This window comes from Papio anubis, chromosome 13 (genome assembly GCF_008728515.1).
Source record: "Papio anubis isolate 15944 chromosome 13, Panubis1.0, whole genome shotgun sequence".
Taxonomy (NCBI): Eukaryota; Metazoa; Chordata; class Mammalia; order Primates; family Cercopithecidae; genus Papio; species Papio anubis.
The window spans coordinates 80,935,943-81,007,542 of NC_044988.1; the positions used below are offsets into that span (position 1 = coordinate 80,935,943).

Consider the following 71,600-nt stretch of genomic DNA (forward strand, 5'->3'; position numbering starts at 1 on the left):
AATTATTTGCCAGTAGTAGAAATAGACAAATTTGGGTTTGGCTTCTTTTTCTTTATGAGATGGGGTCTTACTCGTTACCTAGGCTGGAGTGCAGTGGCTTACATTCTAGGTCGCTCACAGCCTCTTGGGCTTAGAAGTGATCTCTGCCTCATCCTCCTGAGTAGCTGGGAGACTGATAGGCATGCGCCTGCAGCCAGTAATTTTTTGTATTTTAGTAGAGACAGGGTTTTGCCACATGTTGCCCAGGCTTTATTTTTTATTTTTTTCTTGGGTTGTTTTTTTCTTTTTCTTTTTTTCTGGAAGTAATTCATTGAACATTGAAAGGCAAATTGTGCAAGGGCAGATAGAGATGGTTGGGACAAAGGAACTGAGGTGATCCCTCACTAAGCTACTCAGACCTTTGCCTGCAAAAGATGAACATGCATGAATCCCATCACTTGTTACTGGCTGCAGAAACAGAGGAAAGCGTGTTTTAAGTCAGTTGGATATTTTTGGAGATGAACTACTTCAAATAGCATTTGACCACAGCATTAACGCATTTTACGAGGAAATAAATAATACCTCATGTAAGGATCGGTGAGAACAAAGCTGGCAGGGACCTCTACAAAATAAAGCATTCCATAGGCAATTGAAACTCCAAGGCCTGGGAGGAACAGCAATAGACACACGAGCACCACTAGACAGGGGAGGTTGAGACCGGGATGAAGGTTGAGAAACTACCTGCCAGAGGTACCTTGCTCTCTAACTGAAATGGATCGTGGGACACCAAACCTCAGTCACGTGCTATTTACCCATTATAACAAGCCTGCACATATGTTTCTCTAAGAAAATAAAGTTAGAAGAGAAAAAAGAAACAGAGCTCAAAGGCCTGATGCCTTTGTTTTGGCATTCTTTTTTTTTTTTTCTGAGAGCCAGTCTTTCTGGCAGGCTGGAGTGCAGTAGCTTGATCTCTGCACGCAGCCTCCATCTCCCAGGTTCAAAGTGATTCCTCCTGTCCCGGCCTCCTGGTAGCTGGGATTACAGGTGCACCACCACACACCCGGCTAATTTTTTTGTATTTTTGAGTGAGCCGGGGGGTTTCACCGTGTTGGCCAGGCTGGTCTTGAACTTCTAGCTTTCGAGATGCTTGCATGCTTGGCCTCCCAAAGTGCTGGGATTACAGGCCTGACCTGCAGCCCACCCTGTTTTTTAATTCTAAAACAACAGATAATACTTCTGCTTCAGGAATGTCTTCTAGTCATGTCTTCTATCTGAGAACAAGAGGGGTTTCTGCCGTTTTGGCTAGCCAGTTAATAATAATAATAATAATAATAGCCATGGCAATAATGCTATTTACTCAGCACTCATTCCATGCTTTACATGAATTATGTCATTTGATATTCAACAAATATTGCTTCATTTTATTTAGGTTAGGTTAGAAATAGCAGCCAAGGCCACATTTAAACATTATGTTCCAGTGCTCACCATGTGGTTTCACCACCAGCCCCAGTTAGTGTTAGAGGGGAACATGCATTTTTGCTGGAGTGACTCTCATGTACACATTCTTTGGAATTTTGAATTTAGTCATGGCCATCGCAACAGATGGGACTGATCCGCTTTGCCATGCTACTTAATGGCATCACCTTTTCTCAAAAGCTTACCTACCTGTAAACACTCCTTAGAGACTCCTCTTATAGTCTGAACTCTTCATATAGCTACTGGGCAGTGCTTACCTCACTGCCATCATCAGGCTCATGAGGATACAGAGGACATCCTCCCCATAGTCTGGTCAAAGCCATGAAGAGTAATGCACTCAAGCATGAATTTCAATTATCAGTGAAAGCAGGGGAATCCTGCCACGTGACATTGAGGCTTCACACAGAAAACCCTGGTAAGGTCTTTGTGGCAGATTGCAAAATGGCCACAAATCAGTCCCACCCTTGTGTGCTGGTCTCCTTGCCATTTCTCCCATCAAGAAATCTATTTTCTGCCTCTCAAATCTGAGCTTGGTTTTGTGATTTGCTTTCACCGTGGGATATTAGCAAATGTGGCACAAGTAGAGGCTTGAAAAGCGCTTGCACAGTGGGGCGTGGTGGCTCACACCTTTAATCCCAGCACTTTGGGAAGTCGAGGCGGGCTGATCATCTGAGGTCAGGAGTTCAAGACCAGCCTGGCAAAGATGGGGAAACACCGTCTCTACTAAAAATACAAACATTAAGGCCAGGCAATGTGACTCATGCCCTAATCGCAGCACTTTGGGAGGCCGAGGCGGGTGGATCACCTGAAGTCAGGAGTTCGAGACCAGCCTGGCCAACATGGTGAAACTCCATCTCTACTAAAAATACAAAAAAAAAAAAAAATTAGCTGGGCGTGTAGGTGGGTGCCAGTAATCCCAGCTACTCAGGAGGATGAGGCAGGGAGAATCGCTTGAATCTGAGAGGGAGAGGTTGCAGTGGGCCGAGATTGCTCCACTGCACTCCAGCCTGGGTGACAGAGCAAGACTCCGTCTCAAAAAAAATACAAAAATTAGCAGGGCATGGTGGCGCATACCTGTAATCCCAGCTACTCAGGAGGCTGAGTCAGGAGACTCACTTGGACCTGGGAGGTAGAGGTTGCAATGAGCCAAGATCATGCCACTATATTCCAACCTGGGCAACAGAGCAAGACTCTGTCTCAAAAAAAAAAAAAAATGCTTGCACATTGGAGCTTGCCAACTCCTGCTGCTCTAGATCTATGGGACCACTATAGGAACAGAGCTTAAACTAGCCTACTAGAAAGGCCACATAGATGAGAACTAAGGCATGCAACCCAACAGAAAGCCTGCTAACCAGCAGACATGTGAGCAAGGCCCATCCTAAATTCACCATTTATCCCAGATGAGACCTAAGAAGAACCACCCAGCTTAACTCAGCCCAGATTGCCAACCCAAAGAATTGTGGACTAATAAACCATTGTTGCTTAAAGTCACTAGACTTTGGGGTAGTTTGTTATGCAGCAAAAGCTAACTGATACAGTCCCTGCCAACTCTGAAATATTTTTAGTATGACTTACCTCCATTTTTTAAGGGTGGTAGCTCAGCTGTCTTCAACTCAAAGTCACTATTAGTAGGATGGCCAACAAAGTGCTTCTTCAGGGTCCATATCTTAGTACGAACCATCCTGAAGCTCCTAGACCACAGTAAATATGCAGTCAACTGCCATGAAATGATTGCATTCTAACAGTTCCCTCGCCATCAAACTGAGCCCAGATAGCACAACTACAATATCCTCAAATCCCATCATTATCAGATAACGCCAATCACATTCATTTAATATTTACTATGTTTCTGGTGCTGTGCTAAGCACTTCATACAGATTACCTCATTTTATCCTTATAACTTCCCTATAAGATAGACATTAGTATCATTGCCAGTGTAGGGATGAGGAAACTGAAGTTTAAAGAAATCTTCAAGACAAGGAAAAAATATAAATAAACAAAGAAATTCTTCCCGGCCACTGCTAGGCTAGAGTTTCTTTATGGCACTGAACAGTTACGGGGAGTGCGAATATTCCATTCCGTTTCTCATCTCACATGGAGTGAATTTTAAGAAAAAGCATCAAACACAAAGAACCCCATAGAAAGAAGTCCATGCACCTCTTTCCGAAGGAAAGAGCCAGGCATTTCAAGGCAGTCTCAGAACTCCCGAAAACCCCCGGGGGGCGCCGCTGCTTCGCCCCATTTTTAGGTGCCTTTTGTTTGTTTTGTTTTGTTTTTTTAATACTTTTTTCTCTCTCTTTCTTGTAGAGAGGAGCCTCACTGTGTTGCCTACGCGATCCGCTATAGCTAGCCTTGGCCTCCCAAAGTGCTGGGATTCCAGGTGTGAGCCACTTGGGCTCAGCCATCGGGCGCGAGTTTTCTTTGGCCCAGAAGGGATTTGAGTTTAAACTCCACACCAAACCGATTTTGCGCTTAAACTCTACACCAAAGCAAGCGAGGATGATGAAGGCTGCCCAGCGCTGGGGGTTCAGGACGTTCTGCTTGGACTGAACTCGGCCGAATCACTTGGGACCCGAGCCTTCCCGCGTGTGCATCCGCTACAAACAATCCAGTTACAAACGTTCTGGAGCTGCCGCTGACCTCCCCAGCTCCCCCACCGGTGCCGCGGGTGGCCGGGAGCTAGGGGGGCGGTCCGATCTGCAGCCAGGGGTTGTTCTTTCTTCTTCTTCTTCTTTTTTTTAAAATTAAGACTTGTTGTTGTTGTTGTTGTTGACGGAGTCTCGCTCTGTCGCCCAGGCTGGAGTGCAATGGCGCCATCTCAGCTCAGAGCAACCTCCGCCTCCCGGGTTCAAGGGATTCTCCTGTGTCAGCCTCCTGAGTAGCTGGGATTACAGGCGCCCGCCACCACGCCCGGTTAATTTTTGTATTTTTAGTAGAGACGGGGTTTCCCCATGTTGGCCAGACTGGTCTAGAACCCCTGAGCTGGAATGATCCACCCGCCTCGACCTCCTAAAGTGCTGGGATTACAGGCGTGAGCCACCGCGCCCAACCCTAAGTATGATTTTTATGGTGAGACATTTTAAGTTTGCTCTTATTTTGAAATACATATTTTTGGCGCTAGTCACCCTGCAGTGCAACAGATCTCAGAATCTACTCCTCTAGTCTCTGAACTTTGTACCCTTTGGCCAACAAGCTCCCATTCACCCCGGAATCCGCTCCCAGCCTCTGGCAACCATCATGCTAGTTGTTATTTCTATGAGTTCAACTTTTTAAGTGTCCACACATCTTTGTCCCTTTTCCCTAGAAAGCAACCGCTGGGCATTCCAAACTCGCTACAAGTCCAGAAGCCCTCCTGGAAAGGGTCTGGCCCCAGAGGGGCGAGGTCCCGGGAAGGTCTCGCCCGCCCGAAGAGGGGGCCTGGCGGGGCGACCGGCCTTTGCCCGCTCGCCCTTTGCTCCCACCGCCGCCTGCGTGCCCCTTCCCAAATCCCCACCCGGATCTTTCTTCTTCTACCCTCCCCGAGTCGTGCAGTCCCGCAAGTTCCCCGGCCTGCCCCTTCCCGGGTGCAGGCAGCTACCGGGTGTCCCGGATTGTAACCAAGCTTTCCTATTCCCTCCCGCGCGGGTCTCCAAGCTCTCCAAGGAAGTGCAGGGCCGGGAGGCGCCGAGACTTGGGCTCCCAAGATCCTCCGAGTGCAAGACCCAGCGGTCATTTCGGCGTAAGGGGAGGAGGGCGAAGCGCAAACCTCCTTCACTGGGGCGTCTAGAAACTTGGCAAGAAGAAAGCAAGGGGGTTAAGGGAGGGAGAAAAGCGAAGGAAAGAAAGCAGGAGGTCTCCTTACAGGAGCCGGTGGGTTCCACTGCTGGGGAAGGCGGCTGAGGCTGCACGGCCGGGCGCAGGAGGACAGCTTTATGACAGGTCCCAGGAGAGGGTGGGGCCACTGCAAGGCGGGGCTGCTTCTGGAGGGTGAGAGCCCCCCCCCCGAAAAGGTCTCAGGAGGAAAACAAGTGTCAGGGAATCTGAGTGTGTTTGTGTGTGTGTGCGCGTTTCTGTGGGTGCCTAAGTGCATGTGCACGCGCGTGTGTGTGCATGTGTGTGTGTGCGTGTGCGCATGTGTGTATGTGTGTAGGGGGGTTGGGGACTCCTGGACTCGCCTTCCAGGAGCCAATTCAAGGTCACCTCTAGGAACCCTTGCCAGACGCCCCCAGGCAGGAGTGAGCGTTCTTGCCACTGAGGCACCCCACAAGTCACATCCTAGCAAACATCAGGCCTTGACCCGGCCTCTGCAAGGAGAGGCGGTATCAGGCAGGGGTTGAACGTGAAGCTAAGTGGTTGGTATTAGACGGCTTCAGGTTCGAAGCCTGCGCCTGCCACTTACTAGCTGTGTAGCTTTCAAAGACTTACTTACCTTCTCTTTACCTCACTCAGTTCAGCCATCAGCAAGATGGGGATAAGAACAATGCCTAACTCCCAGTCATTATGAAGATTCAATGTCTTTAATTTATTTACGTAATTTTAATTATTTTGAGGTCTGGCTCTGTCACCCAGGCTGGAGTGCAGTGGTGGGTATCACAGCTCATTGCAGCCTTGAACTCCTGGGCTCAAGTGATCCTCCTTCAGCCTCCCTAGAAGCTGGGATTACAGGCCCACCACCACACCTAGCTCAATGTCTCTCCTTGTGAGGGTACCTGTCATATTGGATTAGAGCCCCACTTGTCAGCCTCAGTTTAGCTTAATCACATCTTCCAAGGCCTTGTGTTCAAATGCTGTCAAATGGATTAGGGCTCACTAATATGGCCTCATTTAACCTTAATTACTTCTTGAGAGGCCCTATCTCCAAATACAGTTACATTGTGAGTACTGGTACTTGGGGACTTCAACACATGAAATTGGGGAAGACACAGTCCAACCCATAACAGAGTGTGTGGACCAAGTGTGGTGGATGCATACCATGGGATATATGCAGCATCAGAAGCACTGGGATCGATGTACATAAAGCGACTTGGATGGACCCTAAAAACAAAATACTGAGAGTTGAATTCATACTCATCAGAGTTTGTTGCACTTTATCCCCACTGGGCTGCCAAATTCTTTCTTTCTCACTCTCTCTCTCTCATTAATTTATGTAACTTAAAATAAAACAAAACAAAATTCCATTCCCAGGCTGGGTTCTTTGGCTCATGCCTGTAATCCTAGCACTTTGGGAATCCAAGGCAAAAGGACCACTTGAGGCCAAGCATTCAAGACTTGCCTGGGCAACATAGCTTGAACCTGGGAGGTGGAGGCTGCAGCGAGCTGCGATCGTGGCACTGCACTCTAGCCTGGGTGTCTAAGTGAGATCCAGCCTCAAAAAAAGAAAAAACAAAAACAAAATAACTCCATTCCCTACTTTTCTTCTCCTACTATAGTTAACTACTGTGATTTCTTTGATGTGCATAGAGGTTTTTTTTCCATGTTCTTACATAATGTGCATGGTGGGCATAGACTTTTAATTTCTAGAAACAGTATTGGGTTACATATCTCATTCTGCTTGTCTTTTTTTTTTCTTTAAAATATCTTGTTATAGAATCACTCTGTTTCTTTTGGATATTAGAGGTGTTAATAAAATTGCAGGCATAAAAAGTCTTTGCAAAGTAAGAATAACAGAAAAAAAGTGCCAGAAACACAGAGTCGCTCACATATTTACTGACTTGTCATTAAATAGAAGATGTCGACGATTGGCAGCACCAGGACAAATAAAATCTCTTTCCCAATCATTATGACTCAGTCAGTCTTAAAGGCTGGAGTTTGTCAAGTCATGGTGATCAAGTTAATCATGACTGTTACATAATCACACACAGAGTCAGAATATGGAATAAAGGATCAAGGAAAAAGATTTTTCTTTACTTTTCCCTGAGACAAAACTCTATTCAATTCAGTTAGATCAGAGAGAGTTCTGATCTAACTGTGGAGGGAACAGTTCACTTAATAAAGTAATAACAAACAAGTAATTTAAAAATGCTTTTTATCAAATAATTCAGACAATACAGATGTGTACAATATAAAAAGCAAAAGTCATTGTTATCCGTTTGGTGGAAATTTCTTCTGGATTTTTCTTGTACTTTAAACACAGACAGACTTAGTCGGGGGCGGTTGCTCATGCCTATAATCCCAGCACTTTGGGAGGCCGAGGCAGGCGGAGCACTTGATGTCAGGAGTTCGAGACCAGCCTGGCCAATATGGTGAAACCCCATCTTGACTAAAAATACAAAAATTAGCTGGGCATGGTGGCACGCACCTGTAATCCCAGCTCCTCAGGAGGCTGAGGCTGGAGAATCGCTTGAACACAGGAGGTAGAGGTTGCAGTGAGGCAAGATCATGTCACTGCACTCCAGCTTGGGCCACAGAGCAAGACTCTGTTTCAAAAACGAACTAACAAATGAATGAACAAAAACAGACAGACTTGTCCCCCACTTTTTTCTCTTCAACTTCCATTTCATTGGTCAGGAGGGATAACGCTTGAGAAATAATGATAGCAACAAAGAGTAATATTTTTCTCATAATTGTAGCTATTCCTGAATACAGATGGGACATTGCATTTGAAGAGAGATTGATTATCCTCTCTGCACAGCACTGAGGAGATGCAACCTTGCACTAGGGTAGCACTTGGTATCCAGTATCTCTAGTCCTCATGATGATCCAAGGAAGGGTTATGTTATGAGACCAACAGGTTCGTATGCCCACTGCGTAGTAATAGACCAATTACACTAAGACAGCGGGGATGCAGCAAAGAAAGAGTTTAATGATCACAGGGCACCCAGCAAGGAAGTGGAAGGAAACCCTCAAATCCATCTCCCAAGAAGTTCTGGCCTGGGGCTTTAAGAGGATTGTGGAGAGTGAGGAGTTGGAAAACCAGGGTTGCTGGTGGGTTGGGTCAAGGGGGATAAAATCATCATAAATTGGAAACTATACGTTGGTGAGGTAGCCCCTCGGGGAGTCCTTCAGGTCAGCTGCATCAGTGGTTTCATCTGTATGCAGGACCTGAAGGAATATCTCAAAGTGAAAACAACATTTCATAATGTTCGAGTTGTTATTTAAAGAGCAGTTAAGGGAAACTATAATCTTGTATCCAGGTCTAGTGATTCTAGGAAAATAGGCATCAAACTGTGAGGAAGCAGATTGGAGAGCGTGCTGACTTAATGATGAATGCTGGACATGCTACCAGATTGGTTTCTTTTTGTTTCTCCTTCCCTCCTTCCCTGATTAATTTTATGTATTTTTTGAGATGGAGTCTTGCTCTGTCTCCCAGGCTGGGATGCAGTGTCATGATCTCAGCTCACTGCAACCTCCACCTCCCAGGTTCAAGCAATTCTCCTGTCTCAGCCTCCCGAGTAGCTGGAACTACTGGCACATGCCACCATGCCCAGCTAATTTTTGTATTTTTAGTAGAGACAAAGTTTCACCAATTGGTCAGGCTGGTTGTGAACTCCTGACCTTACGTGATCTATGAGCCTCAGCCTCCGAAAGTGCTGGGATTACAGGCATGAGCCACTGTGCCTGGCCTACATTTATAAAGTTTATAGGGGCAGTTTCAGAAGCACGTATCACCATCATCTTCCTTGGAGCCTCAGGAAACTGTAATTCTGAGAAGTAAAACAACATAGACAAGATTGCATAGATAATCAGTAGCAGGGTTGAGATTTGAATCTTATTCCATGTCAAAGTCCTACATTTTTCTCTGTTCCATTCATGTTGACTGCCCAATTCTGCTGCTGTTGGGGGTGCCACTATGTCGCGGACCTACTGGACTGAACAAAGGGGGCGAACGTGGTAATAAAATACAGGAGACAAAAGAGTATATTTGGGAGAAGGGGTCGGGGGCACCTTGCCTCTACTGGACAAGGGCCCTGAGCTTTACACAGCCCTCCGTATTTATTAGACAAAAGAGATAGCGAGAAGTGGATGTGATTGTCGGATAATTGTCAGTTGGCCATTTGGTTCACAGCAGGCTTGCTAGACTGTATCCTTTGAACAATAGGCGTTAATTTTCTCAGTAGATAATGTCAAGGAGCCTGGTGCCAGGGAGTGATGGCCCTCAGCAAACATTTTTGTGGCAGGGGAGTGTGAGTTTGTCCACAACCTGCATTCATGCTAAACAGTTTGCTGTTTGCTCATATAGCCTCCAGCAGAATGCTGGGTTGGTCACTTCCCAGGGGCCTTCTGCTCCCTGCATATCCTCCTTTTTGTTTATGTATTAATTGAAAGAATGTAAGGCCTGGCTGGGCAGCTCTCATTCTCCAAATGGCAGTTAATCCGATTTTACAGAAAACATAGCATTAGAACTGTGTCATGACTCTGGTGGGCCTTCTCTGTCTTTGCACTCGGCTCGGCTGACTCATGGCTTGTACCGGAGGGACCATGCCTATGGTTGGCCACCCTGGGTTCCTTCGGTCTCCTGTTCCATGGTCGCACGCACCTTGAGGGCACCCACACGGTTTGTCCATCTCCTGTAAACACACAAGCACACCCTCTTCCCCTGTCAGTAAATCCACTGGACCTTCCACTGTCCTTCTTCTGGAGATTTCCATAACACTTTCGGATAAAATTTCCTCTTTTCCTCTAACACTTGCCAATGTCTTTCTGCTGGAGTCTTACCATCCATACTGTAATGTCTAAGGTTCTTACCTAGCCACACCAAAGAATTGTGTGGCGGCTGACCACAGCAAGTGATAGAGACACAGACCTAGAGAGAGAAAAAGCTGTAGGCTTTATTGAGCAGAGTGAAAGTACAAAGCTTCCACACTGTGGAAGGGGTCCCAAACGGGTAGCCAGAGTTAGATTATGTAATTGCCTTGTAAACTCTTTAAGGCGGGAAATACGTGTGCCAAGAAGATGTTACCAGAGCAAGAAACAAAGGCAATTAGCCATTTGTGACATGTCTTAGATCTTGAGGAAAACCAGACTTGCAAATTAGGTTTTACCTATCTCATGACCTTGCAGCAGCATGGCAAAAGAGACAGGATCTTACAGGACTTCACAAAGTATGTTCACAAGGAATTGGAATTGGGAGGATAGATAAGGTCTGCTGGTCACAGGAAAACAGGCAGTTACCATTCTTTTTAACTTTAGTTTTGGGGGACGGAGAAGGGAGAGAGGGAGAGATGTTGCGGGAAGTCAGGGACCCTGAATGGAGGGACTGGCTGGAGCCGTGGCAGAGGAACATAAATTGTGAAGATTTCTTTTTAATATGGACATTTATCAGTTCCCAAATAATACTTTTATGATTTCTTATGCCTGTCTTACTTTAATCTCTTAATCCCGTTATCTTCATAAGATGAGAATGTACATCACCTCAGGACTACTGTGATAATTGTGTTAACTGTACAAATTGATTGTAAAACATGTGTGTTTGAACAATATGAAACCAGGGCACCTTGAAAAAGAACAGAATAACAGTGAATTTTAGGGAACAAGGGAAGACAACCACAAGGCCTGCAGGGTCGGGCAAAAAGAGCCATATTTTTCTTCTTGCAGAGAGCCTATAAACAGACGTGCAAGTAGGGAAGATATCAGTAAATTCGTTTCCTAGCAAGGAATGTTAATATTAATACCCTGGGAAAGGAATGCTCTCCTGGGGGGAGGTCTATAAATGGCCGCTCTGGGAATGTCTGTCTCATGCGGTTGAGATAAGGACTGAGATACTCTCTGGTCTCCCGCAGTACCCTCAGGCTTACTAGGGTGGGGAAAAACCCAACCCCGGTAAATTTGTGGTCAGACCAGTTCTCTACTCTCAACCCTGTTTTCTGTTGTTTAACATGTTTATTATGACAACATGTGCACCGCTAAACAAACACCCTTATCAGAAGTTCTGCTTTTGCCCTTTGCTTTGTGATCTTTGTTGGACCCTTATCAGTAGTTCTGCTTTTTCCCTTTGAAGCATGTGATCTACTCCCTGTTCTTACAGCTCCTCCTGTTTTGAAACCCTTAATAAAAAACTTGCTGGTTTGAGCCTCAGGTGGGCATCACGGTCCTACTGATATGTGATGTCACCCCCGGATACCCAGCTGTAAAACTGCTGTCTTTGCACTCTTTCTCTTTATTTCTCAGCTGGCCGACACGGAAAATAGAAACAACCTACATTGAAATATTGGGGGTGGGTTCCCCTGATACAGAGAGGGAGAGAACAATACAGGGAAACTTACAGTAAAATTTTTGCTGTCCGAGGTTTAACACAGGTGTGGTTTAACACAGGTGTGGTGTCCAAGGTTTAACATGGGTGTGGTGAATCCAGGATTCCACCCCTGTCATTTTAACTGCAGTGGAGATAGGAGATTAAAACTGAGAATGCCATGCCAGTGTCCAGGAGGAAATCCACTTCCTGGCCCTCAATGGTCAGACTTACCTGGGGCACTGTGAGGGTGATGGCATGAGCTGACGCTTGCCCCAGGCCCCCTCAGTCCTGTTGCTGAAACATCTGGTTGGGTGCATCTGGTCTAGAGGGTCTTTGTCCTCTGCGGCAGTGTGCCTTTCAGTGACTACCTTGGCATATTAGACACGGGTGAGGAGGTGGTTTGTTTCTTGTTGGACAATCTTTCTTAAAATGTCGTTGCAAATCACACTGATAACAAGCCCTCATAGGCAATTGGCCGGCTCTTCTTTTGGTTCCTTCTGAGCCACCAAGGTCTGCCATGACTAAGGCTTCAGCCTTTCTCTTTGTGGGGAACAGGCCCCCAAATCTGGCCAAAAACTGGCCATAAACAAAATTTCTGCAGCACTGTGGCATGCTTGTGATGGCCAAGACACCCACACTGAAGGTTGTCGGTTTACTGGAATGAGGGCAAGGAACACTTGGCCCAACCAGGGCAGAAAACTGCTTAAAGGCATTCCTGAACCACTAACAATAGCATGAGCGATCTACATCTTAAGGACATGTTCCTGCTGCAGATAACTAGCCAGACCCATCCTTTTCTTTGGGCCCATCCCTTTATTTCTTGTAAGGAATACTTTTAGTTAATCTACAATCTATAGAAACAATGCTTACCACTGGCTTGCTGTCCATAAATATGTGGGTAAAACTCTGTTTGAGCCTCTCAGCTTTGAAGGCTGTGAGACCCTTGACTTCCCACTCCACATGCTATATTTCTGTGTGTGTCTTTAATTCCTCTAGCGCCCTGGGTTAGGGTCTCCACGACCCAGCTGGTCTCGGCACTTTTATCTCACTTTTCCCTTTTGGCCTGTTCTTCTTGGTCCCTGTTATACAACACCGAGGTTGCTAGGTTTTATAATGTCTCCAAATTTTGTTTTGGGCCTAAGGCAGACTTTGGGGGTTTTCTCCTAATGTCAGTTGCTGATTGGGTGATAAATTTATCTTTTAAAATCAGTTAACCTTTTACAGAATCTGGAGTTAGGGAGGTGTCCTTTCACAGGGCCTCCCTTAGCCTTTCTAGAAAAGCGAAGGGGTTTTCCTCTTTTCTTTGCATAATTGTGGATAGCATTGTGTAGTTCATAGGTTTTTTCCTGGTCTCCTTCAACCCTTCTAAAATGCAAGTTAGCAAATACCTGTGGCTCTAATCTCCATGATCTGAGTCAGAATCCCAATGAGGGTCTACGGTGGGGACCGCCTGTTGCCCTGTGGGGAATTTTTCCCTCTCCTCCAGGGCTATTTGATCCTGGCTAAGGTACCAGGTAAATTGCCTAAATTGCCAGGCTGCTGCTAAAGTTGCTTCCTTATCAGTAGGACTTAAGGTCTGATCAAGAGGTAAAATGATATCTCTCCATGTGAGATTAAAGGACTGCCCCAATCCTTGTAGGACATATATATACTTGTCAGGATGATCTGAGAATTTCCCTAAATCTGCCTTTATTTGTTTTAAATCTGAGAGTGAGACGGGGGCATGCAAATCATACTGCTTATAAGGGACATAATTTGGGTTGCTTAGCTTGTGGAGTTTATGTTCTCTTTCCAGGGTGCCTTTAACACTTCAGTGGGGCTGGATGGAGGAGAGTCAGTCGGGGAGGAGAGTGGATCTGAGGGAAGAGGCAGTGAGTATGGAGGCAATTGTGGGCCTCCGTCATTTGGGCAAAGCTTGCAGGCTTGACACAGGGCAATATTGTTACAAAGGGCAAAGAAAATCTGTACATAAGGAACTTCACTCCTTTTACCTCCTTGTTTACAGAAAAGATCTCATTGTAGAAGGGTGTTCTATTTAATCCTTCTCTCAGGGGGCCAAGTTTCCTTATTTTGTAAGGAATACTGTGGCCAAGCAGTGGTACAGAAGAAAATCAGCCACTTCTTTTTTAAGGTTTCAAGGTCAAATTTGTCTCAGTTATTTAGGATATATTTTAGGGGAGTGTCCGGTTCTGAAGGTGTGGTTCCCATCTGGAATTTTAAACACAGGGATGCTCGCACCCCTGTTTAGTCCTGGGACTTGTCTTCCCTTAGGGCATCTCCTAAGGCTCAGGTCCAGTTGTGTTGAAAACTCATTGCCGCTTTTTCTAAGCTCTCCATCTACCAGATTTAACCATGCTTACCGGTGGGATGGAAACTTTCCTTCCCCTGTCATGCGCCCATTGACCACTAAATGGGGCACAAGGTCTGTTGGATTTATTGTGGTAAATACAAAAAAAAATTTTTTTTAATTAGCCGGGTATGGTGGCAGGCACCTGTAGTCCCAGCAACTCAGGAGGCTGAGGCAGGAGAATGGCATGAACCCGGGAGGTGGAGCTTGCAGTGAGCCGAGATTGGGCCACTGCACTTCAGCCTGGGCGACAGAGTGAGAATCTGTCTCAAGAAAAGAAAAAAAAAATTATAGTAAAAAACATAACATTTACCATGTTAACCATGTGTGCAGTTCAGTAGTGTTAAATATATTCACACATTTGTGCAACATATCTCTAGAATATTTTAATCTTACATGACTGAAATTCTATACCCATTGAACAACTGCTCAATTCCACCTCCCGCTAGCCCCTGGCAACCATAATTCTACTTTGTTTCTGAGTTTGACTACTTTGCATGCCTCCTATCAGTGGAATCGTGCAATATTTGTCCTTCTGTGACTTATTTCACTTAGCATCATGTCCTCAAGTTTCACTCATATGGTAGCATTTGGCAAGATTTCCATTTTAAAGGCTGAATAATATTTCCTTGCATGTATGTACCGTATTCTCTTTATCCATTTATTTGTTCATGGACATTTAGGTTGCTTCTACCACTTGGCTATTGTGTATAATGTGGTAATGAACATGGGTGTATGAATATCTCTTTGAGATCCTGCTTACAATTCTTTTGGCTATATATCCAGAAGTGGGATTGCTGGCTTATATGGTAGTTCTATTTTTAATCTTTTAAGGAATATCCATTCTGTTTTTCCATAGCAGCTGCACCATTTCATATTCCCACCAACAGTGCCCAGGGATTCCAATTTTTCCACATCTTTGCCAACATTCATGATTTTCTGAGAGTGGCCGTCCTAATAGGTGTGAGGGGATATCTCATTGTAGTTTTGATTTTCATTTCTATGATGATAGTGATGTTAAGCATCTTTTTATGCTTGTTTGCCATTTGCATATTTTCTTTGGAGAAATGTCTATTCTTTTTTTCAGTTTTTAAACGGGGTTATTTTTGTTGTTGTTGTTGATTGTAGGAGTTCTTCATATATCCTGGATAGTAACCTGTTATTAGATATATGATTTGTATATATTTTCCCCCATTCCATGGGTTGCCTTTCAATTTTGTTGTTTTAGTTGATGTGGTTTTTACATTTTTAATAGTTGAAAAAAAATCAAAAGAAGAATATTTCTGGCTGGGCGTGGTGGCTCACGCCTGTAATTTCAACACTTTGGGAGACCAAGGAGGGCGGATCACCTGAGGTCAGGAGTTTGAGACCAGCCTAGCCAACATGATGAAACCCCATCTCTACTAAAAATACAAAAATTAGGTGAGCATAGTGGTGTGCACCTGTAATCCCAGCTACTCGAGAGGCTGAGGCAGGAGAATCACTTGAACCTGGAAGGCGTAGGAAGCAGTGAGCCGAGATCACACCACTGCACTCTAGCCTGGGTGACAGAGCAAAACTCTGTCTCAAAAAAAAAAAACAACAAAAAAACACAAACCCCCAAAAAACAAAAAAGACCCCCATTTACTTTCACAGATTGCCTCAGAGTGCAGAGCACAAGTTTCTGTCACCTATAAGGAAGAAGAGATGTGGGTTGGTCCCAGCTATCTCTCACCCTGTGGACTAAGGGTAGACAAAAGCCCTTTGGCCTCCCCAGGGTTTTGCTTCCTCACATACAGAATTGAGGGGGGTGGGCTACATGACTTTTAAAAGACCTTTCAACTAAAATAATCTAAGTCGTCTTGAGATCCTTTCTTCGACCAGACATTTAGGATGGCAAAAGGAACGGATAAAAAAGCAGGTAGGGCCGGGTGCAGTGGCTCATGCCTGTAATCCCAGCACTTTGGGAGGCTGAGGCGGGTGGATCACTTCAGGTCAGGAGTTCAACACCAACCCGGCCAATGTGAAACCCCATCTCTGCTAAAAAGACAAAAATTCACTGGGCTCGATGGCGGGTGCCTGTAGTCCCAGCTCCTGGGGAGGCGGAAGAAGGAGAATTGCTTGAACCTGGGAGGCAGAGGTTGCAGTGAGCTGAGATCTCGCCATTGCACTCCAGCCTGGGCGACAGAGTGAGACTCTGTTTCAAAAATAAATAAAATAAAATAAAACCAACCAACCAACCAAACAAGGTAAATAAAATATTTCTCACTGTTTCATACTGTCACTCAGAACTATTCTGCCCTACAGTTCAAGGAAATCTTTGCTGACTACTGCTAAGGGGTATGTAAATGAGGCATCTGACAATGAAATTTTTAATAAAAAAAGTAAAAAGTCTATGCCAAGTTTGAATGGAAAAGCAGTGTACCACTGTGTTACTACCAGCAGTCCACACTCTCTGCCTCTGAATTTTAAGAGTCACCAATGCGGTTGGGAAAAATGCCAGGGAGATGCACATTCAAGCCATTCTATAGAGATCTAATGAGTGCACATCTGTTGATCCATTTTCTGAACAGATTAACAGGATGAAGGCTGACGCAGTGGCTCACACATGTAATCCCATCCTTTTGGGAGGCTAAAGCAGGGAGATCCCTTTGAGTTCAGGAGATGGACCCAGCCTGGGCAACATAGCAAAACTCCATCTCTCCAAAAAAATACAAAAACAAACAAACAAACAAACAAAAAAACGATTAGCCAGGCGTGGTGGCACACGCCTGTAGTCCCAGCTACTCAGGAGGCTGAGGCTGGAGAATCACTTGAGCCAAGGAAGCAGAGGTTGCAGTGATTGTGCTGAGATTGTGCCACTGCCTGGGCAACAGAGTGAGACCCTGTCTCAAAAAAATAAAAATAAAAGAAGGGATGCAAGAGAGTTAACTGCAGAGCAGGATTTTTTTCTTTACAGAACAGAAAAATAATCCAGAGAGCAATGGCTTCTCGTTTTCAGTCTTCTGCAGAGAATACAAATATCACTTCTTCTGAATCTAACACACTAGCTTCCTTTCCAAAATGCATCGCTTTATTTCCCTTAAAAGGCAGCCACAGATGATAAACCGTAAGCACGTGACAGTCACATGACTTCTTCAGTAAGAACGAAGACTTTCACACACTCTCCTGGAGCTTAGAGCCAGAGGAATCCTGAGTTGTCAAATATTAAAGCTTTCTCCACAGCCACACATTATTTTGATGATTGGGTTATTGAACACAAGCTTACTGGATAATTTGTTTTCAACACAGTCCATCTCTGTTCCTAAAAGTGTTAGCTGTGCTTTTTCTTTTTTTTTTTCCAGTGGATACTCTGATTTCATCTCAAACAACTTCTTCATCAGAATCTCCATTTGTCTTCCTACATTCTAGAGAATAAGCAAGTCGCTGGTATGGACCTCAGGCTTATCTTTAAAAAGTTGTTTTATAATTCACTGCTGATGGTGTCAAGAGGAGGGTGGCCCAGGTGGCCTACAGCTTCCTGTTGCTCACAGCTGGGACAGTGGCCCGAGGTAAAGAAGCTCGCATCTTCTGGGTCCTGGCACCTCTGTGCTTCAGGCTGGAGCTTGGGCACCTCAGCCTCTCTCTATAGACACTGTGGGCAATTCCCAAGCAACACATTTTTTATTTGGCTCCAGCAAAATTTGTCTTTGCAAATAAGTTATCCATTGGTCTTTTTTTTGTTTTTCCCTTATGGGAGGAGGTTGGTAGGTAAGAAAATGAAAAAATCAAAAAAGTGCGTGTGTCTGTGTGTGTGTTTTGGCTGTGTCTGTGTGTCTGTGTGTGTTTGTGTGTGTGTGTGTGTGTGTGTTTGTGTGTATTTTGTAAATTGTCTGCCATGATTTCCTCCTGTACATTAAAGCCAAGAGACTTAGATTCATGTAATCAACCCAGTAGTTGCCTGGTTATATTTCCTTTGCTGCCTATAAGTTTCTGTCTTTTAAAAAATTACCATTTGGTCATATTTAATCGATATGCTACAAATCCTTTTCCGAATGGGTAGTATTTGTCTGAATTTTAAATTTTAAAAAATTCTCCCTATACAAATTTTTAAAAATTCTCCCTTAAAAGCCCTAGATGGCTTTTAAGAGATCTTTCAACTAAAATAATTGAAGTCAGCTTGAGAGCCCATCTTTGACCAGACTTTTAAGGTGGCAAAAGAAATGGATAAGAAAAGCAGGTGGGGCCAGGCGCGGGGGCTAATGCCTGTAGTCCCAGTATTTGGGAGGCTTAGTTGGATGGATCACTTCAGGTCAGGAGTTATAGAATAGCCTGCCCAACATGGTGAAACCCCATCTTTGATAAAAAGACAAAAATTAGCTGGGCATGGCGGCAGGTGCCTGTAATCCCAGCTACTCGAGAGGCTGAGGCAAGAGAATCACTTGAACCTGGGAGGCATAGGTTGCAGTGATCTGAGATAGTGCCACTGCACTCCAGCCTGGGTGACACAGTGAGACTGTCTGAAAGGAAAAAAAAAAAAAACAGCAGGTGGATCCTGCACTCATATGTTTATCACAGCACAATTCACAAGAGCAAAGTCTTGTCCAAAATGGTTGATTGGATAACGATGTGTCCAACACATCTTTAAAGATACCAAAGATCTGGATGCTGAGGCAGGAGAATGGCGTGAAACCAGGAGGCGGAGCTTGCAGTGAGCCGAGATAGCGCCACTGCACTCCAGCCTGGCCGAAAGAGCGAGACTCCATCCTAAAAAAAAAAAAAAAAAGATACCAAAGATAAAGATATTTGGTACACATACATCATCATTGCAATGACTGTCAGAGGCAAGATTGAGTGACAGCTGTATCAGACAATAAAGGTTTTATTAGAGTGTTTAAAATATACCAAAATATCCTTCAGGCAGTCCTCAATGCCAAGGATTAGAACATTCCCAAAAGAAAAATATAGACAAATGGATAAAAGAATTCAAGAGAGGCTGGGCATGGTGGCTCACGCCTGTAATCCCAGGACTTTGGGAGGCCCAGATGGGCGGATCACCTGAGGTCAGGCATTTGAGATCAGCCTGACCAACATAGGGAAATCCCGTTTCTACTGAAAAGAAATACAAAAAAATTAGCCGAGCGTGGCAACGCATGCCTGTAATCCCAGCTACTCAGGAAGCTGAGGCAGGAGAATCTCTTGAACCCAGGAGGTGCAGGTTGCAGTGAGCCAAGATCACATCACTGCCCTCCAGCGAAACTCCATCTAAAAAAAAAAAAAAAGAATTCAAGAGAAAAGTGTGAAAGAAGCAGGACAAACAGCAAGCTTCAAATTTTTGTTCAAAGCTAGAAAGTACAAATGATAAATTATTATCAATTATTCATTATTATATTGATTCCTATGAACCACTTTTCAATGAGAGCTTTTGATGTATCAACCTAGTTCACAGGAAAACTTGTGTCCCGAGAGTGGGTATAAGGAGGAAGGAAGAGAGGAAAGATGGAAGGAAAAAGAGAGGAAAGGAAGGAGGGAGGGAGGTTAAGGAGTCAGAATAAGAAAAAAAAAAAAAAAAAGAAAAGAAATTACCTCAAAATTTGAAGGGTGGGGAGGCAGGCAGGATTCTGAGACATTTCAAATCTGCCCCAGCTTCACATTATCATAGAATAAAATCTGTCTTAAAGTTTCTCTAGCTTGTTTTAAACCAAAAGAATTATGGGTGAAGGTGAAACAGTTTTTTCTTTGTTTATTTTTTATTTTATTTTATTTATTTATTTTTTTGAGATGGACTTTTGCTTTTGCTGCCCAGGCTGGAGTGCAATGGCACGATCTTGGCTCATTGCAACCTCTGCCTCCTGGGTTCAAGCGATTCTCCTGCCTCAGCCTCCTGAGTAGCTGGGATTGCAGGTGCACACCACCATGCTCAGATAATTGTTCTGTTTTTAGTAGAGTGAGGGTTTCACCATGTTGGCCAGGCTGGTCTCAAACTCCTGACCTCAGGTGATCTACCCACCTCGGCCTCCCAAAGTGCTGGCATTGCAGGCGTGAGCCACCACACCTGGCCAAAACAGTTTTAGAATGCTCTTCCTATTCAGGTTGAAGTTACCAATGATACAGAACACGTACATCATATGGTAGCAATTTGCTTTTCTTATCATAACATTAAAAATAATATAACAAAAGTTGAATGTGCTGAAACAGAGAGTAAAAGGGTGATTATCAGAGACTGGGGATGGAGGAGTTGGGGACGTATTGGGCACAGGACACAAAATTTCAGTTAGACAGGAGGAATTAGTTCTAAAGATCTATCATATATCACAGTGACCACCATTAAAAACAACATATTTCATTAAAATTGCTAAGAGACTAGATTTTAAGGGTTCTCACTACAAAAAATAGGTATGTGAGGTGAAGGGGAGGCAGAATTCCCCTTCCATTCTCTTGGGGTCCCGGTTGGGTCCAATAATTAAACTGACATAAGATAAATTAGCAGGAGAAATGCATACAAATTTAGTTAATACAAGTTTTATGTGGCATGGGACCTTCTAATAAGGAAATGAAGACCCAAATAATCAGTTAGAGTCAGTTACTTAAATACTGAATTGGACAAAATGTAAGATTCTCCCCGGGGCCTGAAAGCTTAAGGAGATGAATAACTCCTCCCTTCTCAGGCCCAGTCCCAAGCACAAGGCCACTTGTGTCAGCAGCATGAGTCAGCAAGAGAGCAAAAGCAGGAAGAGAGCCGGCTGGAAGACACCTACCCTGGCCGGAAGGCACCTATCCCTGAAGATCAAGAAAGAGGCCATCCAGGTACAATGTAGCAGTTACATCAGACTAGGACACTTCCTTTTCCTTTTTACAGGAGACTAAAACCTTTGTCCCATCCTCACTTGGGGCTGTCGCCATTTTAAGCCTCAGCCCACCTGCACCCAGGCGCTCCTTAAAACAGCATGTTGGCCGGGCGCGGTGGCTCAAGCCTGTAATCCCAGCACTTTGGGAGGCCGAGGCGGGCGGATCACGAGGTCAGGAGATCGAGACCATCCTGGCTAACATGGTGAAACCCTGTCTCTACTAAAAATACAAAAAACTAGCCGGGCGTGGTGGCGGGCGCCTGTAGTCCCAGCTACTCGGAGGCTGAGGCAGGAGAATGGCCTGAACCTGGGAGGCGGAGCTTGCAGTGAGCCGAGATCGTGCCACTGCACTCCAGCCTGGGTGACACAGCGCGAGACTCCGTCTCAAAAAAAAAAAAAAACAAAAAACCAAAAAAAACAGCATGTTGCTCCACACTGTCTCGTGTTGTCTGTTGGTGCGCTCTTGGGGTTCGAACCAATACAAGAACCTTACACAAAGTATACTCAGTTATGAAGAAACAACTAAGTTATGTGGGGAGGCTTAAAAGAGAAAAGTTATTTTAGCAAGATCCATAGGGAATTCTCTCCGTCTCAACTTCTTATTCTTAAGGATAAGGACGTTACCTCTTTCATATGGGAGTTTTACCTTCTGCTTTTAAGAAATAGCGTGAAGAAGGCTGGGCACGGTGGCTCACACCTGTAGTCCGAGCACTTTTGGGAGGCAGAGGTAGGTGGACCACCTGAGGTCAGGAGATCGAGACCAGCCTGGACAACATGGTGAAATCCTGTCTGTACTAAAAATACAAAAATTAGCTGGATGTGGTGGCAGGTGCCTGTAATCTCAGTCACTCAGGAGGCTGAGGCAGGATAATTGCTTGAACCCTGGAGGCAGAGGTTGCAGTGAGCCAAGATGGCGCCACTGCACTCCAGCCTGGGCAACAGAGTGAGACTCCATCTCAAAAAAAAAAAGAAAAATAGCATGAAGATCAGAGCTATCTTCTTGCACCTGCTGTCTTTCAAATGCATTTAGCTTAACTAGTCTGTGCACCAGACTAGCATATTTTAACCTCATCAGAGGTAATAGAATGTTAAGAAGCTTGATGTAGCCATTCCACAATGTACACAGATATCAAAACATCATGTTGTACTCCATAAATATATGTAATTTGTACTTGTTGATTAATATAAATTTTAAAAATATAACTAGGTGCAGTGTTTCTGTGTCCAGGCATTTGTGGAATGAGAGGAAGGTAAATTTAAATTGAGAGCTTCCCTGTGGTTCTAATCCACTTCAGGCAGAATCTCTCTGAAGCAGCCTCTGACTTGGCAATTTTCTATGAAAGAATTAGGGAATGGTGACCAGGTGCAGTGGGTCACTCCTGTCATCCCAGCACTTTGCGGGGCCAAGGTGAGAGGATTGCTTGAACTCAGGAGTTCAAGACCAGAGTGGACAACACAGCGAGACCTCATCTCTACCAAAAATTTAAAAAATTACTTGGGTGTGGTGGGGAATACCAGTAGTTCCAACTACTTGAGAGTTTGAGGTGGGAGGCTCACCTGAAGCTTGGGAGATTGTGGCTGCAGTGTGCTGTGATTGTGTTACCACCTTCCAGCATGGCTGACAAAGTGAGACCATCTCAAAAAAAGAAAAAAAAAAAAAAAGGGATCTAGGGAATGAATCAGGAATAAGATTAATCGAAGTTTTTTGCTTTTTTTTTTTTTTTTTGAGATGGAGTTTTGCTCTTGTCACCCAGGCTGGAGTGCGATGGTGTGATCTCAGCTCACTGCAACCTCCATCTCCTGGGTTCAAACGATTCTCCTGCCTCAGCCTCCCAAGTAGCTGGGATTATAGGCATGTGCCACCACGCCCAGCTAATTTTTGTATTTTTCGTAGAGATGGGGTTTTGCCATGTTGGCCAGGCTGGTCTCGAACTCCTCACCTCGGATGATCCACCCGCCTCGACTTCCCAAAGTGCTGGGATGACAGGCATGAGCCACTGCCCCTGGCCAAATATTTTTTTAACTGCTCCCCGACCACCCACAGCCTTATTAATTTGCTTATTTTAAGTTGTGAGTATATGCAAATGATGTTTACTTTTCTTTTTTCTTTCTTTTTTTGAGACATTCTCAACTCTGTAACCCAGGCTGGAGTGCAGTGACACAAACCTGGCTCACTGCAACTTCTGCTTCCCAGGTTCAAGCAATTCTCGTGCCTCAGCCTCCCGAGTAGCTGGGATTACAGGCATGAGCCACTATGCCCAGCTAATTTTTGTATTTTTAGTAGAGACGGGGTTCTGCCATGTTGGCCAGGTTGGTCTGGAACTCCTGACCTCAGGTGATCTGCTCGCCTCGGCCTCCTAAAGTTCTGGGATTATAGGCGTGAGCCACCATGCCCAGCCAATGTTTACTTTTCTCATGAAATACCTTGCAGAAAGACCAAACAGTATTTGTATATGTGGTGGGCAGAGCAGGAAAAACTGGATTTAAGTGCTGGTTTGTCTGTTGACAGCTATGTTCCTTTGGGTAGGACATGTTTTTTTTCTCAGAGTTTGTTGCTTCATTTTATCACAGGGTAGTACATATGTGTCCATGAGCTTGACTTGTGACATAATGTATATGAAAACAATGTAATGTACTTGTGACATAATGTTTATGAAAACAATTTCCGTCTTCAAAGTGCTAGACAAATTAGGGTATATTATTATTCATATTGTTATAAATAAAATTTTGGTGCCACAAAAGAAGTAGCACTCTAATATAAAATTTTCTTTTTAATTCTCAGCAAGGCAAGGTACTTCTATAGAAGACTGAGCCCTTACAGATGGAGCAATGGTGAGCGCACGCCTGGACAAGGGAGGGAAAAGGGTTCTTATCCCTGACCCGCACGTGGCCCCTGCTGCTGTGTCATCCCCCTATTGGCTAGGGTTAGACCGCACAGGCTAAACTAATTCTGTTGGCTAATTTAAAGAGAATGATGGGGTGAGTGGTTTGACAGGGAAAAATGGTTGTGGCAGAGCCGGAAATCGGAATGAGTCAGGGTGGAGAATGAGGAGGTAATTGGAACGAGTCAGGGTGGAGCAGGTAATCGAAAAAGGTTTCTTTACGAGGAAGTTAAGTTTAAAAGTAGAAGGCAAAGAATTGAATCTACTGACATATTGATTCTTTGAAGAGAAAGTTAGAACTTAGATCTAATAATATAGGGACCAAAGTCCTCTGTGATAGGAAATCTTTCAAGGAGAGAAAGAGCAACTGACTGTATTCAATTTTCTCCACTTGTGCTCCAGGGCCACTCTCCAGCCTGCTCAGCATAAACTGGACCCCTACCCTCAAGCTTCTGCTTGGTTTTGGTGGAGGTCTGATGCTTGTTGATTCTCTGTGTAAGTTACTGCAGGTTGACTATGTCCCTCTAGCAAAAGTCACAGCTCTTTCAGGCAACCCCTGGGCATACCTCCCCTCCCCGACTCCTTCAGGCCCAAGTGGGAGCTTCTTAGGCTCCACTGGTTTCCCTGTTCCTTGCACACTGCCCTTTGGGTGGGTACAACATCCGTTTCCTGCTGGGAGACTGCTCAGTCTGATTTGTTTATGTATTTATTATAAACAAAAAAGAGATGAAAGTACATTGATTTTGAAAGAGAAAATGCATTTAAAAAGTTCTAGACAAATGGTGTAAATTAATGAAAATTTGAAAAGGACCCCTCCACCTCCACCAAAAAAAAAGGACATATGGAAGTAAAATGACATCTTGCCCTGTCACCATTGTAAGTATGTACATTACATCTCCCCATCATATAAAGGAGTTTTTTTCATTCTGAAATGCAAACAAAAGGAAAAACTAGGGTTAGCACCCGGTATACTACTAGTCCCCCCAGAAATGTGTTACTGGACCAACACGTTCTTATGCTTGCTGTCCAGTAACAGATCAATACACAAAGACAGCAGAGTTTGCAGCAGAGAAAGAGTTTAATGGTCTTAGCGTGACCAAGCAAACAACGGGAGGAGACAGTCAAATCTGTCTTGCCAAGGAGTTCTGGGCTGGGGCTTTTAAGGGGATTGTGGAGGGGAGGGGCTGGAAAATTGGGGTCAATGATTGGTTGGGATAAAGGGGATGAAATCATCAGGATGTGGACACCACATTCTTTGGTGAGTCAGCTTCTTGTGGGGTCCTTCAGAGCAGCTGGCGTCTGTAGTTTCACTCATGTGCAGGACCTGAAAGAATATCTCAAATGGCAAACCTGACATTTCACAATGTTCAAGATGTTATCTATAGAGCAGTTCTAAGGAGAGCTATAATCTTGTGATGAGGTGTTCCAGAAAAACTCTCAAACCATGTTTTTCCTCTGCTCTCGCACCACTACAACAGCAATCATTAACACAGAAGAAGGCTTCTGTGACCAAGTGTGTGGGGATTTCTTCCCACCACCAAAGGAGCAATTAATTCTGCAGTGAACACCAGCGGGATGTTCTCCAAATCAATTTCAACACTACCTACCTGGAGGCAGATCCCACAGGCTGAGGGCTCAGGGGAAACCAACATGAACATGGACATCATGCTGTTTCCTGTGCCATAAGTGATAAAGTCCTTTGCCTCTGATCCAGAAGTCTTGTGTCTTCTGTCAGCATCCATGAAACTGGGGCAGGCTAACTTGTTGGCTTTCAAGGGAAGGCAAAAATCTCAGTCCCTTCACTGTTCTTGACAATTATAAAGTAAAAAACATGCAGTCATATTTAAAGAAGCACAATTTGGCAGCCAAAAGTAGTTAAAAAGCAACCATAGGACTTCCTGTACAGGGGAGGGGGCCAGGCAGCCATTAGACAGCTGTTAGACAGCCACTAGACAGCACAGCCCAACCCAAGGCCGGGGCCAGACAGCGGGGGCTTGGACAGCAGCAAGGTCCGAGGGCGGCCGGGTGCCAGAAGCCCAGGAAGCACATATCAAGGCTCCGTTGCCAGCGGGGTGCTGCCAATAAAATGTAGTCATGTGGAATTTGGAACGTGGAAAGGAGGTAGAAGTCATCCTTTCCTCCCCCGTAGCAGCAGGTGTGCAGGCTCTGGTGGTCAGCTGGACTCCATACTCCCCCACCAGTCACCAACCTGGGGACCGTGGGGCTGCAAGGACCTCACCAGCAGTTTCCCCAGTTTCCTGACTTCTTCCATCCTCTGGAAATCAGCTGTGATGGAAACTGTGAGAGCCTGTCATTTACCCCACGTGCCTGTTGAAGATCTCATCCTCATTAGAAGATTCCTCGTCGTGGCCGGGCGCGGTGGCTCAAGCCTGTAATCCCAGCACTTTGGGAGGCCGAGGCGGGCGGATCACGAGGTCAGGAGATCGAGACCATCCTGGCTAATACGGTGAAACCCCGTCTCTACTAAAAATACAAAAAACTAGCCTGGCGAGATGGCGGGCGCCTGTAGTCCCAGCTACTCGGGAGGCTGAGGCAGGAGAATGGCGTAAACCCGGGAGGCGGAGCTTGCAGTGAGCTGAGATCCGGCCACTGCACTCCAGCCTGGGCGGCAGAGCGAGACTCCATCTCAAAAAAAAAAAAAAAAAAAAAAAAGAAGATTCCTCGTCGTGCAGCTTCTGTGCCATGTTTCTCAAGCGTGTGACACTGACAGCAATGAATCCTCCAATGTACCTGAGTCACACTTTGCCATGAGCATCTCCGATGTGCCAGAAATCTGAAAATGCCCCTGGGGAGACACATGCACAAGACAGGTGATGACAACTCCATGGGGGTGGAGATTATACATCTCTCATCATTTCAGCAACAAGGAAATAAATTAGTGGCAGAGTAAGGATGACTTGAGATCTCCTGGAAGCGATCCTTTAAAAATTCCGGAGTAGTCTCTCTCCTCCCGGGGTCCAAGATGCCAAAAGGAAGGAAGGCCAATGGGATGAAGGTGGCTCCAGCACCTGCTGTCGTGAAGAAGTAGGAGGCCAAGAAAGTGGTGAATCCCCTGTTTGAGAAAAGGCCTAAAAATTTTGGCTTAGGACAGGACATCCAGCCCAAAAGAGACCTCACCCGCTTTGTGAAATGGCCCTGCTATATCAGGTTGCAGCGGCAGAGAGCCATCCTCTACAAGCGGCTGGAAGTGCTTCCTGCGATTTACCAGTTCACCCAGGCCCTGGACCGCCAGGCAGCTACTCAGCTGCTTAGCATGGCCCACAAATACAGAGCAGAGACAAAGCAGGAAAAGAAGCAGAGGCTGTTGTCCCCAGCCAAAAAGAAAGCTGCTGGCAAAGGGGATGTCCCCCCCTAAAAGACTACCTGTCCTTGGAGCAGGAGTTAACACTGTCACCACTTTGGTGGGGAACAAGAAAGCTTAGCTGGTGGTGAAGGCACACGATGTGGATTCCATTGAGCTGGTTGTCTTCTTGCCTGCCCTGTGTCGTAAAATGGGAGTCCCTTACTGCATTATCAAGGGGAAGGCAAGACTGGGCCGTCTAGTCTGCGGGAAGACCTGCACCACTGTTGCCTTCACACAGGTGAACTCGGAAGACAAAGGCACTTTGGCTAAGCTGGTGGAAGCTATCGGGACCAATTACAACGACAGACATGATGAGATCCGCCGTCACTGTGGAGGCAATGTCCTGGGTCCCACGTCTGTGGTTTGCATCGCCAAGCTTGAAAAGGCAAAGGCTAAAGAACTTGCCACTAAACTGGGTTAAATGTACACTGTGGAGTTTTCTGTACATAAAAATAATTACAATAATACAAAAAATTCCTGGAATATACATTGCAGTAAAAGAACAAAGCATACCTCAGTTTTAAACGACTGAAGAAGAATGTCAGGTAGTAGCAGGTGGGAAAGTGGCTTTGATTTTCAGTTTGTGGGCTCTGAACCCACACAAAAACAGGATTGTATTCTGAAAAGCTGAATTAATTATTGTCCTTACCTCAATGAGATGGAAAATTATAATCAGAATCATCACTACGCAGAGCTTATAGCTTGCAGTGAAAGCCAATAATGAGTTCTCAGACAATTCCGGCTGAGCGGGGTGGGGGAACAGCTCTTCTAAGAGAGTCCGCCCCAGCATCCGTCCACCAAGTATTCATTGAAAGGGCTTGTTAAACCACAAACATCCACTAGATATCTTTTTTGAGGCCGGGTCGTGAGACACCTGTGGCCTTGTAAGAGCACTCAAACTGCATTCTCAGGAGGCTGTTCTCAGTGTTCCTTATCACACCACACACTCCACTCCCTGTCCTGTTTTCAGGGTCAAGGAGTTTCATTCACATGCACAAATAACATACACACAGGGCCTCATTTTCCCATGCCCCAACCTTAAATGCCTTGTACATAGGCGAGAATATGTTGCTGTGCACCCTACACACACTATATATATATACATTTTTTTTTCACTTGGAGTCTCGATCTGTCACCCAGGCTAGAGTGCAATGGCGCGATCTCCACTCACTGCAACCTCCGCCTTTCTGGTTCAAGCGATTCTCCTGCGCCAGCCTCCTGAGTAGTTGGGATTACAGGCACGTGCCATCACGCCTGGCTAATTTTTTTATTTTTAGTAGAGACAGGGTTTCACCATGTTGGCCAGGCTGGTCTCAAACTCCTGACCTTGTGATCCTCCTGCCTCAGCCTCCTAAAGTGCTGGGATTACAGGCGTGAGCCACCATGCCCGGCCCCCATACACTATTATAGTCACAGTTGAATGCACTCCCAGCGGAATCTGCCTCAGGAGGATGATGGTAGGTTGTGTTTTCAGAGATGGTGCCTTCTGGCATAGTCGTGTTTTCCATGAAAATGTTTTCCTCAAAGGCATTTCTTGCAGTGGTGTTTTCCATATTAATGTTTTCTATAAAATGTTCTGAAAAGGCAAATACTTCTGGAAAAGGATTTTCCTGAGAACTCAGGTCCCCGAAAGACGAAAAAGCCCTCGCTGAAGAGAATGGAGGCCTCTTTGCAACCATCAGTCATGCACCATCCCGTCTCTCCCCAGTGCCACCATGGTCCCCAGCTTATCTCCTGGTTTGGAGGGTACTTTAATGACTCTTGGAATCTACATCTACCTGGCTATCACCCCACCTAATCAGTGGCCACAAGGGTCTGAAGAGAACTTGCATTTCTATACCTCCTCCAGTATCTCCATTGGTTCCTGTCCTCACCACCCAGCATGCTGTGCACAACTCCAGCATCTTCTTCTAGAACACCCCATTTCATAGCAACTATAGTTTTATCCCTATTACTTCCTCAGTTCATGCAGTACCACTGACATCCTGATGGGTGAGTTGCTCCTAAGAGATATATAAGCTACCAAGGACATCCAGGAAAACCCCTGGAGGAATAAACCTATTAGACGAAGTATGTGAGGCCAGGCGCGGTGGCCCACACCTGAAATCCCAGCACTTTGGGAGGAGGGCGGATCACGAGATCAGGAGTTCGAGACCAGCCTGGCCAACATAGTGAAACCCCATTTCTACTAAAAATTCAAAAATTAGCCAGGTGTGGTGGCACATGCCTGTAGATCCAGCTACTCAGGAAGCTGAGGCAAGAGAATCACTTGAACCCTGGAGGTGGAGGTTGTGGTGAGCCGAGATCGCACCACTGCACTCCAGCCTGGGCAAAAGAATGAGACTGTTTCAAAAAAAAAAAAAGAGTATATGAACTGGCACTTGCTTTAGAGAAAAAAATCCAAGTGGTAGACACTGCCTGGTTCTACCACCATGATCTACATATGTTCAAGACTGAAGTTGGAGGACAGTTTCTTCAGTTATTTCAAGGTGATGGAAGTTATTAGTCCAAGAATCTTTGGACCCCAGTGTATCTACTCTATGTTCAACGAGGCCCATACACAGAGCCTCAGAATAGAAAACTAGAGAATGTTATTCAGGAGAAGCTGAACTCATGGCAATTCAGTGCAGCTCCAGGATATAGAGGAATGGTTGTGGGAATGAATCGCTTTTTTTTTTTTCTTTTTTGAGACAGAGTCTCACTGTGTTGCCAGGCTGGAGTGCAGTGGCACGATCTCGGCTCACTGCAACCTCTGCCTCCTGGGTTCAAGTGATCTCCTGTCTTAGCCTCCCACGTAGCTGGGATTACAGGTGCACACCACCATGTCCAGCTATTTTTTTTGTACTTTTAGTAGAGATGGGGTTTCACCACGTTGGCCAGGATGGTCTTGATCTCTTGACCTCGTAATCCGTCCACCTCAGCCTCCCAAAGTGTTGGGATTACAGGAGTGAGCCATGGTGCCTGGCCGGAATGAATGACTCTTACATGATTACAGCCTTGCTCCTCAAAGGTGTTCTCTGGACCAGTAGCATCAGGATCAGCTGAGAGCTTGTTAGAAGTGCAGAACCTCAGGTCACACTTCTGACCTATTGATTTAGAATCTATATTTTAAACAAGACCCAGGGGTGATTTAGCACATTACTGTTTGGGAAGCACTGTATTAATGCTTGCTGTGTGGGTGTCTTAGTTTGTGTAAGCTAAGCAAACTGATAACAAAATACTATCAACTGGGTGGCTTATAAACAACAAACATTTGCTTCTTATAGTTGTGGAGACTGGGAAGTCCAAGATCAAGGTGCTGGGAAATTTGGTGTCTGGGGAGGGCCCACTTCCTCATAGGTGTCTTCTGTGACCTTGCATGGTGGAAGTGGTGAGAGGTTTCTTTAGGGCCCCCCTTTTTTTTTGAAACACAGTCTCACTGTGTCACCCAGGCTGGAGTGCAGTGATGCCATCTCACCATCTCAGCTCCGTGCAACCTTCGCCTACCAGGTTCAAGTGATTCTTCTGCCTCAGCCTCCTGAGTAGTTGGGATTATGGGTGCCCACTACCATGCCCGACTAATTTTTTTTTTTTTTTTTTTTTTTTTTTGAGATGGAGTCTTGCTCCGTCACCCAGGCTGGAGTGCAGTGGCGTGATCTCGGCTCACTGCAAGCTCCGCCTCCTGGGTTCACACCATTCTCCTGCCCTGTCCCAGACACTCCTTCATCTCAGAAGTGTGCAGAGTGAGGCATTAGGGAATACAAGGCCATTTCGATTACACATAAGTACACACACAGACACTCCTTCATCTCAGAAGTGTCTCCCAGCCCCAACTCCTGCCTGGCATTCTGAGACCACACAATGTGTGTGGAGGGCTGTGCTTGCTATCTCATGATCTCATTCCAGGTTATCATCTCCCCGATACTGACTTGTCTGCACCACACACTCCCAGCTTGCCATCTCCTTACCTCCACACAGACGTCAGACAATCTCATTCCACATGTACCCCACCAGCCCCATGTTGGCTCCCCCAGATCCTCTTTGTATGGGGCTGGGGTTTAACAACAAATAACCATTTCCCTGCCAGAGTACTACCTGCCCAGCTAGAAGCTTTTGACAGGAAAAGGTGAGTCAGAAAGTGAGTGGTCTGTAGTCTTTGATCTTTCTGGAAGGCTGGGAAGAAGAAACGAATCCTAGTTGGGTCCCCAAAGCTGAGGCTGAGAGTTCTGCCTGGACGCTTGTGGGCATGCTTGTTCTGGCTGGCGCTAAAATGCAATGCTGGTGTTTGCTAATTCATTCACCACACCTGCCGGGCCTTGTGAAAAGATTCCTGCCAAGAAAGGAACCAGGAATCATGAGTTGGCTGAGGTGATACAGCATAAAGCTCAACTTAAACAGTTTATTGGTCTTTTATTTCTGTTCTCTTTTTTCCTTGGTTCTGGTTTTCTGGCTTTTTATTACTATTATCAGAGTGGGCATAAATTTCAGTTCAATTTAGTTCAGATACGATTCCAGCTGGGCACAGTGGCTCATACCTGTAATCCAAGTACTTTGGGAGGTTGAGGTGGTGGATGGCCTAAGGCCAGGAGTTTGAGACCAGAATAGGCAATGTGGTGAAATCCCAGCTTTACAAATTTTTTTTTTTCTTTTGGGACGGAGTCCTGCTCTGTCGCCCAGGCTGGAGTGCAGTGGCGCAATCTCTGCTCACTGCAAACCGCCTCCCGGGTTCATGCCATTCTCCTACCTCAGCCTCCTGAGTAGGTGGTACTACAGGTTCCCACCACCACACCTGGCTAATTTTTTGTATTTTTAGTAGAGATGGGGTTTCACCGTTTTAGCCAGGATGGTCTCGATCTCCTGACCTAGTGATCTGCCTGCCTCAGCCTCCCAAAATGCTGGGATTACAGACATGAGCCACTGCGCCCAGCTCTGAAATTTTTTTTTTTTTTTTTAATTAGCCAGATGTGGTGGTACATGCCTGTGGTCCCAGCTAATTGGGAGGCTGGGGTGGGAGAATCACCTGGGCCTGAGGAAGTCAACGCTGCAGTGAGCTATAATCACGCCACTGCACTCCAGCATGGGTGACAGAGAGACCCTATTTCAAAAAAAAAAAAAGAAAGAAAAGAAAAGATTCCAATTCCAAGGTGCTTTGCTTGGTTGCAATCACTCCCTGGCAAATGCTTTCAGTTTCCTTGCTTTTTTCTTCTTCCATCAGTCACGCCTGGCATAACCCTAACCCCAAATGAAAGCAATCACTGATTTCTCCACGCCTTCCCATGAGCCCCTGAACATTGCTGGCGAAAATCACTTAACTAGACTGACTGGTTCTCCTCTAATGAACACAAACAACACAAAGGCACACATGACATGACACTCAGAGACTCTCCAGGACATTTGCTTACTCGCAAAATTTGATGACAATTTTATCCTTTCACACAGTTCACAAGCCTCACCCGTCAACTATTCTTACCTGATGCTTCACAGATAGATTAAAATAGATTAGACCAGAGACTTTGTCTTTTTATGGCAAGACTACAAATTTTTCTGCATATGCATCCATCTTCACTTCTTTTTCTTTCTTTCTCTCTTTCTTTCTTTCTTTTTCTTGAGACAGGGTCTCACTGGGTTGCCCAGGCTGGAGTACACTGGCACAATCTTGGCTCCATGCAACCTCCACCTCCCAGGTTCAAGCCATTCTCCTGCCTCACCCTCCCGATTAGCTGGGACTACAGACATGTGCCACCACACCGGGCCCATCTTCACTTTTCTTTCTGTGACAATGGAGGAAGGTTCTCTCCTCCTACCAAAGGTTAATGTACTTTGGTTGCATTTCTCCTAACCTTCCTAGGTTACTTGAATTACTTCTTTTCTCCTGCATAACTAACCTCTTCTGAATTAACTAGAATACTTTACACTGCAAGCAAAAAGGCAAAGGCCATCAGCAAACCAAACACTCCCAAATTTATATCTCCTGTCCAAGATGTCTTCCAACCTCCATCTATTAATAGGCTAAAGAGTCTCCTGTTCAGCCTGGGCAACATGGCAAAACCTCGTCTCTACAAAAAATACAAAAATTAGCCGGGTGTGGTGGGGTGTGCCTGTAGTCCCAGCTACTCGGGAAGCTGAGGTGAGAGGATCGCTTGAGCCCGGGTGGTCGAGGCTGCAGTGAGCTGAGATCATGCCACTGCACTCCAGTCTGGGTGACAGAGCAGAGGGAGACTCTGTCTCAAGAATTAAAAAAAAGAAAAAAAAGTCACCTGGACATTTTCCCCATGGCATCTTAAGCTGTACATGTTCTAAACCGAACTGATTTCTACCTGGAACAGATGCTTCTAGCTGCATTCTCTCTTGGTTCTTTGCTAGCAAGTATCCCAACGTTGTTTAGAATAGGAACACGTCTAGCTAAAAAATTGTTAGCCAAGCTCCTTTATTGTTAGAAGTGATCGCATGGCAATTCTGCCCAGAGGTATGAGCAGAAGTTACTGGATAGGGCCTCCAGGAAAGCTTTTTAAAAGCGGGCAGAATCAACCTTCTCTTTTTTATCTGCATGGAACATGCATGGAGGTAGAGCAGCCACCTCATGATCATGAGGTCCACAAGCTGAGGGTGAAAAAGCAGAAGGTTAGAAGGACCCTGAGAAGCAACATCATGGGATCCCAACGTTATTTCTGGAATGTTACAGCAAAAAAAATGACACCAGTACTCGTTTTTTTTGTTTGTTTGTTTTGTTTTTGAGATGGAGTCTTGCTCTGTCACCCAGGCTGGAGTGCAGTGGTGCAATTTCGGCTCACTGCAACCTCCGCCTCCCAGGTTCAAGTGATTCTCCTACCTCAGCCTCCTGAGTAGCTGAGTCTACAGACATGTGCCACCACACCCGGCTAATTTTTTGTATTTTTAGTAGAGACGGGGTTTCACCGTGTTAGCCAGGATGGTCTCGGTCTCCTGATGATCCGCCCGCCTTGGCCTCCCAGAGTACTGGGATTACAGGCGTGAGCCACCTCGCCCGGCAGCCCTTACTTGTTAAAGCTACTATGTATAGCAGACATTTTGTTACAAGCAACTGACCCTTAGCTATACACCACTCAAACCTACTTCTCCCTAGCCTTCCTCATTAGTAATTGGGACCTCCAGCATCAAATCCAGAGACCTGCAAGTTATCTGGGATTCTTCTCTCTTAACACCCACCTACAATCCAATCTATAGGCAAGTACTGCAGCATCTCCTTCAAAATATTCCTGTTCATGCACTTGTCTTTATCAGCTTTGCCACTATCTGGTTCAAGCCACCATCATCTCCTAAAATAACCTGATACTGGTCCCTTTGCCTACCCCTTGCCTCTTTTCAGTCTTTTCACCATCTAGCAGCTAGAAGGAGCTTTTCAAATGCAAACTGGGCATCATTACCAGCAGATACTAAAACTTCCTGGAAGGAAATGAACTGCTTTGCTTAAGAGAGAGAGCGAGAGAAAAAAAAAGAATTTGGAAATCCCCATTTTAGAAGGAAAAATTAAGAGTAGAGAGAATGGCTCTGGGTTACATCATGGATTCCTTAATCAATGGCTAAGAAATAAAAAAAAAAAAACCTCTGAATATTGGAATGAATTAATTTTCTTGTGGAAATTGGTGAAGGAGATAAATATCCTAATGATCTTGGAACAAAATAGAGCTCACATTTTAAAAAAGCTAGCAGGACGCAGGAGGAGGCAAGCCCAGGGAGCCCACAGACATTGTGGGAGGACTTTGGACTATCATGGAACATAGAATGTGGATTTGTTCCAATTTAATCAGACCTCTGAAGGGGAGAGGAGCCACCCACAGATGGCTTTGGGTTATGTTTGCATTTTACTTGCCAGGTTGGGGGCATTGTTTAGATATCAGCTGTTAGTCATGCTGAACTGTGAAACGGGCGTCATTCCTTAACTGAGGTCTTATACCTTGGTTTGTGAATTTTGTGGGAACGGTAAGGGTGAGTAGGGCCTGCTAATTTGGATGACTTACCTGGATTTATATCCAGATGGATGAGTGGCGCTTAGGAGGAACTTTTTAGCAACTCTCAGTGGTGTCTTAATTTTTTCATTCAAAATAACCTAAAAACAAGCCTGGGCAATATAACGAGAACCCATCTCTACTAAACTTAAAAAAAAAAAAAAAGAGTAGGGCATGGTGGTGCATGCCTGTAGTCACAGGTACTCAGGAGGCTGAAGCAGGATTGCTTGAACCTGGGAGTTGGAAGCTGCAGAAAGCTATGATCATACCACTGCACCTCAGCCCAGGTGACAGAGTGAGACGCTGTCTCTAAAATAATAATTTTATATATATATATATATATATATATATATATTTTTTTTTTTTTTTTTTTTTGAGACAGGGTCTCACTCTGTCGCCCAGGCTGGTGTACAGTGGCATGATCTCAGCTCACTGCAACCTCTGCCTCCCAGGTTCAAATAATTCTGCAGCCTCAGCCTCCTGAGTAGCTGGGACTGCAGATGTGCATCACCACGCCCAGCTAATTTTTGTATTTTTAGTAGAGACGTCATCTTGCCATGTTGCACAGGCTGGTCTTGAACTCCTGAGCTCAAAGTGATCCACCTGCCTCTGCCTCCCAAAGGGCTGGGATTACAGGTGTGAGCCAGTGCACCCAGCCTAACAGTAATAATTTTTTTTTTTTTTTTTTGAAATGGAGTGTCGCTCTGTCACCCAGGTTGGAGTGCAGTGGTGCAATCTTGGCTTACTGCAAGCTCCGCCTCCTGGGTTCACACTATTCTCCTGCCTCAGCCTCTCGAGTAGCTGGGACTACAGGCGCCCACCACCATGCCTGGCTAATGTTTTGTATTTTTAGTAGAGACGGGGTTTCACCGTGTTAGCCAGGATGGTCTCGATCTCCTGACCTTGTGATCGACCAGCCTCAGTCTCCCAAAGTGCTGGGATTACAGGTGTGAGCCACCACGCCCACCAGTAATTTTTAAATATTTATATGAGAGGCAGAGAAATTTTGTAGGAAAGGAATGCTTTGTATGGAAGAGAGTTAAGATGCACAGACAGTAAGTGGTTCAAGGTCAAGGGGAAAAGCAAGCGCTCAGCTCAGTGTTGGTTACTTGTATCTTAACTTCAGCCCAGACTCTTGGGCTCAGGCCCAAGTTCCAGCTCAGGGAGACGCCAACAAAGAAAAAAGTAAGAACTTAAACAAGTGGCTTCATTAAACTCTCTGTGACATACTGAGTAGCTTTGTTACATGAATGGGAGATGGCACCAGTGACTTCGACCCTATCGGAAACATTGGGATTCATCAATCTAATTACTCATGTGTAGGTACCCAAGGATACCCTTATGTTTGGGGAGCCACTGGAAGGGTTCACAGGATCCAAAATATAGTTGTATCCATGGCTAAAGTTTATTCCGGCAATGTAATGAGGAAGGAGAAAGACTCAGGTAGAGCCTGGGGAAATCCATGGGCAGGCATCCTACTGCCCACTCCCTCCATGAGGAATCACACAGTGCACTCTTCCTTCGGCAAGGAAAATATATTTCCCCAGCAATAAGCATTCAATGTTCCTGCTCATTAGAGGGAAACCCATTAGAGTCTCAACACCCAAAGTTTTACTAGGGTCTAGTCACATAAGGCACCCTCTGCCTAGCATGTACCAAAATTCCAGACCCCCTGAAGGAACGTAGGTGTTCAGCATAAACCACACTGTTTATACAGTTTCTAGGCAGAATGAGTCACCCTTGTCAGTTAGGGACTGGTGGGGACACTCTTCAAATCCAAGTTCCCAGACACCAGCCCAAGGCCAACGTCACGATCAGGCTTGCTATGTTAACTCTTCTGTACACCAGTACAACCCCTAGCAATAGTGAAGTCATTAAGAGGAATTTCATCCTGGAAATTTTCCACTAGAATTGCTAATGTTGTATGGTGTATGTTCAGAAGTTAGGAAAAAATATGTTAAAACTTGGCAGCTCATCTAACTGGTCTGTATTTAAGAAATATATTCAAGGAAGGGCAAAAGAAAAATAATATAGCCAATTGCAAATGAGGAAGTCATTGGTTCTTTGACTATTTGTCCCTGAAGCACAGCTGCAGATTAACACTTTCTGGTGGGTCGCTGTCGTCTCAGGGGGACAGCTGATGCACATAGACACACAGGGAGGTGGGCACTGAGGGTGGGCTGTAAACCTGGCGCAACCTAGCTATGACATCCACTGTGACATCTAACCTGCTAGTAGAATGGTGCCAAGGAATGAAAGTAATGCAAGCTGACAGAGGTTTGGGTCCAGGAATTTCCTCTTACAGTAGAGGAACGTGGTAGAGACAGACATAGTCACAGAACCAGAGCTGTGGGCCAAGAGAAGGTTCGAAGATGAGTATTTCTGGCAGAAAGCTAACAGTAACTATTTTGAATTTACCAGGCAGTTCCCCAAGGGAAATTGCTTTCAGAAAACACTGGAGCAAGAGAACAGTGGAAGATAGTTTATACTCCTGCATCCTCCAACCTAGAATTCTAAAAGAAAGAAAAAAAAAAAAAGAGTCCCAGAAAAAGAAAGAAGCTGAGGACCTAGGACAAATTGAACAGAGCAATGCAGCCTGGGCTGCAAATAGCCGGATACTAAAACTAGGATTTTTGCAGAGCTATCTTGGGGGTGGAAGAACCTGAACTACAGGTTAAATGTGCCAGGTGATGTTCCCGAATAGAAAGTCAAGAATGAGAATCAGATCATGCAGTGTTTGGGGTGGGGCTGTATGAAATGAGCGCCAGAAGCTATAACATTTGTGCGCTTAAATAATGCCAATTTTGGAGTAAGATTTTGTCAGGGTAGAATCTGCTGTGGAAGCATGAGCTGAGCTTCCCACCTTCCCCATCCAACAATGAATTAATCCAGGGAGACACTACCTTTTCTCCATCAATCTGTATCCTTGATCCTGAATATGTGGACAATGGTAAAATTGCACAATGTGAGTTACAATTCTCTTGTGCTCCTTGAATGATGCTTTCCAACTTTTTTTTTTTTTTTTTTTTTTTTGGAGAGTTTCAGAGAGAAAGAGGCATTTGTAGGTTTGGATTGAATGAGATGGTTTTTCCATTTAGAAAACAAAAGGAGAGAAAAAAATAGAAACAATACCTTTGTGCCAAGAGAAAAGCAAATGGGAAAGTTAGATATAGAATTGTTATCAATGTCTTCTTATTCAGTACAAAATACCTTGAAAACTTAGTTAATCTTGTACATAGAACAGAGTATATTCTGGAATGTTCTATTCACATGTTTCAGGAAGACTAACTTAATCTTTCTCTTTGTATTCTGTAGAATATCAAGACTTCAGCATTGTGTTCAAAATGATTAAGTCAGCTGGACACAGTGGCTCATACCTGTAATCCCAGCACTTTGAGAGGCTGAGGTAGGCGGATCACGAGGTGAAGAGATCGAGACCATCGTGTCCAACACGGTGAAACCTGGTCTCTACTAAAAACACAAAAATTAGCTGGGCATGGTGGCACGCACCTGTAATCGCAGCTACTTGGGAGGCTGAGGCAGCAGAATCACTTGAACCCCGGAGGTGGAGGTTGCAGTGAGCTAAGATCGTGCCACTACACTCCAGTCTGGCGACAGAGCGAGACTCTGTCTCAAAAATAAAAAAAGAAAAAAGAAAAAAAGATTAAGCCATCAACACAATTTTATTTTATTTGCATAGCCTTCAAATAGGAAAGTCTAGGTTCATATTTAGAGACCTTTTTCTGTCTGGCAAGAGACTTTACAGTTTATATAATGGTGAACTAAATTATACAAAACCTGAGAAGCCATGGTCAGAGATTATTGCACACACACACACATACACACACACACACAGTTTTTTTTTGTTTTTTTGTTTTTTGTTCTTTTGAGATAGAGTCTTGCTCTGTTGCCCTGGCTGGCGTGCAGTGGCATGATTTTGGCTCACTGCAACCTCAGCCTCCTGGGCTCAAGTGATCCTCCCACCTCAGCCTCTGAGTAGCTGAGGTTACAGGTATGTGCCACCAGACCCAGCTAATTTTTTTGTATTTTTTGTAGAGATGGATTTTCGTCAGGTTGCTCAGGCTGGTCTTGAATTTCTGGGCTCAAGTGATCCACTCATATCGGCCTCCCAAAATGCTGAGATTACAAGTATGAACCACTACACCCCGCCAAGATGATCACATTATTAGTGACCAAATTCAATTTCCTATGAAACAATTGATAATTTTTGGTGAGAAAAATCACAGTTTAACAAGTATAGTTTCCCATATTAATGGTACAGTATATAGTCTTGAGGTTACAACTTCTGTTGTTACAATATAGAACATCACTAATTTTACTTAGCGAACATTCACAAAGCACTTTAGTTGTTTATAGGAGGCAGAGCATGTATAAATTTAAACTAGACAAGTTTTATCTCCCTTGGCTGAAAATTCTATCTCTGTCACTGATGTTTCTGAGCAACATTCACCTTAATAAACCACCACATTTATAAGTCACTGTGTAATCTATACTGTCACTCCAATGCAACCAAGACAGATGATGCTCACATCAGTACTCTCACCATTGAGTGCTGGCCGTGTTTGCAGTAGCATCAGTACTTGTAGCAGTAGTAGCAACAGTGATCCTAATGGGGTATGGGTGGCATTGCTACGTTTCTTGGTAAATGCAGCCACAGAAAACAAACCAGAGTATAGAGGAGCAGATGCTGGGTACCCAAGACAACCTAGTGATAGAACACAAAGCTTTACTGGCAACTGGGGGCCTCGTGGAGCAGATGGGGACAGTTAGAAGAATGCTTTTTTATTTCTTTATTTTGAAATGGAGTCTCGCTCAGTCATCTAGGCTGGAGTGCAGTGGCACCATATTGGCTCACTGCAACCTCCACCTCCCAGGTTCAAACAATTCTCAAGCCTCAGCCTCCCAAGTAGCTGGGATTACAGGCGTGAGCCACCATGCCTGGCTAGTTTTTGTGTTTTTAGTACAGACAGGGTTTCACCATGTTGGCCAGGCTGGTCTCGAACTTCTGACCTCAGGTGATCCACCCGCCTCGGCCTCCCAAAGTGCTGGGATTACAGGTGTGAACCACCGCTCCCAGCCGTAGAAGAATACTTTTATTGTTTTTATGTTGACCTCATTTGCAACTCTAGATTGGTAATGCCTGGTAACACATATATAGTGCCAGAATGAACATCTTTGTGCATACATCCTTTTCCATATTTTGAACTCTTTCCTTAAGACAGAAAAGTATTATGTCAAAGGGTATAAATACTTTCTGGGAGTTGAAACAATACCTGGGCTCTTGTAGTATAGGTATTACAATCACCAAATTGCTTTACAAAAAGCTGTCTCAATTAGGAATTTATGCAGCCCTGAGAAAAGTGTGAGCTGTCTTCTTTGACTGGTCTTGCTAAAATTCGCTATTGCAAGTTTTAGAATCATTGCTAATTTTGTCAGGCAAATGATAATTTGTGGTTAATGTTTGCATTCCTGTGATTACTCATTAAATTAAGTCTTTCCATTTATCCTGACTGGTTTGATTTCCTTTTCTGAGACTGTCGATTCAAGACCATTACTATTTAAAATGTCTTTTTTTTTTTTTTTAAAGAGTCTTACTCTGTCACCCAGGTTGGAGTGCAGTGGCGTGATCTCGGCTTACTGCAACCTCTGCCTCCCGGGTTCAAGTGATTCTCCTGCCTCAGCCTCCCAGCTACCTGGGATTACAAGTGCCCACCACCACACCCAGCTAAATTTTGTATTTTTAGCAGAGATGGGGTTTCACCATGTTGGCCAGGCTGGTCTGGAACTCCTGACCTCAAGTGATCTGCCCTCCTTGGCCTCCCAAAGTGCTGGGATTATAGGCGTGAGTAACCGCGCCCCACCCTAAAATCATTTTAATTATGCCTTTTAACTTTTAAAATAATGTAAATACTTATGTAAGATATACTAATTCTTCGTCAGATTTACTGTATCTACTCCCAAATTTGTCATTTGTTCTTAAATACTGAGTTTTAATGCATACCCTTACATTTCATGTAATCAACTTCATGAAAAATTTCCATCATTTCTTTTTTTTTTTTTTTGAGCCATTGTCTTGCTCTGTCACCCAGGCTGGAGTGCAGATCTCGGCTCACTGCAACCTCCGCCTCCTGGGTTCAAGCGATTCTCTTGCCTCAGCCTCCAGAGTAGCTGGGACTACAGGTGCTCGCTGCCACACCTGGCTAATTTTTTGTATTTTTAATAGAGATAGGGTTTCACCATATTGCCCAGGCTGGTGTCAAACTCCTGAGCTCAGGCAATCCGCCTGCCTTGGCCTCCCAAAGTACTGAGATTACAGGTGTGAGCCACCGCACCCGGCTCATTTCTTAATTTAAAAAGCCTTCTCTGCATCAACAATTTTGTTGAGTATTCACATCTCACATCTTTGTTCTTCCAGTCTGTGCTTCGTTTTGTTTCCGTGGAACACAGTGGTGCAAAGCTGGAGCTCTGAGCCAGGCAGACCTGCCTGGGGGTTATGCTAATTAGCAGATGGATATCTCCTTGAGCTTCCTATATAAAACCTTATCATAGAGAATATTTCTGAAATGCCTGTTTATGCAACTTCACAGATTATTTAGACAAAAAGTGAATAGGTGTACACTGGAGCTCTTCATCTGCAAATGTTTTTCCTCCCTGACAGAACCAACTGCCAGGTTTTAAAAAGTATGTTTAGCTTGCTCAAAAGTCCCCTCTGAGGATCACATGAGCCCAGGGGTTTGAGACCAGCCTGGGCAAGATAATGAGACCCTAGCTCTACAAAAACATACAAAAATTAGCCAGAGATGATGACATGAGCCTCCAGCTACTCAGGAGGCTGAGGTGGGAGGGCTGCTTGAGCCTGGGAGGTTGAGGCTGCAGTGAGCCATGATCCTGCCTCTGCACTTTAGCCTGGGCAATAGAGGAAGAACTTGTCTCAAAAAAAAAAAAAAAAAAAAAATCCCCTTCACCTCCATCCTGATAGGAAGTATGCCAGGGGAATGGGTATTGGAGCTTTTTTTCAGTTTTCCCCGTTTGTCTATGCAGCCAATCATACAGATTTATTTTCCCTTCTTGGGTTCTTGGTTTTAAAAAGGTGCTTCATTTATGAATTCTGAGGAAAGCTAGGGAAAATTTAAACCATTATAAACGGGAATTTAGCTTTTAGACATCTCCAACAGGCTGTGCAGGAGTGGGTAGCATCCTCCAGTGGACAATTTTGGAACTGGTATGGTCTCTGATGGGGGCATTGGAACCAGTTGGGGAGACACAGATCCAGGGTGAATCCTCTCCAAAATCTCTGCTCAGCATTTTTCTGTGGCTCTCTGATGGTCAGCAAGTAAACGGCTGCTTTGTATCCCTGATGACCTAGCAGGTCCAGTATTAAACCCGCTATGAGTGGTTTGTGTGAGCTGTGTGAGTTTTCTGCTTGCCCCAAATAAGAATGCCAGAGGAACGGGAGAATTGTAAAATGAGTTTCTCCACAAAAGTGACTGAGTGGGCTGAACAGTAAAGGACAGTGAATGTGTAAAACAAAAAAAGGGAGTGAATACGGGCAGAATTCTCTGACTCCTCGCCATTTTTCAAGTGGACAGATTTTAGGAGAGGTAAGGAAGAAACATATTAATTATCTTAATTCATTAATCAATTGTTTTTATTTTTTAATTCTTTGTAGAGGCAGGGTTTTGCCATGTTGCCCAGGCTGGTCTCGAACTCCTGGGCAGGCTCAAGCAATCCACCTGCCTTGGCCTCCCAAAGTGCTGGGATTACAATCATGTGCCACCACACCTGGCTCAGATATTAACTCTCAACAACAACAAAAATGTAGACATACACCAAGAAGGCAGAAGAGAAACTCTAATCATACAAGCCTGACAAAGTTAAAGATGGGGTTGGCAATGAAATTGGTGGCAGTCTAATGCCATGAACCATGACTCACACTAGTGGGTTGCTACACTGGCAGTCCACCTGCAGTGAGAAGGACAGATTTGTAAATGTCAACAAAAGGAAGTTCAAGGGCAATGCTGGTTTTGGATTAGCTTTTTAAACTGTAATATTATTTTTAAAATGTATATGCATTAAATACATGTGCATTGAAGCATTTCTTTCTCCACTTTGAAAGGAAAGTGTATTAGTCTGTTCTCACGCTGCTATAAGGACATACCCGAGACTGGGTAATTTATAAAGGAAAGAGGTTTAATTGGCTCACAGTTCCACGTGGCTGGGGAGGCCTCAGGAAACTTGCAATCATGGCTGAAGGGGAAGCAAACACGTCCTTCTTCACATGGCGACAGGAGAAAGAAGTGCCGAGCAAAGGGGAAAAAGCCCCTTGTAAAACCATCAGATCTTGTGAGAATTCACTCACTATCATGAGAACAGCATGGGGCTAACAGCCCCCATGATTCAATTACCTCCCACCAGGTCCCTCCCACTGGGTCCCTCCCATGGCACGTGGGGATTATGGGAACTACAATTCAAGATGAGATTTGGCTGGGAACACAAACCATATCAGAAGGATTTTAATTTTGAGACTTCCTGTGATGTGCGTGAATTCCCTACAATTTGCAAATGTGTCTATTCATCAAGGCTTCTGTTTTGGAATAAGTATGGGTAATCCATCCTTGACAAGTTGTCATCAAAGGAAACAATGAAAGTTAAGTTTATGGAACTCACAAGTCCATGTTGATAGAAGAAAATGTTAATTGTCTTCCATATAAATTTCCAAAGCTATTTATCAAAACTTAGAAATGCTGTACAGACCAATCCCAATTACAAGAATCTTAGATATAGTTGTGATCAAGTTGCTAATCATAACCTGTTGCTAACCCACAAGTCCACTGATTCATTGAAGTAATTTAGCTAAAAGTTATCTGTGAAGACATTACTGTTTGCTGTGCTTCTTAGTTCTCCTTTTACATACCTTATGAAAAAATTCAATGGCTGGGTGTAGTGGCTCACACCTGTAATCCCAGCACTTTGGGATGCTGAGGTGGGAGGATTGATTGGGGCCAGGAGTTTGAGACCAGCTGGGGCAACATAGGAAGATCCTGTCTCTACAAAAATAATTTTTTTTTTTTTGAGATAAGGTCTCACTCTGTTACCCAGGCTGGAGTGCAGTGATGCAATCATGGCTCACTGAAGCCTCAACCTCCCAGGCTCAAGCGATCCTCCCACCTCAGCCTTCTGAGTAGCTAGGACTACAGGTGCACTCCATTATACCCGGCTAATTTTTGTATTTTTTGTAGAGACAGGGTTTCGCCATGTTTCCTAGGCTGGTCTCAAACTCTCGGGCTCAAGCAATTTACCCAGCTTGGCCTCCCAAAGTGTTGGGATTACAAGCGTGAGTCACCGCGCCTGGCCCAAAAATTATTTTAAAAAAGAAATTCAAGGTGCAGATAGATAATTAAGGAATGGAATGTAGAGGCTACATCTCGAAATCCATCTGTGATCATCTAATCTTGACCTTTGGGCTAAAGAAATAGAATCAAAAGCTAGATTTCAGGTAATAGGGATTTTTTTTTTTTTTTGGCTTAAGATGTTATTACTCAAATAATTATATTGGTCAAAACAACCTCCCCAGAAGATTGTTCTGACTGATTGAGCATGTCCACCTAAGCAATTGGACCAGAGATAGTAAAGAACACTCAAACCTCAGCGTTTGCCTGGGTTGTAGTATGAAATGAACTAATGAATGATAAGCCCCCTGATTCTTCTATTCAGCCTTGGCAAAGAAAGCCAGAAAGAAGATAGTTTTGCTCTGTGGGAAGATATCGTGGGGAGAATATTATAAATGATACAGCCCTGCAGCTGCAGTTAGAGGTACATCCAGACTAAACCCTGACTTCCCTCAGATTGCAAAGGTGGATATTCATGTAGTAAGTAGTCCAGGAAGAACCATAAACAGCAAGCTCTTCATAAGCCACATTCACTTAGACATTCAACAAATGTTTATTAAGCAACTACTATATACTGGATGCTGAATACATAGTAGTGGACAAAATATATTCCATTTTATAGTTGGTTATTGCCAATAGAGAGAAATGCTATTAACTTTTCTGGGTTGAATTTGTGTGTTAATCTTGCTAAACTCTAATTCTAATAGCTTGATTGTTGATTCTGTTAGTTTTTCTAGATGCTCATATTGTTTGTAAATATCTGCAGTTTTATCTCTGCCTTTATAATCCTTACACTGTTTTCTTTTCCTCGTAATGCAGACAAGAACCTCCAGTATCATATTAAACAGTAGAAAGGATATTCCAATGGCTTGTCTTTTTCCTGATCTTAAAGTGTAGTTCGCTGTAAGTCCAACTTTGCTGTAGAATTTTTATACATAAACTTTTCAAGGTAAGAAAAATGTCCAGTATTCCTACTTTGTAATTTTAAATATCATAGTCATTAAACATTATAAAACATTTTTTTCTGTATCACTTGTGGGAACATGTGGTTTTTTTCTTTTAATTTATTATTAATTCATTGATAAATTTTCTGATCGTAAAACATCTTTACATTCCTGCAAAGGTTCTTACTGGATCAAGATGTAGGACTTTTTAAAGACACTGATGTTGGATGCAATTAGCTGTTATTTTCTTGTATTGCCCTTATCTGATTTTGGAATCAATATGACAATAACCAGTAATCAAACGAATGGGTAGATTTTGAAAATCTTCTATTTTCTATAGCAACTTGTTTTGTCTTGTTTTTTTTCAGGAGAGATAGTCCTGAATGGCTTTTAAGTTTCTTTAATATTGATACAAGCACTAATTTTGATATTTTATATTTTTTTAGGAACTTTTACATTTCATCCAAATTTTCCAATTTCCTGTGCATATGATGACTATGTCAATATTTTATTTCAGATTCTGGTTCATAATGTTTCCTATGGTGAGAGAGATGAAGTGAGACCTGGTTCACCTGGCAGCACTTTTCAAGCATAGTGTTCATTTTTTTTGAGTAGGATAAGTCCATCAAGGATATATCCTTGCATAATTAGTCTGACAGCTGATCTTCGCCTGGACAAGGCCTTTTGTGATTCTTCCTGGTTCCCCTGTAGTCTGCCTTATCTTCCTTCAGGTAGGGCATGCTCCTTTATGGTGCTGGTCATGGTTAGCTACTAAAAGGGAGAAGAGAACCTTAAGGAGTACAGAGCAAAAGATGCAGTAATTGCATGCTTAGGAGATACAGGATTTCCATTTGGAGTGATGAAAATTTCTGGAACTAGATAGTGGTGGTAGTTATACAACATTGTGAATGTACTTAATGCTACTGAATTGTATGCTTTAAAATAGTTAAAATGGTAAATGTGATGTTATATTAATTCACAATAAATAATTTTTAAAAAAATAAATAATGAGGCCGGGCATGGTGGCTCATGCCTGTAATCCCAGTACTTTGGGAGGCTGAGACGGGTGGATCACCTGAGGTCAGGAGTTTGAGACCAGCCTGGCCAACACGGTGAAAGTCCGTCTCTACTAAAAATACAAAAATTAGCCAGGCGTGGTAGCAGGCACCCGTAATCCCAGTAACTCGGCAGGCTGAGGCAGGAGAATCACTTGACTTGGGAGGCGGAGATTGCAGTGAGCCGAGATCGCGCCATTGCACTCCAGCCTGGGTGACAAGAGCAAAGCATCATCTCAAAAACAAATATTAAATAAGGAATGTAGAGAGCAGCTAATTACTCCTAAGGTGGAGGGAAAAGTAAACAGATATGGAACTTAGAAACTCAGAAAAAGCTCTTCCCTGATCTGAGATTTTTTTAAACTGTGATAAAATACACATAACATAGAATATACTGTTTTAACCGTTTTAAAATGTACGTTTTAAAGGATATCTGGTACCTGTTAAGCATGCATTTACTACTCCTTTTGCTCTGAGGGGAGAGTGTGGTTGCCCCAGGAGCGTGCTGCCTGCTTTTGTAGGGAAGAAACTGGCCTCTGTTGAGAGCTAACAGCTGCCACCAGCTTGGTGACAAAGTAACTGACTCAAGCTGCATTAGTGTCCTAGGGCTGTTGTAACAAACAAAGTACCACACACTCTAAGGCTTAAAACAGCTAGAAATTTATTTTCTCACAGTTCTGGGGATGGGAAGTCTGAAATCAAGGTATTAGCAGGGTTGGATCCTTCTGGGGCCTCTGAGGGAGGAGGGGTTCCATGCCTCTCCCCAGGTTCCTGGTGGTTGCCAGCAATCCTTGGCATTCCCCCATTTGTGGTAGCATAACCCCAGCTTCTACCTTTGTCTTCTGTGGCCATCTTCTCTTGTGCCTCTGTTTTCTCTTCTTACAATGACATGAGGCCGGGTGGTGGCTCACGCCTGTAAACCCAGCACTTTGGGAGGCTGAGGCAGGCGAATCACCTGAGGTCAGGAGTTCGAGACCAGCCGGGGCAACATGGTAAAATCCCGTCTCCACTAAAAATACAAACATTAGCCAGGGTGGTGGCACGTGCCTGTAATCCCAGTTAGTCGGGAGGCTGAGGCAGAAGGATTGCTTGAACCCAGGAGGCGGAGGTTGCATTGAGGAGAGATTGCGTTACTGCACTCCGGCCTGGGCAACACAGCAAGACTTGGTCAAAAAAAAAAAAAAAAAAATACACGGGTTATTGGATTAGGGTCCACCCCAATCCAGAGTGACTTCACTAATGACATTTACAAAGACCCTATTTCCAAAAAAGGTCACATTCACAGGCACCAGGATTTAGGACTTGAACATATATTTTTTGGGGACATAATTCAACTCACAACCACAGCCAGCCCCAATGTGGCAGCAAAGAAACTGGTGCTGAACAGGGAAACCTGCACGTTGATCCGTTTGCTTTGAGAAGAAAACGTCCTTCTTTTTCCAGGTTTGTAGTGCCCTTCAAGCACCCTCTGCTGGCAGCGTTTAACATCCAGCCAGCTGGCAAAGGGGAAATGGACTTTGCATCGTTCCCTGGGGCAAGGAAAGGTGGGTTCAAAGCTCAGAGGCAATAAATTAATAACTGCCACATCAGGGGACCAAAGTTCTCTCTGCTTTGAAGTGAGCTTTCAGCGAGCCTCATTCAATCTTCTTAATTTTATTTTATTGTGGTCACAACACTTAACATGAGATCTACCCTCCAAACACATTTAGTTTTTTCTTTCCTATGGCTGACCTAGAACTTGTTGTTGTTGTTGTTGTTGGAGACAGAGTCTTGCTCTGTCGCCCAGGCTGGAGTACTCTGTTGCAAACTCGGCTCACTGCAACCTCCACCTCTCGGGTTCAAGCGATTATCCCATCTCAGCCTCCCAGGTAGCTGGTATTACAGGCGCCCACCACCACACCCAGCTGATTTTTGTATTTTTAGTGGACACAGGGTTTCATCATGTTGGCCAGGCTGGTCTCGAACTCCTGACCTCAAGTGATCTGCCCGCCTCGGCTTCCCAAAGTGCTGGGAGTTGTTTTGAGATCAGGTCTCATTTTGTCACCCAAGCTGGAGTGCAGTGGCCTAATCATATCTCTGCAGCTTCCAACTCCTGGGATTAAGCAATCCTCCTATCTCGGCCTCCCAAGAATGGGACTACAGGTACGAGCCAGTGCACCCAGTAAATTTTAAAATTTCTTGTAGAGGCCAGGCACGGTGGCTCATGCCTGTAATCCCAGCACTTTGTGAGGCTGAGACAGGCAGATCACCTGAGATCAGGAGTTCGAGACCAGCCTGGCCGAAATGGCAAAACCCCATCTCTACTAAAAATACAAAAATTAGCCTCGTGTGGTGGTGTGCACCTGTAATCCCAGCTACTTGGGAGGCTGAAGCGGGAGAATTGCATGAACCAGGAGGTGGAGGTTGCAGTGAGCTGAGATCGATCGCATCACTGCACTCCAGACTCCAGACTCCAGCCTGGGTGATAGAGTGAGACTCTGTCTCAAAAAAAAAAAATTTCTTGTAGAGACACTGTTTTGCTATGTTGACTAGGTTGGTCTCAATCTCCTGGCCTCAAGTGACCCTCTCACCTTGGCCTCCCAAAGTGCTGGGATTACAGGCATGAGCCACTCACTGTGCTCAGCCAGCCTTAACAGATTTTTAGGTGTTCAATACAGTATTGTTATCTACAGGCACAATGTTGTAAAACAGATCTCTGGAACTTAAAACTTTATACCTATTGATCAGCAAATCCCCTTTCCCCCTCCCTCCAGTCCTGTAACCACCAATCACCGTTTTATTCTTTGCTTCTATGAGTTTGTCTATTTCAGATACATCTAAATCAGATGTGGGGCTATGACCTGGGAAGGGAAGAGTCAGGAAATTTCTTCCAAGTAGAGGAGACACTTGGGCTAAGTACTACTGTAGGATATAGGAGGTTGGAGAGAGCATGGGGAGGTGGGGAGGAATAATATTTCAGGCAGAGGGACCACTGTGAGCAAACGCAGAGCATCTGAGATCCTAAATTGCCACAGAATCCTGAAAGCTATGTGTTCTAGTCCATTTGTGCTGCTATAACAAATTACCATTGACTGGTTAATTTATAAATAATAGAAGTTTATTTCTTATAGCTCTGGAGGCTGGGAAGTCCAAGATCAAGGCCCCAGAAGATTTGATGTCTGATAAGGGTTTGCTCTCTGCTTTGAAGACAGTGCCTGTTGCTGTGTCCTCTGGAGAGGTGAATGTTCTGTCCTCACATGGCAGACAGGACAGAAGAGCAAAAAAAGGGGGCTAGCTAGTTCCCCCATGCCCTCTTTCATGAAGGCAGCTTGTGCATGACTCAATCACTTCTCCAAAGGCCCCACCTCTTAATCCTATCACATTGAGTATTAGATTCTAACATATGAATGATGAAGGGCACATCCATTTAAACCATAGCACTCAGGGATTTGAACTCTAATCTGAGGGGAAAGTTGGGTAAAAGTTACATGGCCAAATTCGTAATGTGGGAAATTTCCTCTTTCTGAAGGCAGTGTGGGAACTTCTTCAATTTGGGAAGAAGAGCCCTGAACAAGTAGCAATGAGCATCTTTAACAGGAGCTTGCATGGAGGAAATGGACTGGGTAACCTGCTTATCTGAAAGGCCTCATGGGAGGCAAGGGTCAATGAGAATCATCAAAGGTTTCAAATATGGAAACGACATGATCCAATGCGGAGATGGTTGGCATCTACAACACATGTTTCAAACAAATGCACCATCCTACTCCATAAGTCTACTTTCCTTCTGTGTTCCCTGTTTCCAGAGTGGTACCTGGTTGCGCAAACTGGAAACCTGGGCATTATCATGACTCACTCATCTCCTTCACTCTTCCAGAGCCAACAACTAAATACTGTCCATTTTGCCTCATAAATATATTATAACTTTTTCCTATTTATTTTCCTTTCCCAGAGCCACTACCTAGAAATAGGCCTGTAGCATCTCTTACTTGGACACTTTCTTCTTCTTTTTTTTTTTTTTTTTTTTTTTTTTTTGAGACAGAGTCTTGCTGTGTCACCCAGGCTGGAATGCAGTGGTGTGATCTTGGCTCACTGCAACCTCCGCCTCCTGGGTTCAAGCAGTTCTCTCTGCCTCAGCCTCCTGAGTAGCTGGGATTACAGGTGCTTACCACCATGCCTGGCTAATTTTTGTATTTTTAGTAGAGAGAGGTTTTGCCATGTTGGTCAGGCTGGTCTTGAACTCCTGACCTCAGGTGATCCACCCACTTCGGTCTCCAGTGCTGGGATTACAGGCTACTTGGACTCATTTATTACTGTCTTCTAATGGTCTTCCTGATACATCCCAACTCATTTTCCCAGGCAGAGTAATGGTTCTGAAATGTCAATCCGAAGGTGTCACTTTTTGCTCAGAGACCCCATATTGGCTTTCTATTGCTCTTAAGATAAGGAACAACTTCTTCAACACGGGATAAAATGACCCTTCGCAACTTGGCTTTCTTCAGTTTCATCTCCTGCACTCCTTACCTCTACTTCTAGTCATATAGCAGTTCATTTTTCAAGTTCATAGCTTTTCATTTTTTGAACTGACGCTTGTAATTGACCCTGATCCTAATAATTTCAGGTTAGGAGACGCTCCCATATGTTTCCATTAATTTTATCTCTCTTATTTTTAATATATATGTAAGCATATATATAATGCATATATAAGCATATATATGTGGGGAAAAGGAAGAGAGATCAGCCTGTTACTATGTCTATATAGAAAGAAGTAGACATAAGAGACTCCATTTTGTTCTGTATTTTGAGATGCTGTTAGGACTAGATCTCTAGCCCCTTAACCTTGTCCTTGTAAGAGACATGGTTGCGTGGACTCAAGGTTTAATGCATTTTGGGCTGTGTGGGGAGGATGTAAATTCTTTAGCTAAACAAATGCCTGAAGGTAGCTTGCTGGTTAAAAGTTATCACCATTCTCTTTAATCTCAACTACCCAGAGACACGTGACACGGCCAAAGGTCGCAGGGACCCCTGCCTAGGAAAGCTAGGTATTGTCCGGGGTTTATCCCCATGTGATAGGATGAAACAATGTTGCTAAAAGGTTTATCTCAAGGCACAGGATTTTCCTTTGAACTTATTCATATCACAGAGGTTTTGTTCTTTATGTCTTACCGCGAATTTCCTCCTAAAAAATGATCCTATTGTCCTGCTGTTCCCCTGTCTTTAAGATGGTAAAGATAATTATCAATAACAATACTAAGGGAACTCTCAGAGACCGGGCCATGCATGGGTCCTTGTAAGCTGAGCGCCGGTCCCCTGGGCCCCGCTTTTCTTTCTCTATACTTTGTCTCTGTGTCTTATTTCTTTTCTCAAGTCTCTCGTTCCACCTTACGAGAAACACCCACAGGTGTGGAGGGGCAGGCCACCCCTTCATATATAAACATATATATGATACAAATGTAAATAAGCATATGAAATACAAAATTATGTTATCTTATTATATATAATTTTTGTATCTCATTACATATATTATATATATGTATATCTCTCATTACATATATAACTGTATATGTTGCTATATAGTCCCATGCAATATTTGGTGGGCTGAGGTGAGAAATAGACACATATATAATATATGTAATGAGGGAGACATATATATGTAATGAGAGAGATATATATTCAATGAGAAATATAAAATTATAATGTATATGCATTATGTATTATAAGTATATAATGCTATATATCAGTATTCTATTTCACTTTATTAAAAGAGTTGATTATATCTGAAAGTTTATTTATTTGTTATTGACTGTCATCTTCCATCAGAATATATGCTCTCTGAAGTTGAGCTTCTTGTTTACGTTGCTCACCACTGTATCCCCAGTGCCTAAGTAACAGTGCCCAGCTCAGAGTACTCAATAAACATTTACCAAGTGAATGATAGAAACAGATTTTTTGAGACAAAGTTTTTCGTGTTGCTATATAGTCTCATGCAATATTTGGGACATACTTATAGTAAAAAAATTATTATCTGAAATTCGAATTTAGGCTGGGCATTGTGGCTCACGCCTGTAATCCTAGCATTTTGGAAGGATCGCTTGATTTCAGGATTTTGGGACCAGCCTGGGCAACAAAACGATACCATGTCTCTATGAAAAAAAAATAATAAAAACTAGCCAGGCATGGTGGTGGGTGCCTGCAGTCCCAGCTACTTGGGAGGCTGAACTGGGAGAATCACTGGAGCCCGGAAAGTTGAGGCTGCAGTGAGCCATGATCGTGCCACTGCACTCCAGCCTAGGCGGCAAAGCGAAGCCCTGCGTCAAAAGAAAACAAAGAGAAAAATAACAAATGTAACTAAGCATCCTGTATTTTTTTTCTGGCAATCCTACACCTGGCAGACATTTGACAATATCTAGAGAGTGTTTTTTTTTTTTTTTTTGTCTTCATAATGAAATATTCAATCACATAATGCAGAGTCTGAGAAGAGATACAAAAATGAAATGTAGAAGTTTGATTTGTTTTTGTTTTTTAAAATCATAATCAGATACAGAGGGCTCCGCAGCGAGGCCACAGGTGGGGCAAACCCCTCCCGGCGTAAACAACCGGCAGCATCCTCCCTCAGGACTCGGAGGCCACGGGGAGAGTAGAACTGCATTAAGCAGAGCGAGCTCAGCTTCCCAGGCTCTCGGCTGCCTGTGGGTGGGCTGAGATGAGAAATAGACACAGCCCAGCAGGTTGTCCCGGGAACGCGTAACCCAGGGTGGACGCACAGACCTGCGTACAGAGATTTTTGATTGTCATGACTGGGGATGGTGGCACTACTGGCATTTAGTGTGGAGAGGCCAGGGATGCTGCTAGACATCTTACAATGCAAAGGGCAGCCCCTCCAAGGCAAAGAATTATCTGGTCTAAAATGTCAATAGTGTGGAGACTGAGAAAAACTGAACTAGATGGCCACGAATTTTCAGGGTCCCTATCTAGTACACAGGCAGCGCCTAGAATTGCTAAATTCATCTTCCGTTTGGAACGGCAGCATGGGGTTAGTGAGAGGAAGGCGTCCGGGGCTGGCTGCTGGCTTTAAAGGCGTACGTGCAAATCTTCTTGAAGCTGATAACGGGACGCGAGAGAGCCAGGTAGGTTATCTATTGCAGCAGGTCAAGTGATGATGTCGAAAAGGCTGCGTGTGCCAGGCACTGTGGTAGGTAAAGCGCTCCGCACACCCCGCCTAAGCGCGCCTGGGACAGAGGCATCCCGCAGGTCCGACCAAAAACAAATCCTCCAGCTGCTGGGACTGGGAAAGCGTTAAGTGACGCACCGGAAGCAGCCGAGTGGCTGAGGCGTCCTTCTCCCTAGCAACCGGTTGCGAAGGAAGTAGTTGCTGCAGCGCGCCCTGTGCGCCTGCGCGGAGGCGCCGGCTGCTGACGTGGAACTGGGGGCCACGCCGGCCGAGCCGGGCCCGCGGCGGAGTGCTGCAGAATCTCTGGGGTGGCAGATCCGCCAGCGAGGCTGGGAATGGGGGCGCCGCTGCTCTCTCCCGGTTGGGCAGCTAGGGCTGCTGGTCGGCGCTCGTATGTGCTGCTGGCGCCCTTCCTGCTGACGCTGCTGCTAGTGCGGCCCTCGGGGGCCCTGGTGGAGGGGCTCTACTGCGGCACGCGGGACTGCTACGAGGTGCTGGGCGTGAGCCGCTCGGCGGGCAAAGCGGAGATCGCGCGGGCCTACCGCCAGCTGGCCCGGCGCTACCACCCCGACCGCTACCGGCCGGAGCCCGGCGACGAGGGCCCCGGGCGGACGCCGCAGAGCGCCGAGGAGGCTTTCCTGCTGGTGGCAACCGCCTATGAGACGCTCAAGGTGAGGCCTGCGGGAGCGGAGGGGCTTCGAAGCACGGCCGCGGGAAGCGCACGGCGCCTTCCGACCCCGGTCCGCGGAGCGTAGGCCTCTGTGACTCCGAAACTGAGCGCATCCGCTGCCGCGACCTTTAAGATACTCACGTTTCCCACGTGGCCCTGTGAAAGAACCGAGTCGGCCCCCCGGGGCCTCAGGGGGCACAGCTAACCACCTCGTCCTCCTCCTTTTTGTGACAGTCATTGTTATGCAAAGCTTTGGTCATCTTACGATTTCGTGAAAATATTTTAATAACATGCATTTCACATTCGAAAAGCAGGGTGATCATTATTAGTGGGATCCGGGGTCGCCCACAACAGGGAAAGTGTGGAATATCGAGTGACAACTGTGATCGCATCAGTTTGATAGGACAGAAATTTGGTTTCTGGAAATAGTGTTAATGGTGACACTTAGCTTGGGTTTAAGGAACTAAGAAAACACCGAGAAGAACAATGAACAATCAGTCAAGAGACCAGATGTGACTCTTTGCTGTGACACCCCTGTATGACCTTGGATAGTGACTTAATATGTTGGAATAGCTGTTTCTTCATATGCAAAATTAAGGCCATGATACCTCCTCCCAGGGTTATTATGGGGATTAAATGATAAGTGTACGAACCGCCCCCCTTTCCATAGGGCCCATAAATGGGTGCTTAATGACTTGGGTACAAAACTCAGAATTTCTAGTAGGAAATATTTTGTGAATATGTATTTATATTTCATTTGACAGAGGTTTTACTGAGTCTTGTGGGGATGAGAAATTTAGCCCAATGCTGTTTTCTTCTACTACTGCAAAAAATGAAGCCAACCAGGACATCACGAAGTATAAATCGTATTTGATGGTGGTATTACTGCTTGAAAGGCCCCATCATACTAATACATCAGCGATTGTAGTTGTGAAGTATTTCTTTCTAGCCTTTTTTTTTTCCCGAAGCAAAATTTTCCATGTTGCTAGGTAGCCTGCTTTTAATGACTGTACTTTGAGTGGATATAATTTAACCTTGCATTGTTTCTCCAGATTGTTTTTCCAGAGCTGAAAATAGTCAAGGAGCTAGCAGCTTTATTCATGCCTTCCAGAACAGTTTGGATAATCTGGAGTCATAAAATGACTGGTGGAGGGGCAGGCCCTGAATTAGGTAATCTAGGTACATGGAACTAGGTAAAATTTAATTTACCTAGTTCATTAAATTCTCACTAGCGTTAGTGAAATTTTATGGCAGTTAACTGAGGGATGGCTGGGGAACTGGGAAAGTGCTGAGGCCCCAGAGGGCTTTGTTGCTGATTATGTAAAGAGTGGTGGAAAAAAGACTCCAGAAAAAATTAGGAAAGAACTGTCCATCCAGGGCACTTCAGCATATGAAGCTCCAACCTCTGTTGTTTGTATTCAGCCAGAAGCCCTGAGGGTGCATAAGGGAGCCCTGGACCAGTGTGTGAAATCATAATGGGATTTACTAGGGATAGTAAAATTGATAGAATTAGGGATGTTAGTCATGTTAATTTGTTTCAGGCTCGAGATAGTAATAGGGTTGTGGTGCTTGAATTTAGGTTGAGCGTCAGGAATGCAGTAGTTGTTAGGATGATATAGATAATTAGGTTAAAGATAGTGATATTTGGATTGTATATTAGTTATACCATTATGATTTCACACACTGATTTATAAACCAAGACCATGCACTAGTATTTAGTGTGTTTGACTTTTGGGGATTTAGGGAGTTTATGGACTTTGGAAGTTAAACAAGTGGACACTTACCCTCTGTGTCAACCCATCTTCTGGAAGATGGAGAACTTCCAGAAGAGAGGGCAGCAGAAACACTGCCAGCTGTTGCCTTCTGCTGGGCTTTGTAGGATTGGAGATGAGTAGGTTTGGCATGAGAATGGTGAGCATGTTGGTAAGAACTTTGAAAACAAGTGCCATGATTAGAGGGTAGAAATAGTGACTGTAGCGATTCCTGCTGGGAAGGCCACCAGGAGAGACTGAACAGACCCCTCCACCCCCGGGACTGATCTGATGAATCTGTATGGTTGCCTCTAAAGGTTTCTACCCCTGAAGTTTACCACTGATTGTCAGCTAATGAAAAGCTAGATAAAATAAGTGATCCATTCAAGATCATGAATGTTTAGGCAGTTAAAAACCAGTATGTCTGGAGTAGGTAACACTTGTACTCTTGACTCTGACGGGTTTGTGGTAGCTATCTTGAAACGGGAGTAGAAGTGGAGTTATACTGATGGAGGAGGGAATGAGGTGAGTGATCTATAGCTCCCCCAGAACCCCCAGTGTCTTACTGTGGAAATTGTCTGTGAGACAAAAGGGATGTCTGGAGATATTTTGGATCCTTGAAAATCAGACCTAGCAGAACTCTTTGAAAACTTGCATTTTAAATTTATAGAGATGAACGTGTATTCATCTTCCAAGTGGAGCATCTCCAAGAACTATTTACCTCATTGAAGATGCTCTCTCTTGGAATAAGGATAAGGACTTTGGCTTGCTGTGTGTGGGAGCAATTATTACAGGGTGGTCTGCTTTAATTTCTGTCATAATGGAGAATTGTGAGAAAGTTGCCAAATAATATCTTTTCTGGGTAATGCTAGGTTTTAATGAACTGAGGTCATCCAGTTTGGAGGGCTTCAGCCTTCTATATTATCCCATTGAGGCAATGGAGATGTAATGGCTGTTTTGTTTGGATTGTATCCTCTGGCTCTGAACAGGGTTTGTGAGGGGTAAGAGGTCCAGGTAGTGTTTGCTAAGAGAAGGTCAGATAGAATAGTGGGAGAAGTTGAGTTCCAGTGACTCTGGAATAAAAATGGGATGCAGAAGCCTGTCTCTGAATATTGATAATAAATACATCACCAAAATGGAAACTATAATTATGTAAAACATCAGTGGATTTATGATTCTGAGGTTGTTTTGGTCAAATAAATGCCCTTTTGAGAGGGTTTTGTTTTTTTTTTTTTAGATGGTGGTGGTTAAAAATAAGTACACTAACATGACTTAAATACAGTTGGTAAGACAAGAAGATATGACATTTGGTTATTAATATTTTAGCAAAAAGATTTTACCTGTGCATGGAGAAATGGAGGAAAACCAAGAAAAGAAGTGTGGCTAGTAATGGAAGGCAAAGGCACTGGCCACATGCTTTCACCAAGGCATGCTTAGTTCACATCCCCAAATAAATTACAGTCCCAGATCTCAGCGAAACTTCAAGCCATTATGATTTCACACACTGCTTTAGAAACTAAGACCATGCAATAAGTATTTAGTGTGTTTGACTTTTGGGAATTTAGGGTGTTTATGGACTTTGGAAGTTAAACAAGTGGACACTTACCCTCTGTGTCAACATTGGATCTCATGAGGTAGAATAATCTGGTCCCACTTACATGTTTTTAAAGTGGCTATAGCACTTATCACACTGCATTGTAAGTACTGAGTAGGTCTCTCTTTTCCCACTAAACCATGCTCCTTGTTTTTTGTGTGTATATCCGTAGCACCTAGCACAGTGTCTGGCACATCAGAGCATTAATGTTATAAAACCTCTTATCTGGAGACATTCAGATAGAATGGAAATGGAAAGTGGATTTCTGGCATTTTGACATTGGTATGTGCAACGCCCTTTGCCATTTCACTCAAATTAATTGCAATTTTAAAGAGTGGTATAGATAAGTAAATTAGATGGTTATGAGTGAAAAATTCGTGCATGAGAGAAAAATTGCACTTCTACTTTTAATGTTCTGAGGGTTTTTAAGTGAGAACAATAATTTTTGAATGTAGATAAAAATTGGATAATACATGAAATATGAGAAATGGCATAGAAATAAGCAGATAAGAGAACAACTTGAAAGGATGCACTTAGAAAAACTATGATTGGTAAAAAATGCAGAAGTGTAGAATTTGATGGCATTTTGCAGGATCACAAGAAAAGAGCCTAGAAAAGGTCTTGGGAATATTTCTGGCATGAAGGTGAAGGCCATTTGATAAGTTGAAAGGATGTGTAGAGAGGGCATTCTACTCTGGACTTGTCTTGCAAAGGAAACATTGCAAGAACACTTCAGTTTCCTTTTATCAGTCTGATGTGGCAGGGCTTTAGCACTTAGGAATAATTTAGCAAAAAACGATTCTGAACTCCCTGCCCTGTTATGTTTCTGTTTATTGTTCATTCCTTATATTCTGTTACTCAACCCTTTCTTTAACTGGGACTGACATAGGCGCTCAGAGGAGACCATAACAAAGGAAAGGCGCAGTTTCTGGCTTAAAGTTTTTAGTAACAAGGAGGACAGATACTTATTGTTCAGTTGTTATTTAAGTTATATAATACAAGTCTGTGCAGATTATATTGCGGTGCTGAGAGGAAGTGATTATGTCTTCTTGGATTAGAGAAGGTGGTACTCTTTTGAGTTGATCAGGAACAAAGTCACCAAGGTTGATGGTGAAAGGACATTTCTGGTAGAGAGGAAACTTGATCAACAGAAACATAGTCATGAGTGTGCAAGGCTTGTTCCAGGAATGAGATGTAGTTTCATGAGGTATTATAGTAATGAGCATTTCCTCCACCAAGGATCATTTTTATCATATTTTTCCCAGGGACTCTGTTTTGGGGAAAGAATGAACTGCATGTATTACTATTCTTTTTCGACACTATCCAGATTGTATTTAATCAGTCATTCATGGTAATTGAATAATCATAAATATATTTTAAAATTATATAAATTGCTTTCTTTTTTGAGACAGGGTCTCACTATATTGCCCAGGCTGGTCTTGAAATCCTATGCTCAAGCAGTCTTCCTGCCTCAGTCTCCCAAATTGCTGGGATTACTGGCACATGCACTGAACCCTAAAATTAGATAAATTTCTATTATAGGTGTGATGCTGATAAACAACCAAATTAAGTTAATTTATAGTCCATAGATGGCGTATAGTTTTCATTTCATATGCCAACCCTGATTGGTCATGATTACCTGGAACAAAACTCTTACCTTTTAAGAGTTTTGAGACCTTTTCTGGGTTTAGTGGGAAAGAGTAACACGTTTGATAGTAATGTTTCCCATGGCTCCAGAAAAAGGATGTGGCAGCATATGTACCACATTTACTATTTCTGCTGTGAACCCATAAATGTTAGTTTTTCCTGGTTTCTTAATTTCAGCGATTACTCCCTACTTATGGCCAAGGGTGATTATATCCCAGCCATGTTTGATTCTGGTGCCATGACTGGCTGACATATGATGTAATCAACAACCAATCAGAGTTCTTAATCAACCTGAAAACTACTGACAATATAATACTAGCTAGAAACTGAGTACAAGACATTTTAATTTAGCTTGTACAGATTTATCTTAGGTAAATAGAACATTTTGAGATACTCACAAGAGCGCAAAGACACTTACTGTTTTTCATAGACTTTAGGGGATCTGCTATTTCTAGGTTGGGAGCCTGCGAGGTGCCATGGGAGGGAGAATGTTGCAGGATACTGGAACATAGTCTGGGATCAGATGATGAATTACCCCTTACGTTGTGTTCAGGAATTGGAACTTTATGTATTGAATAGTTACCAGAAGTTTTAAAGTGGAGAAATGACACAATCTTATATTTGTTTTAGGAAGAAAACTCTGGGAGCAGTTTTGAGAATGGTTTGGGGAGGGCAAAAAGGTATTCTTGACTGAACTCATTTTACTTACACTGTCTTCTTCTGGTATCCCTCTTCTGTCATTCTTCTGGAATCTTCTTCCGTCATTCCTCTTTGGCAACTTGAAAATCTCCTACTTGGTTCATTTCCCACTCCTTTCGCTTCATTTTGCTTCTTTTAAAGCTACACTCACATTTTTCCTTCCTTTGCTTGCTGTTTACTGTCTTTACTTTCTCATCTCCCTTTCATTCATGCTATCATAGACTGGCGTGTGCCCCAGCACGTGTTGAAACTGTTCTTGTTAAGGTGAACAATGACTCTCTACTCACCAGATCTGATTAGATTGACTGCTCTTCATTTCTTCCTCCTCCTGGAATTTTGTGTCATGTGATATTGTTGACCACTTAGTACTTTTTAAGGTGTTCTTCCCTGACTTCCTTGATGTAGTCTTTGTCTGTTTCTCTGTCCTCGCCATTTCTTTTCAGTCTTTATAGTCTTTTCTACTACCTACCCCGTAAGCATTGCGATTCTGTTGAGTTCTTCTTTGTGTACTTTTTCTTTTTTATTTTCTAAGCTCTTCCTGATGAAACTCAACTGTATCCTTGACCTAAGCCACTGCTTTTAAGCTGGCAGTTCTAAAACCTGCATGTTCTCCAGGCTCATATTCTCAACTGCCTCTCCTGTAGCACAGGTACCCACAGTTAAACATGTCTGAAGTCAATCTTGTTATCTTTGTGAAAGCATAAACTTTAAAAGAAGATATAATTATGACTCTCACAAATACAGAGTGAACATGTGTCAGAGATTTTATTTAACATATTAATCAGTGAGGGAACCAGTAAGATACTAAAACTAGTTGAAAGAGAAAAAGTGCCAACATTTGTAATCAGATAGGGAATGCTGAAATGCCTGTAAAACTGGAGAATACCTACCAAGCAATAATGTGTTGCATTCCACTGGACAGAATTTGTCTTTCTGTGAATAGGAGTCATTTACATTATTTCCAGTTTTCTACAAGTTACTTTTGTCGGTAGAGTTAAATAGGTTAGTCAAAGACAAAAGGTGCACTCCTCTGTAGGAATAGATAATCCTTGAGGCTTCAGAAATTGAAAGGATATCTAGTAATATTTTTCTTCCTAGTTCAAAATCTTCCACAATTTTTCCTTGCATCTTCTCCAAGCTTGCTGTTTTTTTTCCTGTATTCGTTATCTTAATAACAGTGTCTACGTAGTAACTCTAATTAAAAACTTCAGTATCATGCTGAACATCTCCTTTGTTTCTTGTGTACCCGTTTACTTATCAAGTCCTATTCTTAGCTGCTAAAATCTGTTTCTCCCTCATTCTACTTTTTGCGATACTACCAGAATTGTCTTTCAGCAATATGTACTTCTATACAATGCTATTGTTCTCAAACTTGGAACATTTCTGTTTTTGAATAGCACAGATGATAACATCCTAACTCTTTGGCGCAGCATACAAGATCCTCAACAGTTCTTATTCAAACTTGCCTTCCTAGCTGTATTTATTACTCCTTTCTTCCTAAATTTCCCCAATGCTTAAGCTTCCCTGAATCCATGATATTTTTTCATACTTTTATACCCTTAACACTTGCTGTTTCCTTTGCCTGGAACAAGTTTCACTACGCCTTACTTGCTTTCCGAGATCTAGCCCCCATTTCCCTTCTGCTGTGAATCCCATTGCTAGTGTTTTTAGACAGAGTCAGCCCCTTTTCCTTAGCACACTCAATTGTGTTTTTCTCGCTTGCTAGATTCTTCTTCTAGATGGAGGGTTCTTGAGGCGATGGCCTTGTCTTGTCTTTTTATTCTCTTTTTGTGCTCAAAACAAGGCCTAATGCCCTGCATCATCATTTTTGAAATGAAAACAACTAAGGTTTTTAAAAACTCAGGTGACCAAGTTGATGCTGATAGTATTAACTGAAACACAGAGGAATAGACTTGGTTTTTTAGCATGTTGAGTTGAGATATTTATGTTGCATTTAGAAAATGTTCAGGACATAGTTGAGAATAGGAGGAGGCAAGAAAAACAGATACAAGCGTTACTAGTATGTAGGTAATATTCCAAATCATGGAAGTTGTTGAGACTATGTGCAGAATGAGAAGAGAAGATAGAAGAGAAGAGAAGTTGCACTAGTGACTAGTGGGCAGGAAACAAGAAAAAAAATGAAATGGGTAGTGGTTAATTTTCTCCCTCTTTTGTAGGATATAATGGCCTGGAAAAAAATTTAGACCAGAGATTGTTTTTTTTTTTTGAAGGATCATTTGTGCGCGTGTGGGGGGGCGGGGGGGTTGTGTGTGTGTGGATTTAAAAAAAATAAGATTAATATATATTGAGTGAATACAGTAATACATTTTCATATATCATTGATTCCTGACCTTTACCACCCCAAAAATGGTTTTTATACTCTGTGTAGTAGGAAGTTTTAAATGTAAAACTAGCTGCAATATCAAATTATTGCAATTTATGTACTGAGATCACGCAGTTCATGACTTCCTTCAAGGGCAAGAACATAAATATTTTTGCCTCTGGGGAGGGGGATGACCCCTTTAAGAGAAGGAAGGATTCAGTGCTTTCTTTGCTTGTGGGTTTCCTCTTGTTCACTTTTGATCTAGATATTGGTGGTTATGTTCCAGTCCTCCTGCATATGCCCAAGAGGATTGGGAGTGGAATGGACACCAGCAGAAGCACTACAGTTTTTCCTGTAGAGATTAGAAACAAGGAGCTTATTGCCCTGCTTGTCAAGGCTCAGGACAGACAGGAGGAAGAAACAAGTATAAAGGTTTTGGTTTTGGAAAGAAGTTGGACTCTCCAGACCCTGGGACCTTAAGATCCACAAAATTGCTGAAAGAAAAAGTACTACCTTATTGAAAGGTAAGATATTAAACTGTTTTAAGGTTTAAGCTATGTTAGCCACAGTAGCATATTTTCATAAACTATGAATTCAAGCAGTCACTTCTGCCAAACTGAAGTTTTTATGACATCGCTACCCATCCAGCCTTGCTGGTGAGATGGAGACCTACGTAGTGGAGAGATGCATATTGCAAGGAAAAACCTTCACAAAAGTTCACTCGTTTTTGAAATAATGTTTACTGAATGCCAGGCACTGTACTAGGCCTTGGATATACAGAGATTAATGAGTTACCCTACCTACTTTCTAGAAATTCTCATTCTAAGAAGAGAAAAAACTGATTATTACAATGTGATAAGTGCTATAATAAATAGGTACCAAGTGTAATAAGAATGATCTAACTGTCTGGGGCAGTAACATTTACATTCTAAAGGATTAATAGGACTCATGAGGTTCAAATTAGAGAAAAATATACGTTTGAAGACATAGGTATGAAAAGGAACGTTGTGTTGGAATAACACACCAAATTCCAGAAATTGCTCCTTCAATATTTCCTATGGATAAAAGAGGGGGAAATGATAAGGGATGTTGCTAGGTAGGTAAGTTTGGACCAGTTGTGAAGGCCTGGTGGCATGCATAGGAAATTTTAACTTTGGCCATGAGAAAACATTGGAGATTAAAAAAAAAAAAAAAAAAAACTGTGTGGCTACCTTAATTCAAGATGAGTAGGAAAAAAAAATATGGTATTCAAATAAGAATGTACCTTAGCTTTCTACTTGAGTCCCAGAAAGAAAGATGGTCCTTCTTATTATGTCTTTTCTTTGCTAATATTCTTGGTATCCTCTTGTTCTTACTAGGTTGATTCTAAACTTAGTAGGTTACTAAGCAGAAGTTTGACTTAGACTGTTGAGAACTCGTAAGTTTTACCAATTTGTACTGCCCTTGATTCTAAAGTGTATGCATGCCTCACTGATCGTCATCAGTATGCATGAAAACTGATCATTTTCTTGATTTTGGAGAGAAAGTTTTAAGCCCTAGAACGGAGATAAAATAAATTGAATAAATGCTGTAACAAGGAAGTGGCCAACTTTTTCGTGTAATCATGGCCAAAAGAGGGTCATACATTTATGGTGACCCTAAAGAAAAGAAAACCATCCAAAGAGAAGTCAGACTTGACCCTGAGATGTCTTGCAGGAATTTGGTAGTTTGAGGACTCCATTAGGGGACCTTGAACAGATTCCACAAGCTCTGCTTGCAGCAGAGAGGCCAGACACAAGGTATAAATTCTGGAGTTGCTTGTGTTGAAGTATTAGTTGACCGTTGTGTTAAAGGAGTTCAGGACTTGGTAAAGTCAATAATCTAGAAACCAGTGAGAAAATAGTGACCCTGGTGAAAGATCTGAGTGAAATGCTTGAAGAGGGATGATATCTGCGTTCTGTAGAACAGAGATAAGAGAATAAAAAGAGGCGATAGTCATTGGACACATGATGTCCACATACCAATTTCAACGACACTCCAAGACCTTACTCCATATTCTTCAACCAGGAGGAGTACAGACAGCCGGGGCAAAGGGCTGCTCAGAGACAATGAGGCTCATAGAAATCTGATCTCAGTGTGGCATTTAGTTTAAGAGCTACGTGTAATCTAGTTGTAGCAAGAAGAACTGTACTCGAAGAAATACATTTCAAAAGGCATCTGTCATGATTGGATGATTAAAGTCAAGGGTTTTAGGCTCCAAAACAGGGCATTTCTATAAAATTAGCCCAAAAAGCAGAGGGAAATGGAAAAATTCTCAGACAATTTCTTGAGGTACTCAAAATGAGACACATGAAGAGACACGGGCTTTAGTCTTCAGGGCTGTCTGTGTAGCCCTTATATAGGTTTACCCTTTCTGGGTTAGAAGCTCTGGAATAGGATGATGACTTAAGGAGTCACGGATTGACAGTTGAGGCATATAGCAGCTGCCACAAGAAAATCCTTTTTGACTGAAGAGAGCATACAAGGAGTGAATCTGAAAATAATACCAGCTTGAGCTCACCCGTCCTTGTATAACTGACAGTTTTCATATTGGCCCTTCATATAAATATATTCATATCTAATTAAGCTAGCTACTAGTTTATATAATTTCATATACTGGTAAGAGGTAAGAAATTTTTTGAATGTAATGACTATAGGAGAACTTACTGAGAATGATCTCACACAAATTCAAAATTTTTATTTTATTTTATTTTATTTTATTTTATTTTATTTTATTTTATTTTATTTTTTGAAACGGAGTCTTGCTCTGTTGCCCAGGCTGGAGTGCAGTGGTACAATCTCGGCTCACTGCAAGCTTCGCCTTCCGGGTTTACGCCATTCTCCTGCCTCAGCCTCCCGAGTAGCTGGGATTACAAGTGCAGGCCACCATGACCGGCTAATTTTTGTGTTTTCAGTAGAAATGGGATTTTGCCATGTTGGCCAGGCTGGTCTCAAACTCCTGACCTCAAGTTACCTGCCTGCCTTGGCCTCCCAAAGTGCTGGGATTACAGGCGTGAGCGCCTGTGCCTGGCCCAAAATTCTTAATAGAAAATACATAATGATTTTAATGGATACAAGGAAGATTTTGTTATTAGCAAATTTCTTACTTTAAATCTAAAAAACTACATGTTGGAGGACTCAGAAAGTGGTCCTGAACAGATCCCAGAGAATCTGTGTATACAGTAGCAAGGCACCAAGTTTAGATTTTGAAATGCCTTTATCTAGGAATCTACAACTTAATAAATGTTGAAGAATTCATTCCTCTAAGATAAAAAAAGACTTTTTTTTTTTTTTTTTTGGAGGCAGGGTCTTGCTCCTTGCTCTCTTAGCCCAGACTGGAGTGTGATGGCGTGATCATGGCTCATTGCAGCCTTGCTCCCACCTGGGGAACATCCTGGGAAGCTGGGACTACAGGCACATGCCACCATGCCCTGCGCAAATACAGTTTTTAAAATTTTTTGTAAAGACGAGGTCTCACTATGCTGCCCAGGCTGATCTCAAACTCCTGGGCTCAAGCAGTCCTCCCACCTTGGTCTCCCAAAGTGCTGGGATTACAGGCATGAGTCACCACACCTGGCAAAACAGACTTTTGTTTTTGTAATGGTTTTTATTATACTCATGTATAGAGATTAAAGAATTTGTTTTGATTTTATAGTAGTTTTTATCTTTATTTTTTTTTGAAATGGGGCAAGTTGGAAAATGTAATAGGTTTCCTGTGAGATAAAGAGCAAATCATGACCTGGTTTAATAACTCTGCAACCTGCCTAGCTCAGTACAACATTGGCATTTATCTCTGTTAGAAATTGATTAGAATCAGAGAATTTTTTTTTAAAATGTTTTATCTGTGAACATACAGAGCAGCATTTTGGAATGCTATAATTCTTTCAAGGAGTTTGTATCAGTAAGAAAGATCTATATGTTACCTCATTTGTGACCTGGGCTGGACGGCACATTATAGTGATGAAGTACTACATGTTTATAACATGTTTTTGTATAATGTTTGTTATTTGATCTTCACAACAACCATGTAAAAATAATACAGCAGGGATTGTCAGCTCTTTTTGTAAATGAAGAAGGAGGAGGCTCAGAGAGGCTAAATATTTTATCTGAGGTCACAAAGCTAGACTTTGACCGTTGGACTGCACGGGTGTCTCAGTGTTTCTTTGAGACGGACATAATTCAGTTTTGTAGGCACAGACTGGCTTTACCGACTTTTTGCTGTCTTAATCATTGCTTTTAGCAGAAAACTATCTATACAAGGCTGGGACATGATTGTGAATATATACAAGAAATAAGCTTTTAAAAAAAATCAACAGTTGTTAAGAGTAGTTGTGAACAGGCTTTTATTAGCACCGAGCATTAGCTAAAAAGATTGAAAGGTTCATTGTTATTAAAGTGTTCTTATTTTTCCAGGAGGACTAACAATACTGAAGAACTTAGACAAATATTTTTGTTATGCTTTTATATCTAATATTGAAGTTTTGGAAATTTACATGGCTTTGAAGAGTAATGGGAAATTTTTTGATTTTGACAATTTCAGTATTTTTACTCAGATTAACCTTACATAATTATAAAATTCTGTATTTGATTTAACAGATTATAAACTAAGGCCATTTAATGGACTGTCCTGTGAAGTTGGATATCTTGTCATTTTACAGGATGAGGAAACACGAAAAGATTATGATTACATGCTGGATCATCCAGAAGAGTACTACAGCCATTACTACCACTACTATAGCAGGCGCTTGGCCCCTAAGGTGGATGTTAGAGTCGTGATTTTGGTCAGTGTGTGTGCTATTTCAGTGTTTCAGGTATGTGTCCGTGGATATTTGTATCTATATTTATGTGCATTTAGTGCACATTGCCTAGTGCTAGTCATTAAAACCTAACTGCGAGTATCTTTTTGTAAAATTTTACTTCTAGTTGAGATCTGTTTTATTCATTGGCAGTATTAGAATCTTTGTTAGTGGCAAATCTAAGAAATTGTTGAAGAATGTCATTATTACTACAAAACAACCCCTCAAAAATCCAGAGCCTTTTTCATTGCTCCCTCTGGAGTATTTTCTACATAGTAGCCAGAGTGAACGTCAGCTAATTCATATCATTTACCTTTGTAGGACTTTTCAATGACTTCCCATTAAACGTGGGAGAAATCTGAATTCCTTAATCTGGCCTAACAAGTCCTGGCTCCAGTCACCAAATGCCAGTAGTGCTTGCCATCATTACTGTAACAACCAGAAATGTCCACGCGTTTCTGTGTGCCCCTTTAAGGGTGCTTCTGCTCAGGTTGAAACCACTGAAATAGATTAAAAGAGACATAGGAACTTTTTTTTGTTTTGTTTTTGTTTTGAGACCAGAGTCTCACTCTGTCGCCCAGGCTGGAGTGCAGTGGCGCGATCTCGGCTCACTGCAACCTCCGTCTCCCAGGTTCATGCCATTCTCCTGCCTCAGCCTCCTGAGTAGCTGGGACTACAGGCGTGCACCACCACACCCAGCCAGCTTTTTGTATTTTAGTAGAGACGGGGTTTCACCATGTTGGCCAGGATGGTCTCGAACTCCTGACCTTGTGATCCGCCTGCCTTGGCCTCCCAAAGTGCTAGAATTACAGGCGTGAGCCACTACGCCCAGCCAGGAGCTTTTTATGTTGTAAAGCATCACAAAAATTTAACTTCTGCCTAAAATAAGTTTTCCCTGTTATTAAACTAGCCACACCTATCACATGCTCCTTTAGAGGAAATGAGCAAGTCAGATGACTAGAATGAAACAATTTGCTTGTTTGAAAATTACTTCTCCAGTTTGATTCCCAGAAACGACATGATATTCAGTGTATGTGTGTTTTTTTTTTTTTTTAAGAGATGGGGTCTCACTCTGTCACCCAGACTGGAGTGCAGTGGAGTGATCGTGGCTCACTGTAGCCTCTACTTCTTGGGCTCAGGTGATCCTCCAACCTCAGCCTCCCGAATAGCTGGGACTATAGGCATGTGCCACCACACCTGCCTAAGTTTTGTATTTTTTTTAGTAGAGACACGGTTTTGCCATGTTGCCCAGGCTGGTCTTGAGCTCCTGGGCTCAAGCAGTCCACTTACTGCAGCCTCTCAAAGTGCTGAGATTACAGGCGTGAGCCCCTGCACTTGGCCGACATTCAATTTTTATGAATAAAAACTATATTGGAAACTAAGGTGGTGTATTTAAAATGTGTCAGCATTTGTAGAACGATTTACCCTTTCAAAGGGGAGAGCAGGGATAATTTTACTTTCTTGTTTTAAACAATGTAATACTGTAGTAACTTTAAAATATATTCTTAATAGATTGCTACTATTGCAGGATATTATCTGTATATCCGCTATATTCATTCAGTTAAACAGGAGCTGAAATTTATGGAGGTACTATGTGAGAAGCAGGGCATTTTCTGACACACCCTTTGTGGTTGAATACAGTTATGAAGTAAGTTAATGTTTTCCTATCCAAATAGGTAGAGTTCAACCATATTTGAATCTCTCAGAATAGGATGAGTGCCACTGTGATATATGCAGATGGCTTAGGAAAAGAGATGGGAATGAATATAGTTGCCTGAGTCTATGCCCTATGAGGTTTTTAAACAAATTCCTCACCAGCTAGATTTTGCCATTTAACTCTTTTTCTAGTAAGTAGGTTACTGTTTAAAAAAAAAAAAAAGAAAAAAAATTTTTTTAAGTGATCTAGGGAAGAGCCAAATGGTAAAGATACGAAACCACAGGTGTGGTATGACACATTGATCATCCTTTGATCTTGGGTATCTCCTGACTGCATCAGTGATTTTTGGCTCAGCTCAGAGTTTACCTTACTTATCCAGCCTTGAGATCCTGTGTATGCATGGGCTTCGTTCAGTTGTATCTTTTACTTACAAAGTAGTATCTTTGAGATCCCTAGTTTTAACTGTAATGGTTTCTTGGGAGATAGTATTCACCGAGACTCTATCATTCCTTTAACTTAGATTGGGTAATGAAAATGACTCATTGTTCTCTGTTAATTATTCTAGTTTTTCAGCTGGTGGAATAGCTACAATAAGGCAATCAGCTACCTAGCCACAGTGCCCAAGTACCGTATCCAGGCTACAGAGATTGCCAAGCAGCAGGGACTGCTCAAAAAAGCCAAAGAGAAAGGCAAAAACAAAAAGTCCAAAGAGGAAATTCGTGACGAGGAGGAGAACATCATAAAGAACATTATAAAAAGTAAAATAGATATAAAGGGGGGCTATCAGAAACCTCAAATCTGTGATCTTCTCCTGTTTCAAATTATCTTAGCTCCTTTTCACCTATGCTCATACATAGTTTGGTATTGCCGGTGGATCTATAATTTTAACATCAAAGGCAAAGAATATGGAGAGGAAGAGAGATTGTACATTATACGTAAATCTATGAAGATGTCAAAGTCTCAATTTGATAGTCTAGAAGATCATCAGAAAGAAACTTTTCTTAAACGAGAGCTCTGGATCAAGGAGAATTATGAGGTGAGTAGTCACCCTGCTGTGATTTTCACTGTCATCCACCTGGCCAAGTTAAAATCAGGTGTATTATAACGAGGGATCACAGAAGTCTGCTCACATTTCTGAAATCCAACAGTTAAACAATTAGTAAAGATCTTACTTTTATTGGAAGTAGGACTCTATTTGGTAGTGAGACAGTGGGTTTTTAACCTGTAATTTCTCTTTTTAGAGGATGAACTTCAAATACTTTAATTGACTAATTCTGGAAAAGTTTTAAGAATGTTAAACTGCATTGGAAGGATATGCATGTTTGCACTAACTAAAATTTGGCCCGCCCCAAGTTTTCTTCCAATCCTGTAAACCTAGCCACAGAAACTAAAATAAATAAATAAATAAATAAATAAATAAACAAACAGAGTAAGAGGTGGAAATTTTGTTGAGATGACTTCATTTCAAAATAATTGAGCACAAGATCTTCTGCATAATAACTGACATCTATAGAAAGTTACTTTTATTTTGCTTTTAAATTAAATCGAATTATTGTAATGCCTCTAAACTTCTGGGCATTTTAATAAATGCTTTATGCTACAGTTGTCACCTACAAAAATTACTTTGAGGTGATCAGCTACGTAGCCGTGGTGTTAAAGGGATTAGCAGTCTCATTATCATAATGACACTGTTTTAGATTCAGGGTAAAATTAATTGGCTATGATGTTAAATATAAGAATAGAGCACAGTGAAACTTTTGTGGTTTTTTTGTTTTTTTTTTTTTTGAGACGGAGTCTTGCTCTGTCACCCAGGTTGGAGTGTAGCAGTGTGATCTCATCTCACTGCAAGCTCCGCCTCCCGGGTTCACGCCATTCTCCTGCCTCAGCTTCCCGAGTAGCTGGGACTACAGGTGCCCACCACCACACTCGGCTAATTTTTTGTATTTTTAGTAGAGACAGGGTTTCACTGTGTAAGCCAGGATGGTCTCGAACTCCTGACCTCGTGATCCACCCGCCTCGGCCTTCCAGAGTGCTGGGATTACAGGCGTGAGCCACCGCGCCTGGCGTTTTTTTCTTGTTTTTATCATATAGTGTTGGGGTTTTGCCATGTTGTCCAGCATGGTCTCAAACTCCTGAACTTAAGCAATCTGCCCACCTTGGCCTCTTAGAGTGCTGGGATTACAGGCATCAGCCACTGCACCCAGCCAAAACCTTCTTAAGAAATCTGAGATACATTAGTTTTTTTTAGTTTCACAGTCATTTCATTTTGTATGTGATGTCCTAAATAGATTTCACTGAAATTAAAGTTTTGGTCTGAATTGTATTTACGTAATTTAACTTACTGTGAATTGCCCGATATTTTACCAAGTATACCTATATATTTATCCTGTTCATAAATAAAATAAAAAATGTTATTTAGGGCCGGTGTGGTGGCTCACACTTGTAATCCCAGCACTTTGGGAGGCCAGGGTAGGCAGATCACTTGAGGTCAGGAGTTCGAGACCAGCCTCACCAACATGGTGAAATCCTGTCTCAAAATACAAAAAAAATAGCTGAGCATGGTGGTGTGCGCATGTAATCCTAGCCACTCGGGAGGCTGAGGCAGGAGAATCGCTTGAACCAGGGAGGCAGAAGTTGCAGTGAGCCAAGATTGTACCACTGCACTCTGGCCTGGGCAACAGAGTGAGACTCCATCTCAAAAAAAAAAAAAAAATGTTATTTAGTTACAGCATACCAGTTAGCTCCTAAACTATTTGAAAAGCTTGTTCTTTTAAGTAGGTTAAACGTTTAAAGGTTTTCTTTTTTAAGAAGGTGAAGCAGCTGAATCTGCAAAACCGTGTCTTTCTTAGGGTGCTGTTGTGGGGTGAATTATGTTATCGTATGAAGTTGTCTTAGTCTTTACTTCCTAATATTTGGAAGTG

General features: G+C 43.2%; 3 protein-coding genes and 2 pseudogenes across 3 annotated transcripts in view; 3 read left to right on the forward strand and 2 right to left on the reverse strand.

The window, feature by feature from the left end:
• LOC101007270 (prostaglandin reductase 1-like) overlaps positions 1-5,413 on the reverse strand; it is a 28,719-nt gene extending 23,306 nt beyond the window's left edge. Inside the window, exons 1-3 of the mRNA XM_031654768.1 lie at positions 5,297-5,413; positions 3,031-3,146; positions 562-601 (exon numbers count right to left, since the gene is read on the reverse strand). Of these exons, the coding sequence (XP_031510628.1) occupies positions 562-601; positions 3,031-3,136 (146 nt within the window). The 5' untranslated portion in view covers positions 3,137-3,146; positions 5,297-5,413. The remainder of the gene's footprint in view (positions 1-561; positions 602-3,030; positions 3,147-5,296) is intronic.
• Positions 5,414-16,804: 11,391 nt separating this feature from the next.
• Positions 16,805-18,301, reverse strand: LOC110741503 (annotated as a pseudogene).
• A 7,170-nt stretch (positions 18,302-25,471) lies between these two features.
• On the forward strand, positions 25,472-26,106 carry LOC116270103 (ADP-ribosylation factor-like protein 17). The gene is made up of 2 exons (XM_031654769.1): positions 25,472-25,511; positions 25,597-26,106. Exons 1-2 carry the CDS (start codon positions 25,472-25,474, stop codon positions 26,034-26,036), a joined length of 480 nt encoding a protein of 159 aa, XP_031510629.1. The 3' UTR covers positions 26,037-26,106.
• A 201-nt stretch (positions 26,107-26,307) lies between these two features.
• Positions 26,308-28,096, forward strand: LOC108582235 (annotated as a pseudogene).
• Positions 28,097-53,519: 25,423 nt separating this feature from the next.
• DNAJC25 (DnaJ heat shock protein family (Hsp40) member C25) overlaps positions 53,520-71,600 on the forward strand; it is a 20,621-nt gene continuing 2,540 nt past the window's right edge. The window contains exons 1-3 of the mRNA XM_003911367.5: positions 53,520-54,195; positions 66,885-67,037; positions 69,245-69,715. Coding sequence (XP_003911416.1) covers positions 53,860-54,195; positions 66,885-67,037; positions 69,245-69,715 — 960 coding nt within the window. The 5' untranslated portion in view covers positions 53,520-53,859. The remainder of the gene's footprint in view (positions 54,196-66,884; positions 67,038-69,244; positions 69,716-71,600) is intronic.

Excerpts from the sequence above, each read along its gene's own strand:
- LOC116270103 (XM_031654769.1), top strand. The coding sequence starts at position 25,472 with ATGCAGTCATATTTAAAGAAGCACAATTTGGCAGCCAAAA. Across the intron at positions 25,512-25,596 it reads GCACAATTTGGCAGCCAAAA|CACAGCCCAACCCAAGGCCG; the intron begins GTAGTTAAAAAG and ends GCCACTAGACAG.